Source organism: Camellia sinensis, chromosome 8, assembly GCF_055761805.1.
Source record: "Camellia sinensis isolate YWXY chromosome 8, ASM5576180v1, whole genome shotgun sequence".
NCBI lineage: Eukaryota > Viridiplantae > Streptophyta > Magnoliopsida > Ericales > Theaceae > Camellia > Camellia sinensis.
The window spans coordinates 81,825,743-81,897,831 of NC_138968.1; positions in this window are offsets into that span (position 1 = coordinate 81,825,743).

Sequence of the window (72,089 nt, forward strand, 5' to 3'; positions counted from 1 at the left end):
GAGGACACGGTTCGAGGTCAAAACGGAGGCGGGTTGAGTGTCGGAGATGCACTTTCTTGTACTTCTTTGAGCTGTGAAGACCCAACACTACAGATCTGACCCGAACAAGGATGCAGGAGGCTCACCGGCCGGAAGAGGAGGCCACCGGCTGTCTATCAGCCATAAATACATTACACCGGCCAAATATTTGGCCGACCGGCCAAATAAGTAGCCGACCGGCCAAAAATGCCTGAATCGTGGCAAATTTGACTTTTCACCTCGGGTCTTTTAAAATAGGGTTCCAAACCCTATTTTACACATCCTCCTTAGCCGAAAATCCATTCCCTCTCTCTCTAGAGCATTTTTCTCTCTTCTTTTCTCCGTTTCTTTGCATTTCACGCCCGTTTTGTCCGTTTTCGTGTCCCGGGGCGCGCACTACGTGCTCTCGGACCTCCGCAGGGGGACAAAAACTGGGGGGGGAGGGACGAATCGAAGCGACGCAGGGCTGAATCTCAGTGGATCGTGGCAGCAAGGCCACTCTGCCACTTACAATACCCCGTCGCGTATTTAAGTCGTCTGCAGAGGATTCTACCCGCCGCTCGAGATAGGAATTGTACTTCAAGGCGGCCCGCGCGGCTCGTCCGCCAAGGCCAAGGCCAGCAACATGCCATGCCACGGCCAAGGCAGCCCAGCCAAAGCCAGCAGCATGCCATGCCAAGGCCTAGGCCAGCAGCATGTTCGATTCGCGTATATCTTCGCGTTTCGAACATTTTCATCCGAATATTTCTTAATTTCGGTGCTTCCTTTGCCATTTCCACCTTTTGGGGGTTTATTCCCCTTGAGTTTCTCTCGACTTGCGTGCCTTTTTCACTTTCCGGCTTCCGGGCCACTTTTCACCCTCTCGGGTTGACTTTCCACATTTTCGCCTGGTTTTCCATTTTTCGGCTATTTTCTCACCAGTTTTGACATGGCCGACGATATTCCACAGGGCGGGACTCCCCCGGATCATGAGATGGATCCCAGGGTTGAGCTCCTCCCGTTGAGCTTCCGCCCGTTCGACTCGGCGACCTACCGGCCGGCGATTCATGTGCTACCTCCTGACGGACTTCGTCTGTTTCGAAGTTTCGACGGAGCGATGCCACCAGAGCTCCTCCTACGTGAGCCTACATCTCACTTATCCTTCGGCGCTTCCGAGGTAACATTCCTTTCTCTGTTTTATTTTCCGCAATGTAGAATATAAAAACTGCCATAGCTGATTACATTCTTTAACTGCTTAACTCAGATATGCTGACACACTGTGCACTGTAGTTGATCGCAACCATACTGGCAATTGATATCTGTTTGAGGCTGACATGTGCACACACACTGCGTTGGCCCTGAATCACTCAAACACACCAACACAGTATACACTGCACACACTGTAGTTTATTGCAATCATACCGATACCCAATATCCGTTTGAATCTAAAAAGCTTGCACACGTGCTATATTTGTACTGAATTCTGAATGCCCTTCGAAACAAGTATATTCAGTATTGCCTCGCAATTATTTGTTTGAAAACAGGGAGATTCCCATACCGTCTGCGGGTATGGGAACATTGCCGCTCGGGACTGGTATGCTGAGCTTCCCGACGCGGTTCGCCACATTGTGGACCAGGCGGGCTTCGGCACTTTTTGCAGGGGATTATCTAGACTCACCGCGAGCAAGCCTCTCCTTGCTGCTCTAGCGGAGAGGTGGTGGGACACCACCGACTCGTTCCATCTATCTGCGACGGGAGACATGACGATGACTCCCTATGATTTCTCGATGCTCACAAGCATCGGGGTAGGGGGTGATCCGATCCCCTTCGACACTGATATGGACGAGTGGACTGTCGCTCAGATCCATCTGCTTGGCGAGGTGCCACCTCTCGCTCGTCCAGGCTTTGTTCGTTACTCCTGGTTCGAGGTGCAGTTCAGGGTCCAGCCCGCGTTGGTGGAGGAGGCGCAGATGACCCAGGAGGCCGTGGAGAGATATGCACGCGGCTTTCTCATGTTCCTGCTGGGGACGACCATTTTCGCCGACCGGGCGAACACCGTGCCCCTCTGCCTGCTTAGTGCACTGGTGGATGTCAGGCAGATCTTGCACTATGATTGGGGTGGCACCGCTCTGGCCACACTCTACAGGTATATGAGCTCGGCTTCTCGTGGCAGCGGACAGTTGCTCGGGGGCTACTGGCGTGCATGGAAGGTACGTTTCTTTTTCGCTTTTCATTTCTGCTTTTCTATGTTCTGTACTCTGTACTGTATTCTGTATTGCACACACTGTAGTCTGCTTTTCACTAACTGTATACTGCACACACGGCACACACATACACTCTGCTTTACACTGATTGTACACTGCTCACACTGTACACTGTACACAATACACTGTCTGCGCAACACACTGCACAATGTGCGGCCCTGTTATTCCTGTTTTACTTTGCATTCCGCTCTTATCTGATAATCATATTGATGTTTTCTCTGCAGTTGTGGGTCTATGCCTACTTTCCCAGGCTTGCGCCCATGCCAGACACGGAGACCCCCCTCGTCGTCCCGTTCTCGCGACGCTTCGACGGGAGATGCGTGCGGAGGCCACAAGAGACATTTAGCTTCGTTCGCCGCTACTTCGACACTATGACCCCTGCCGAGGTATGTTTTATTTCAGAATTTATCTAAGCTTTGCTTTTCACTGCATATTTCAATAACGATAGATAACAAACTGTATGTCACTTTCAGATCACTTGGCAGCCTTGGGCTCCGTTGCCGGTGACGATTCGGGACCGATTTGCCGGTGCTGAGGAGACCTCGCGTTTCTGGATCTTACTGGAGGGCCCGGTCTGTCGGGCTTGGTACCCGGGTGAGCGTTTCCTGCGCCAGACCCTAGGGTTACCAGAGCAGATAGTCCCGGTTCACCCTCCTGGGGACATGAGGGAGACCAAGAGACTCACTACCGAGCAGATGGCCGATTACACTATCGGCTGGGAGGCGACCCGCTTTAGAGGCGTCGGTGACTACAGAGAGTACGTGCAGACGTACATTATGCGGTCTCTGAGCAGCGGCTGTCGAGCTGATGGAGCCAGGCCCGTGGCGCCAGCAACTAGGGGAGGAGCAGAAGCTGGAGCAGGAGCATCGAGCAGGGCTCGAGTCCGTGGCAGGGGTGGAGTTCAGGGAGGACGGGGGACCGGTTGGCCTGCTCTGCCCACTTCACTGACATACAGAGGACAGGGTGGGGTGACCTACCAGATCCCTTTTGCTCCTCCCCCGGCTGATCATGAGTTAGCCGGTATCCCCGACTTGCCTCTGGTATGTATTACTTCATTTTCCATCTTGCATTGGCATTTCACATCAGTTTATTTGATATTCCGCGGAACGCTGATACATCTTGTACTCTTGCAGGCATCCTCTGAATACACCCGGCAGTCCGTGGAGTTGAATGCCTCCATGATGGGGATGCTACAGCGGACCTTCAACCTCCTAGCCCTCTACAGTATTCCGGTATGTCCTTCTGACGATGGTTTCAAACCATTCATAAGTTGATTCACGTAATCTGATGCACGACACAATACCTGATACACTGATCTCACAACATCTGATACACTGTATACACTGCATTTATACACTGTACTCTGCACTGATAAACTGCCCACGGCACTCACACACTGTACTCATACACTGCATTCTGCACTGATAAACTGTCCACAATATTCACATACTGTACTCATACACTGCATTCTGCACTGATAAACTGCCCACGGCATTCACATACTGTACTCATACACTGCACTCTGCACTGATAAACTGTCCACAATATTCACACACTGTACTCATACACTGCATTCTGCACTGATAAACTGTCCACAGTATTCACACACTTTACTCATACACTGCATTCTGCACTGATAAATTGCCCACGGCATTCACATACTGTACTCATACACTACACTCTGCACTGATAAACTGTCCACAGTATTCACACACTGTACTCATACACCGCATTCTGCACTGATAAACTGTCCCCAGTATTCACACACTGTACTCATACACTGCATTCTTCACTGATAAACTGCCCAAGACATTCACACATTGTACTCATACACTGCACTCTGCACTGATAAACTGTCCACAGTATACTGATGCATTTGCCTTTTATGTACTTTTTCAGCCTCTCTTCCAGATTCCCGTTGTAGGAGGTGCTCCAGCTGGACCTTCCGTCCCCGCCCGAGGGAGAGATGAGGAGGGCAGAGTATTCCCCCGCACCATGGCAGGGCGCACTCATGTCGGGAGTAGTTCGTGGGCTCCAGTCCCTGATGATGATGACGAGGAGTCGGAGGCGGAGGCAGAGTCGGAGGCGGAGTCATCGGAGGAGGAGATCGGAGGCGGCACTGGCTCGGGCTCTGATGACGATGCTGATGATACTCCTGGACCTTCGTCCAAGAAGAGGACTAGGACAGACCGATAGCCCTCGGAGCCGCTTGACATGGATCTAGATTTTTGTTGTTTTTCTTCTTTCTTGTACTTTTCCCTTTTGTTGGTAGTTAGGATACTTTGTACTGCCGCAGGCAGATATTTGTTTCCAAAACTTGTGTACTCGAAAAGATGATGAAATGAAACAGTCTTTTTATCTCAAAAGTGTTTACATCCGTATATCTTTACATTTCATACTTTGCATTGCATCACACCATATTACACCTCAACGGAAACGAAATTGATTGGTTGTCTGAAAATTGAACACTTGCACTGTAATAATCTGATAACTAAACAGCCTCATAGCAAAACAGCTCAAGCAGCACACTGCTCAAACTGAACGCAGAGCCCATACTCTGTCGGGGATTAGTCTGCATACAGCCCGTAACGCAACATTTGGTTCATTTTGCACACAGCAAATCCTGAACAAACAGCCCAATCTGACAAGACCGACTATGGAGGTGAAACCAGCTGAAGTTGAAGCACGCTCAGATGCCCCGAATTTTTCTTCTTCTTTGGCGTCACACAAATGTAGAGAGTGGCACAACACTCTGAGCATAAACGATTTTCAAAATAAAAAGGGATTTTCAAACGGGGTATCGAGCCTACAACCGAACACAGCGGGGAGGACTCAAACAAAAGGGTACACGACCTAACCACAACGAGACACACTCGGAAAAGACCTAAAACAAAGGTTGAGGTAAACAAAACAAAAGACACGACATACAGACGCGTTAACGAAGACGGGGGACCTCAGATCACGAGGAGCCAGTTTCTCTAGGTATTGTTTCCCACCCTTTTCTCACTTGTGATTCTCACATCACTCTGGCACTCAAGCTCGGTTTTTGGCTCACTTTTCCTCTCAACTTACACCTCTCTATTCTTTATTCTCTCATTTTCCGTCCCTCCCCAAGGTGATTAATGAATGAATAGGAAGTTGCGGGTTCATGCCCAATGCCGTTAGCTCACAGCTACTTCTTCTGGTGGGTAGAGTGCCCTCCTGGCAAGTATGTTGACAACGGGGGGAAAGACAGAACGCCTGACTCAACTGTGCCCCTAGTTCATCATTTTGACCATTTTTTCTTTTGGTTTTCTACTAAAACAGTTTTGATCAAGGTGGCAGTCGGATTAACGTACTTGCTCGATTTTTGATTTGAAAACCATGCAAGTCAGGCTATAAGCACTGAAAATTTTCCTTTTTGGGTCCAAGAAAATGGTCCAGTTCTAGAAAATGGAATAGTTTTCGAGAAAATAGTCAACCTCCGTAAAAATTTTCAAAAACTATTTTGCAAACAGTCAATGCTCAACGAGCAAGGAACTTACTCTTTGAGATGCGCAACCTCGGATCGGAGGCAATGGAAAATTGCCCCTGGCTTGAAAGGGGTGGATGGCAACGGAAAGTTGCCCCTGGTTTGAACGGCAACATCATGGCAACGGAAAGTTGCCCCTTGTTTGGATGATGCCGCAGCAGTCCGCAAACAGTCTTCATTGGTGGTGGTCGAACTCTTGGACACGGAGATGACGAAGATGGTCATAATCAATATATGGACACAGTCACTTTGAAAGTGTTGGCGACTGGACTTCGGGATGAAATCGAAACCATTGTATGGACTGAGATGCTATGAAAGCGTTTGGGGCTGGACTTCATGATGAAGTTGCCTACGTATCCCAAACATGGGAATCAAGCCTTACGTAGTTCCGGTTAAGGTACACTCGAGTATTTTAACCTTCACTTTTCAGGCTCTAACTTTTGCCAAGGTGCCCAATGCGGGTTTTCGACCTTGCGAGCCTCTTTTCATTTCTTTTTTATTTATTTTTTTGTATCTTTTCATTCTCTTCTTTTTTTTTTTCTTCTTCTTTTTTTTTTGATTTTATTTTACTTCTTCTCTTTTCTCTTTTCTTTTTTTTTTTTGCATTTTTTGTATTTTTCTCTTGCTCTAACTTTTGCCTGGGTCGCCCTTCCGGGTTTTCGGCCCAGCGAGCCTCTCAAAGGGTAAAAGTGTAACAAGTCCATGCCAAATGGTTTTTGAAGTTGAAGCCTCTCTTTATCTAGGAGAATGGCTGTTGCAATGATTTGTAGGAGAATCCATCACGGCTGCTCCACGAGCTTCTTCTGGTGAGATCTAATCTTTTTGATTCGACTTTGGTGCCTCCTGTTCGAGGGCTGCTTCAAAACTGGCCACACGAGCCTCACATGGCGGTTGACCGTTGAACTTTCTGAACAGGTTCAAGGTTCGAAAATGAACGGGTTGAATCTTGAGGCTGAGAGCGATCCTAGGCTGCACAATCTTAAGAGCGATTCCACACAGGTCTTCACAGGGCCGCGCAAAACATTTGTTTTTGAAAGTTTTTAAGAAAGCGACAAATCGCTCGCGCCGAAGATAGTGTGGAACCAATTTGGATTAAGCCAGGGTCCGTCCCTGTACTCACACTGACAAGCATGGTTTCACTCATTAAGGGCTTAGCATGCCTCTCTTTCTCTCAATTGATCAAATTTTTGCAAAACTGGAGGAATTCCTTCCTCTTCGTTTTCACCGCAGTGTTAAAGAGGTTTTGAAAAACATAGGTCAATGCAATGATTTTCAGGGCACAAGAGAACAGGTGGAATGCATGCAATGATTTTCAGGGCACAAGAGAACAGGTGGAATGCACGGCCGTTTGATTCAAATCCTCTGGCACAACTAGCCCAAAACAAACAATAAGCACGGAAACATGATAGCCGCAGCTGTTTCATTCAGGTTTCTCGGATGTAACTGGCTCCACAGCAGAGACAGACTTAAAAAGAAAGCAAAAAGGTTAACTTCAAAAATGGTGTTCGAGGCAACAACCCCGGAATCACTTGACATTCTATACAGGGGGACTGACTCACTACAACAAGACAAACCCAAAAACAAAAAGACTGACTCAAAGCAAAGAGGCAGGCTCAAAACGAAACAGAGAACTGACTCAAAACCCAAGCCAGAAGCTACAAAACTGCATTTACAAATGCTCAAAAGTGCGTGCTAGACGCCATATCTGAACTACACCGAGCGTCGCCCGCAGGTGGTTCAACCCCTGATCACATACTCGTAGTATCCTCAAAGTCCAACAGCTCGGTGGTAATAGACTTCGCCGAGGTAGGTGGAAGAATGACCTCATTATCGATCAGATCCTGCACTTCATGGCGAAGGCGGAAACAGTTGTCGGTGGCGTGACCGGTCTGTTGGTGGTACGCGCAGTACAAAGCAGCATCGTGTGTGAGATGGAGATTCTTCGGGAGAGGCCGAGGTTCAAGGGGTTGGAGGTGCCCCCTTTCGGCAAGAATTTGAAGTGCCTTAGATAGAGGCATGTAGAGAGCATGAAAGGTCCTGCGCCCTCGGGGCAGGTATTTTGAAGTCTGAGCATTCTTACTAGACGCACTAGCAAAAGGGTCGGCAGGCACTGCCTTAGCTTTCTGATCTTTCCCAGGTGCAGGGTTGGGAATAGGAGGAACTGTTCTGGCATGACGGGGCCTATCCCGATTTTCTGACTAACTTGAACTACCCTCAGGTGGAGTGGGGAAAGCATCCTCCATAGTTTTTGCCACAACTGCGGATATCTGTTGCTTGTTCATCACCCCGGCTTTCAAAGCCTCGACTGCCCACAGCAGTTGTTCAATGGGATCGGCATCTGCCTTCATTTTGTTCTTGCCTTTGGCCTCGGCCTGATCAAGGGTTTGGGTTGCTACTTCAGAGCGAAGCCCGGTCGTTGTTGACATGTCATGGCTGTAGCTGGGAGCCACCTCTTGCTGGCTAAGCTCTATCACAATCCGCCCCAGTAGCAGGGGCTCCTGTGGTATGAAATTCCCGGCATACGGTGCCGCTAGTGGTGAAGCCGACATTCCATAGGCCAGATCGGCCACGGATCTCTGGAGGTCACCAATCATTCCCATCAGCTCAAATGTGGTGGGCTCGCGAGCCTGATACAACTGGGGGGTCCAGACCGGGTGCGCGACAGGTGACCTGGGCGGATGCGATACATCAACATTGGTTTCATCCCGCAGGGTGATCCCTTGATCTAGCGTATCTATCATAACCACAATCTCTTCTGAATTCTGCGTCATCATAAGTCCGCTGTACTGAACGGTGACTGATGGATCAGATATCTGTCTTGCCTCAGTAAGGGGGAACACTAGCTGCTCTGTATCAACTCTCTGAACCTCTGAACTGAAAGGAAAAACAAACAGCATTTCAACCCAAATAGATCAAACACGGGTGTAGCCGAACAACTGCACTCTACTACTGATCATTGTTCCCCAAAACCACTGTTCTCAAAACTGAACCTGATACCCGCAGATAACTAATTCTCAACAACACTGATACTGGTGCCCTCGGGCCCGATACTCAAACTTGCAAACTGGTATGTACGTTCCTATGGAGATACACTCTAAAGCACATAGCAGACAAGTGAGAGCCGAAACACCCCTATGTTGGGGTAGGGTTTCCCTATCCTATTTTGTCGGGAGCTAGGGTTCCACTATGCACGCAGCGGTTTCAAACAACGTATAATCGGGTAAGCAACCTGTCCTAACTTGGAATGGTCACTGTGGATCCGAATATGCACTAGGTCGAATGGTCGAAAAGGGTGCCCCGATAAAAACCGGGGTTTGTGTTCCCATACTGTCAGAGCCCACAACCGGTCAGCCTTATGGTCATGCCTTGACAAGACAGGCCTCCAGCAAACCGTTCAGGAATGGCAGGTGGCAAACACTGTGTTCCTAGGCGCACCAATGCACATGCAATGCAAAGAAACACATAAGTGTAATCAAAACCGGATATCACGAGTTCGAGTCAAGTTCTCTAAAGTCCCCAGCAGAGTCGCCAGAAACTGTAGACACACCCGCGAGGGACCCCGCGCTACACGCTAGAGTTCGAACTCGATTTTGTTTGCGGTTCTAAATCTGAACCGAAGAGTCCAAATCCAGCAAATCGTTTTGAGAAAACAAATTTTTTAAAAGAAGTGCCAAACACGGACTGCTTTGCCAGATACAGAGTCGCCACCTAAATATTTTAATGGGGGAATTTAGGAAACCCTGACTCGGTGCCAAAGGCCACGTGTCCTTCATCACCAAAGTTGCCTCGGCTCAGGAACTTGGGTACGATTGGGGAAGGTCAGCAGTGAGCACCCCCTCTCGCCCGATCCGAAGATCGGCCTCTACTAACCGAGATATCCGTTTTTGAAAACGTTATGTGTTCTTATTCCAGTTATTAGCCTAGAATTACTATGTTATGCACACGGCAAACAAGTATAGACTAGATTGCCTAATTTGGAAATAAGCATTGCATATCCGTTTGTCTTGAAAAACACTTTGGAATTTGCTACTCGCAAGTAGGCTAAAATACAGATTTCAACGAGTTTTTCCAACTCAGACAATCCAACCTTCACCCACAGGCATTCAAACAGTTTATTACATAAGCATCTAGCCACATGGTAAGCATGCTGTCATGATAGCATTCACACGCATGCGATATGCTAAAGCATGAAAATACTTACATCGTACTCCGTGCCAAAACAATAAACTAGTTACCCAACATGCATGGTCCTAGTTCATGTCAAATTGACTAATGCAACACATACAGGATGCAATTAGAGCAGGCTCGGCTAACCTAAACATGGCATTTGAAATGCAATCAATTGATGCACGTATTCAATTTGGAATTGAAGTACAAATGCAGTTAGCATGATGTACCGAGCCCGGTGCATGCAAGACAAATGTATGGATGCACACATGCATAGCATAAGGTATGCGAATTTAAACATGCCCTAATCTACCTTCATAAGCAGGTAAATAAAAGGGAAGAAAGAAGTGGGGGTTGGGAGACATGCACACACTCACCCACACTTATTACAAATTTGCCCTCGCTCGGAGGGATCGAATAAATATTACAGATAATTAACCTACAAGCTAATTAAATATTACAGGCCATCAAATTAGCAAAGTAAATTAGCTAATTTAGGGAAAACAGATAATCTGCCTCAGGAAGAGAGCCCAATGCAATGCATGCTCGGTCCTGCTCGGAAGTGCACTGCCATGCATAGGCTGCCTCTGTTTTCCCTGCTCTGCCTCTTTGAAGACTGCCAAAGTCTCAGAATTGCTTCCTTGGACATTGGGAGACCCCACCGGCTAAGTAGAATAGCCACCGGCAGTGGTATGTGATCATCGGCTGTTGATGAAGCTATCGGCCACCAATGGATTGCCGGTCGGCACTGAACACTGCCGGTCGGCAAATAATGTCTGCAGAACCTGCAATTGACAGCAGCAGAGGGCAAGGCATAGCATGGCAATGCAATTCAAGCAATGTATGCACCAATCCTATCCCTCATCATGTGTACAACTCAAAGGGATATGGTCCTTGGTTCTCAGACCATCAATCGCGCATTTCAATGCGTGATGGCCCAAAGAATCAGGTGTGCACTTTGATTTCAAATGTAATGCACGCAAACACATAAGGGCCCAATCCCTATCACTAAATCAAGGGACAAGGCATGCATGTTCAATGCAACCTAAGCATGTTAACTAACATGCAACATGGTATAAAAGGGAGCATGCAAACATGCAATGCACATTAGGTACACAATCTAAGCAACAAGGCAAACAAGCATGCCACAACAATGCAAACTACTTAGAGCATGTAAGATGTATTCTAATCATGCAACATGCTAGTAATTTGACCAAGGGAATGCATTCCAAATGCAAATGATTTCAAGCATGCAACACATGCAACCAAAGCATGCAAACATGAGATAATGTAATAGCACTTGAATGGCATACAAGGGATGGACTTACACTAATTGGACGGCTCTAAGTTAGGTCCAAAACAGTGGCCAAAGCTTAAGAAGATGGGACCAAACACACATACACACATGCACATGTTAAGGCCTAAACACTTAAGCATCAAAGGGTATCTTTTAAGCACACTTAAAAGGGAGTAATCATGGACATGGGGCATGCATTAAGCTCTGAAAATCATGCAAAAACATGGTGCCAAACCAAGCAAACAAGATAGGCTAAACATGCAACAAATGGCCCAAGCATTCAAGGCAAGCTAATGAAGTATTGAACTACACTTGATATGACCACACATGACAAGACTTAAATGACCAAAAAACAGAGTTTTAGCACATAAAACAAAGCCCAAAAGACCACTTAGATGGCATCTAAATGGCTTGAATTCAAAAGCATACACAATGACCAAAACATGGAGCATACAACACAAGCTTTCAAAGCATTAGAGAGGTGTCCAAGGCAAGCATACAAGCATGTCAAAGGGACTGAAATGATGCTACAAATGGTGCCAAACCACTGAAATAAAGCAAGTAATGCACGCTACACACTCACACACTTAAGGCCAACAAACCTAAAATGCAAAGGGGGTATATAATGCATGTCATGGCCGACCAAAATGACTAAAGACAGGCCTCAAACATGGCAAAATAAGCACAAAAGCTTCACAAAGCTAGGCCTAAAACATGCTTGAACCATGGTTTACAACCTAAGGCATGTTAAGGCCTAAACATGGCATTACAAGGTAGGTATGCTAAGCATGCATGGTGTACCATAACCAACATAAAACAATGCTATTTCATGGCAAAATAAGCATAAATAACAGCCAAGGCATGGTCAACATGAGGCTTAGCTAGGTGCTCATTAAAGAGGCAAAAATGGCCCTTTTTAAGGACAATAAGGAGAGGGGGTGGCCCTCCCCTTCTTGGGACTTCAAGGCACCATCCTTACCACTGAAATCCCTTAAGATTTCAGTGGTGAGGAGGCGCAAACATCAAAGTCCCGGAGCTCACTCAAAATAGCACAAAATGGAGCCTTACAAGGCTTAAGAGGGGTCAAACAACCTCAAACCACAAAACACTCTAAACAAACTATTTAGAGGGCCTAAAAACAGAACTTTTTTATGTTATATACTAAACACAAAAACAATTTCAAGGTAGGTAAAAATACAATGCAAAAATGGGGAATAAAGGGACAAACTTCTTACCCTTGAAGACCTTCTTCACAAATGGTGGACCAGCCGCTTCCTTGAGCTCAAACCAGCCCCAAAACTCCAAGAACAGACCTCTGGTCCTTCAGAACCAAGAAAAGGTGTAACACTATGTGTTTGTGTGCAATAATGAGCCTAAACACACACACTAAACACAAGAGGAAGAGAGATATAGAGCTAGGATATAGACAAACCCTAACCCTAGAACTCAAACCCTAAAAATGGCTATCTAAAATGTCTAACCTCTGCAACAAGAGAGAAGACCTCTCTTTATAGACCTTTTTGCCTTGTAAAGCTTACAAGACAAGCTTCTAAAGAGAGAGAACCAAATGCAAGACAGTTGTATTAAAATATTTGCAAAAGCAGATGAACAGTAGTCGGCTGCTCAAAATTGCCATTTTGACAAAATGGACTGCCGACTGGCAATATATATTGCCGACGGCAACAAAACACCAGCCGGTGGCCTCTGGCCATGGCCGGTGATGTGTGGGGATGCCTCACGAGGTATTCCCTGCCCCTCCAAGGAAAAACACAAGTGTTTGGTTCAAAACCAGACACTAAACAGTCGAGTTCGGAGATCCTAAGGCAAGGCGCGTAGCCGAGACCTCTGCGAACTCCAAACGAACGCAAACATGGATGATCACCGGGTGTTCAAACGGTGACGTCCAAGTTTTGAGGACGGTCAAAAATGGGGTGTCTACAGTGCCATCCACCATATTTGGAGTAAAATAAGCGCCATCAGCAGGTGGTTCATCCCTCGATCACATAGTCACGTTATCCCCTCAGTTCATTGATTCGGTGCTGATAGACTTTGCAAGACCTGGTACAGCGATGACCTCATTGTCAATCAGATCTTGTATTTCATGGTGAAGACAAAAACAACTATCAGTGTGATGGCCAATTTGTTGATGGAAGGCACAGTACTTGGCAGCAGTATGCTTAGTCGGAAGTGGATCCGGGAGAGGCCAAGCCACAAGGGGTTTGAGATGGCCTTTTTTGATCAACATGCCCATGTCTTTGGATAAGGACATGTAAAGCGGGGTGAAGACTCTTTAGCCTCAGGGTTGGTGCTTCGAGGTTTGTGAGGTTGTATCGGATGTACTGGCAGAGGGGGTGGCAGTTGCTGGCTGGGTTTGATGATCTCTTCCGAGTGTAGGATTGAAGCTGAAAGGGGCATTTCTGGTACGACATCCCTTTTCTCTGCTTGCCCCTTGATTCAGAATGCTCTCATCCTGAGTGGCAAAAGTGTCATCCACAGTCTTTGCAACAACTGCAAGCACTTGTTGTTTGTTCAGTCCTTCAGCCTTCAAAGCCTCAACAGCCTACTGAAGATGTTTATAGGGACCAATACTTGTCCGACCTTGTTCTTGCTATTTGCCTTCACTTTGCCAAGGGATTGGCCTTTTTCCAATGCAACCCGTTCCAAGATTGGGGAGCCTTTTGACATGAAATTCCTGGTATGTGACATAGTCGATGACGGAGACAATATCCCTAAGGCTAGGTCTACCACTGTTCTTTGAAGATCTTCAATCATGCTCATCAGCTCAAAAGTAGTGGGTCATGGGTTTGAGATGATTGGGGTTCGAGTGCATCCATCATGCACAAGTCTGTGCTTTCTGGAATAAACACCTCAAGCTTGGGTAGATGGGCCGGGGTGATGTATATGCTGGGGTTGTAAGTAGATGGCAATCTATGGATGAGGTTAAGGTGTGGATAAGGTACTTGGTTAGTGAGGTCTTGAGGTGGAGCTATCATCTGATTGTCGATGAGATTCTGAACCTCATGACGAAGGCTATCGTAACAATCGGTGCCATGACTGCGCTACTGATGATACACGCAGTATTTGGTTAGGTTATGTCTAGAAGGGAGTGGGTCAGGTAGAGGTTGAGGATCAAGGGGTTTGAGATACCGTCTTTCCATCAGGACTTTAGTGCGCTGGTTAGGCTCATATAGAGGGGGGTGAAAGTTCTGCCTTGAACTCGAGCTAGGCTGGCTGTTTGTAGGCTTGATTTGGCAAAAGGGTTGGCTGTGGCGACTGTATTGGATTTAGTGGGTTTGGGAATAGTGCTACCGCCAACATTAGTACTCCCAGAAATTACCCTCCTTATCAGTTCACTTGTTCTGGGAATAATCCTTATGTTGAACGCACTCTGAATCTTAACCCCCAATTCATGCAAACTTTTGAAAGTGAACAGTGGAGCCACTATTAACTTTTCCAACATATCAGGCTCAAGGTTCTGCACCACTATCCGCACTTGGTTCCTTTTAGAAGGTCGATCTTTTATCTGTGTTGCCTTTGCTCTCCACCTTGCAACAAATTCCATAAAAGACTTTGTAGGGTTCTGGTGGGTTGCTTCAAGCTCTTGCGTGGTCATTTAAACTTGGGTATTGTAAGAATGCTGATTGACAAATGCCTCAGCCAATTCTTCCCACTTCTGCTTCACTGTATCCTTCAACTTGGCATACCAAGTGGCTGCTATACCCGACAGGGTTCTTCCATACAGGGAGAGTTTCTGAGGCTTAGTCAGACCCATCGGTATGAGGATATCCAAGAAAAGCCGAAAATGTACTATAGGATCTCCAGACCCACTGGAACGATCAATGTGTGGCATTTTGAATCTGTTTGGGAGCCTTATGGCAACCTCGATATACCCATCCTCAATATCGGGAATGGAGTTAAGGCCCTAAGCCTTTTTGAATTGCTTCTCAAGGTTTGCAATTTTCACCGAGGTGGGTTCGAGATCATTAATATTAAGGCGATAAAGCTTTTCATTAGGCTGCACCAAGGGTCTGAAAACTCAAGCTTGAGCCAACCCTTCTCGGGGATCCGGACCATGCGAATCATCAACTGGCGGAAGTGGGTCAAAGTTCGGTTGGGGTCCCGAGACTGGATGTGTGGTAGACGCCCAAATGGGCGTTGCATTTCAGCATTGGTCTCATCCTACATGGCGATTCCCTAGTTTAATGCTACTATCATGGCCACAACTTCTTCTGCAGTCTATGCCATCGTGGGTCTGTTGAGTTGAACAAAGGTGATCTAACTTTGCCACCTAAATATTTTATTTTTGCAGAAATTTAGGAAACCTTGACTCGTGCCAAAGGCCACATGTCCGTCATCACCAAAGTTGTCTTGGCTTGGGAACTTAGGTACGAGAGGGGAAAGTCCTGAAATGAGCACCACCACTCGCCCGATCAAAGATCGGCCTCTACTAATCATGATATGAAGTTTTATAAACATTATGTGTTCCTATTCCTATTATTAAGATAACTTTACTATGTGACGCACACAAGCCAGTATAGACTACATCGCAAGAATTGGAACAATTCAACTCATGTTTGTTTTCGAAAATGGTTTGAATTTGCCACCCTCAAGTGGGCTTAAAAGAGCGGATTTGCCACCAAACATAGTGGGCTTAAAACATGATTTGCCACTTAACAAAGTGGGCTTAAAATGCACATTCGTTTAATTGTTCCAATTCAAACAATAAGCACATAGCCTCATGGCAAGCATGCAAAACATGGTAATATGGCAATCACACTCATGCAAGTATGCTAAAGCATAAAACTCATAGAGTACTCCAAGCCAAAATAAAAACTAGTTAGAAAAATGCATGATCCTAACTATACAAGATGCCTAATGTAACCCATACAAAGAATTCAATTAATAGGCTCAGCTACTAGGCCGCCGTCAACATGATGGTATAGGCCGCCGTCAACATGACGCTATAGAACAGATCGGCTTGCTAAAAACCGAAGTTGAAAACGAAAAGAGCAAGGCTATAGAAGCCTCACAAAGAGCCGATTCTAAAGCGGCGAAAGTGGTAGAGGAACGTTCGAGGGCCGACTCTGAGGCCGAGGTTGTAAGGAATTCTAACCAGCTAAGGCTGGCTGCCGAAGATAGGGCAAAAGCGAGTGAGGACGCGCTCCAATTAGCCAAGGAGGTGATTGCCAAGTTGGAAGCCGACTTAGAAGAATCGAAGAAGGTGAAGGAAAAAGCCAAGTCTGAGGTTTCCAAAGCGTTCGAGGCTCGAAAGAAAGCTGCCTTGGAGAGCTATGCAGAGGAAGTGCCCAAATTTGAGAAACGGGACTTCAAACACAGCTGGCTCAATGCCCTTGCTGCCGCGAATGTGACATTGGCCTAGCTAATTCCATTTGAGCAAGTGGAAGTTGAGCCGCTGGAGTCTGTCCCTGAGGATTGACTAGGGTGATATTTTAATTTTTGCTAGGCATCTTCCATGCAAGGTTGTAACTTTTTGTTTAGCATATTTTTGTTAGTTTAAGGTAATTTTCATGCGTAAAATGGCTACTATCTATACTCAATTTATTAATGAAAATTGGCTTTGCTTGAAAATTTCCTTTGCTTTTCGCTATTATTTGTGCTCAATTTTTGCTATTGATGAATAGTGTTGCTTTTTACTACTGTGGATAAAATAACTCTTGTCTACTGTGCTTGCTAACTATCGATCCAATAGGATGTAGGATTATGAGGTGAGTGAATTAAACATCCGTGAACTCCTGCCGATTAGATAACTCTTGGAAATTTAGTAACTTATCCGTCTTTCAATTTATCCGAACAAGTGAATCGGCTCAGGGCCTCGTCGTCTGGCCGATTAGACTCATGAATCTACCCTTGCAATGTCCACGTTATGAACTGGAACGCCAAATATTATTAGTTCATGGAGTGGTTGTGGCACGAGTAAATCGGCGCTGGGCTTAGATATTTTTCCGATTAGATTAATAAATCTGCCCTTGCTGCAGCCAATGTATGAGCTGGTATGCCGAATACTATTAGTTCATGGAGTGGCTGTGGCACGAGTAGATCGGCGCCGGGCTTAGATATTTTTTCGATTAGATTAATAAATCTGCCCTTGCCGCAGCCAATGTATGAATTGGTACGCCAAATACTATTAGTTCATGGAGTGGCTGGCACGAGTAGATCGGTGCTGGGCTTAGATATTTTTCTGATTAGATTAATAAATCTGCCATTGCCGCAGCCAATGTATGAACTGGTACACCGAATACTATTAGTTCATAGAGTGGCTGCGGCACGATTAGATCGACGCCAGGCTTAGATATTTTTCCGATTAGATTAATAAATCTGCTCTTGCCAAAGCCAATGTATGAACTGGTACGCCGACTACTAGTAGTTTATAGAGTGGCTGGCACGAGTAGATCGGCACCGGGCTTAGATATTTGGCCGATTAGCTTAATAAATCTGCCCTTGCCCCAGCCAATGTACGAACTGCTACATTGAATACTATTAGTTCATGGAGTGGCGATGGCACGAGTAGATCTGCGCCGAGCTTAGATATTTGGCCAATTAGATTACTAAATCTGCCCTTGCCCCAACCAATGTATGAACTGCTACGCCGAATACTATTAGTTCATGGAGTGGCTGTGGCACGAGTAGATCGGTGTTGGGCTTTTGAAGTTTAGCATTAATGAGATCGCCTCGGGGGCGCTGCTCCCGTTAGGAATAAATGGGGTGAGTGCTTCGGCACGTAAGTCCTATTAGTGTGTTCATACTCAATTTAAACCAGTCTGTTGAGGAAGGTTACATAAGTGCGAATGTCAAATAGACTATTCTTCAACAGTAGAGGAGAAGGAAGGACATTGGCTGAGCTGGATGTAGAGATGGATCGAAGTGGCGAACCTATGCACACAGGAAGTAGGACGTCGAGGGAACGGGAAAAACGCTAGTCCCCACGTCATCGAAGTAGATCACCCAGAAGGGAAAAACAGCAACGGGGCAACTCCCCTCGACCACGATCGAGAGGTGAATCCGATGCAACACCGCGACCGTTGAGTTTTGTGGTTTTTATGTGGAATAAACCGATGATGAAAGCGGATTCAATTGTTCATGACCCAGGTGTGGAAGTCGAGTTCGCTCGACAGATTTTTCCACTAGAAGTCCAGCAGTCGATGGTCGGTTGACAGGATTTTGAAGTGTTTCAGGAGGGCGTCCATGAAGCAGTGAAAGGACTGTATACCGCCTATGAAATCGGCATGCGTCTACGTGCCGCGCGGCGGGAGATAGAGCAGAATAATGAACAAATTCGAAGCTTGGAGGCTCACGCAGAGAAGGCTGAGCGTGAGCTAAAAAAGGACAAAACTGCCGAGCCACCTGCGGCCGCCCAATCTGACCTGGTCGTGGAGGAAAGGGTGAACCAATGGCTGATAAGTCATGTGATTGCCGATCGAGATATGGCAAGCATGTTTGCAGCAGAGACTGCAAAGACTGGGGCTTATGAAAAAGGCTTCCACGACGGCCGAAAAGTTAGGATAGACAAGACCTAGGAGAAACTCGCCAAGGTGGTATGCCGATATGAGAATCAAGGATTAAGGCATGGGTGGGTTAAGGCTCTCCAGGTCGTAGAGGCTCTCCCGGGAGCAGGCGTTGATTCGGCATCTCAATTATATCAACGTCATCATTTTCCCTTTGGGGCTTTCGAAATCGAGAAGAGTGACGACGAGGGGGATGCCAAATAAACTTGAACATATTCTATTGCTCTAAAGTGAATTAGAAATGAAGTATGTAATACTGATTAGTTCAATAAGACACATTATTATTATTTTTTTTTGTGTTTGCTTATTATTTCGATTTATGTTTATTCATTCTATTATGATCAATTTCCATTTTCCACCAGCTATGTTTGTCCTTTTTAATAGTAAGATTCACGAAAAATGAACCGAATTCGAGGCTTTTATCCACGAAGAGCGCTCCGAATCCGGAGACTTATTCGCCCCAAAAGTGTCTTTCACTAATGGGGCTCCGAATTCGGAGGCTTTTTAATTTGGTCAATCGTGATATCCACGAAGGGCGCTCCAAATCCGAAGACATATTCAGCCCAAAAGTGTTAGTCACTGATGGGGCTCCGAATTCAGAGGCTTTTTAACTTGGCTAATCGTGATATCCACGAAGGCGCTCTGAATCCGGAGACTTATTCGGCCTAAAAATGTCATTCACTGATGGGGCTCCACATTCTCAGGCTTTTTAACTTGGCCAATCGTGATATATACGAAGGGCGCTCCGAATCTGGAGACTTATTCGGTTAAAAGTGTCATTCACTAATGGGGCTCTGCATTATCAGGCTTGTTAACTCGGCCAATCGTCATATCCATGAAGGGTGTTCCGAATGTGAAGACTTATTCGGCCCAAAAGTGTCATTCACTGATGGGGCTCTGCATTCGGAGGCTTTTTCACTCGGCCAATCGTGACATCCACGAAGGACGCTCTGAATCCGGAGACTTATTCCGCCCAAAAGTGTCATTCACTGATGGGGCTCCGAAATCGAAGGCTTTTTAACTTGGCCAATCGTGATATCCACAAAGGGCGCCTCGAATCTGGATACTTATTCAGCCTATAAGTGTTATTCACTGATGGGGCTCCTCATTCTCAGGCTTTTTAACTCGGCCAATCGTGATATCCATGAAGGGTGTTTCGAATCTAGAGACTTATTCGGCCCAAAAGTGTCATTCACTGATAGGGCTCTGCATTCGGAGGCTTTTTAACTCGACTTATCGTGACATCCACGATGGACGCTCTGAATCCGGAGACCTATATGGCCCAAAAGTGTCATTCACTGATGGGGCTCCGAATTCGGAGGCTTTTTAACTCGGCCAATCGTGATATCCACGAAGGGCGCCCCGAATCCGGAGACTTATTCGGCCCAAAATTGTCATTCACTAATGGGGCTCCGCATTCGGAGGCTTTTTAACACGGCCAATCGTGATATCCACGAAGGGCGCTCCGAATCCGGAAACTTATTCGTCCCAAATGTGTCATTCACTGATGGGGCTCCGAATTCAAAGGCTTTTTAACTTGGCTAATTGTGAAATCCACTAAGGGCGCTCTGAATCCGGAGACTTTTTCGGCCCAAAAGTGCCATTCAATGATGGGCCTCCACATTCGGAGGATTTTTTACTCAACCAATTGTGATATTCATGAAGGGGGACTCCGAATTCGGAGATTTATTGTACCCAAAAGTGTCATTCACTGATGGGGCTCCGCATTCGGAGGCTTTTTAACTTAGCCAATCGTGATATCCACGAAGGACACTCCGAATCTGGAGACTTATTCAGCCCAAAAGTGTCACCCACTAAAGGCGCTCTGAATTTGGAGGGTTTTTAACTTGGCCAATCGTGATATCCACGAAGGGCGCTTTGAATCGGGAGACTTATTCGGCCCAAAACTGTCATTCACTAATGGGGCTCCGCATTCGGAGGCTTTTTAACTTGGCCAATCGTGATATCCATGAAGGGTGCTTCGAATTAGGAGAGTTGTTCGGCCCAAAAGTGTCATTCACTGATGGGGCTCCCAATTCATACGCTTTTTGACTTGGCCAATCATGATATCTACGAAGGGCGCTCCGAATCCAGAGACATATTCAGCCCAATAGTGTCATTCACTGATGGGGCTCCGAATTCGGAAGCTTTTTCACTTGGCCAATGGTGATATTCACGAAGGGCGCTCCGAATCTGGAGACTTATTCAACGTAAAAGTGTCATTCACTGATGGGCTACGCATTCTCAGGCTTTTCAACACGGCCAATTGTGATATCCACGAAGGGTGTTCTGAATCTGGAGACTTATTCGACCCAAAAGTGTCATTCACTGATGGGGCTCTGCACTCGGAGGCTTTTTAACTCGGCTAATCATGACATCCACGAAGGACGCTCTGAATCCGGAGACTTATCCGGCCCAAAAGTGTCATTCGCTGATAGGGCTCCGAATTCGGAGGCTTTTTAACTTGGCCAATCGTGATATCCACGAAGGGTGCCCCGAATCTGGAGAGTTATTCAGCCCAAAAGTGTCATTCACTATTGGGGCTCCGAATTCGGAGGCTTTTTAACTCGGCCAATCGTGATATCCATGAAGAGCGCTCCAAATCCGGAAGACTTATTCGGCCCAAAAGTGTCATTCACAGATGGGCTCCGAATTCAGAGGCTTTTTAACTTGGCCAATCGAGATATCCACGAAGGGCGCCCCAAATCCGGAGACTTATTCAGCCCAAAAGTGTCATTCACTAATGGGGCTCTGAATTCGGAGGCTTTTTAACTCGGCCAATCGTGATATCCACGAAGGGCGCTCCGAATCCGGAGACTTATTCGGCCCAAAAGTGTCATTCACAGATGGGGCTCCGAATTCAAAGGCTTTTTAACTTGGCTAATCGTGATATCCACTAAGGGCGCTCTGAATACGGAGACCTATTTGGCCCAAAAGTGCCATTCACTGATAGGGCTCCACATTCAGAGGCTTTTTAACTCGGCCAATTGTGATATCCATGAAGGGTGCTCCGAATCCGAAGACTTATTCGACCCAAAAGTGTCATTCACTGATGGGGCTCCGCATTCGGAGGCTTTTTAACTTGGCCAATCATGATATCCATGAAAAACGCTCCGAATCTGGAGACTTATTCAGCCCAAAAGTGTCATTCACTGATGGGCCTCTGAATTTGGAGGCTTTTTAACTTGGCCAATCTTGATATCCATGAAGGGCGCTCCGAATCCGGAGACTTATTCAGCCCAAAAGTGTCATTCACTAATGGGGCTCCGCATTCGGAGGGTTTTCAACTCGGCCAATCGTGATATCCACGAAGGGCGCTCCGAATCCGGGCACTTATTCGGCCCAAAAGTGTCATTTATTGATGGGGCTCCGAATTTAGAGGCTTTTTAACTGGGCCAATCGTGATATCCACGAAGGGCACTCCAAATTCAGAGACTTATTCGGCCCAAAAGTGTCATTCACTGATGGGGCTCCGAATTCGGAGGCATTTTAACTTGGCTAATCGTGATATCCACGAAGAGTGCTTCGAATCCGGAAACTTATTCGGCCAAAAAGTTTCATTCACTGATGGGGCTTCAATTTCAGAAGCTTTTTATGTTGGCCAATCATGATATCCACGAAGGGCGCTCCGAATCCGAAGACTTATTCAGCCCAAAAGTGTCATTCACTGATGGGGCTCCGCATTTGGATAATTTTTAACTTCGAACTAAAATTCTAGATAGTGAGACAAGAAGTCTTTTGATTATTAAGGTGAAAGCTGTACACGGCAAACATTCAAAACAAGTCATCATGCCCCACATGCCGTGTTAATGATAAAATTTATGCAAATGCGTGGAATTCCCAAGACGAGCCGATATGCCCCTGTACCCACGATTGAATCAATGTGATAGGAGCTGTCCGAGTTAGGACCCAGTTTTTTGTCAGCCAGATTCCTGGCAGCCGGAAGTACTTTCTTGAGGACCAATTCTCCTGGTGCAAAGCGGCCTAGCTGAACACGTTGATTATACAACTTAGCAAGCTATTGCTGATACCGTGCCATGGACGCAAGGGCATGGTCTTGTCGTTCTTCAATCATAGCCAAATCTAAGGCCAACATCATGTCATTTTAGTCCATGTCAAAAAATTTTGATTTCAAGGTGGGGAGGCCGATCTCCAAGGGGATGATTGCCTGGGTTCCAAAGCATAGAGCAAACGGCGTTTCCCTAGTGGATTGCCTCGGCGCAGTGCGATATGCCCACAACACACTCGGCAATTCTTCGACCCATCTGCCTTTAGCATTCTCTAGCCTCTTCTTGATGCCGTCCAAGATGGACTTGTTAGAAGCTTCAGCTTGACAATTGCTTTGTGGGTAAGCCTGCGTGGAGAAATAAGGCCGGATACCATACTTGCTGCACAGCTCCCGGCAGACGCCACAATCAAACTGGGTGTCGTTGTGTGAAATAAGCCACACCGTGTTATGATATTTCTCCATACAAAGCGCTTAACATCATTATCTCAAATGTGGGTTAGTGCCTCTGCTTCGACCCATTTTGTGAAGTAGTCTGTTGCGACGATCAAAAATCGCCTGTTGTCCGGGGCACGAGGTAATGGTCCGACGATGTCAAGTCCCCATTTAGCGAACGCCCAAGGACTGGTGATAGAGCTTAATTCTTCGGCAGACAAATGGGTTAAAGGGGAAAACTTCAGGCACTGTTCACATTTCTTGACATAATTCTCGGCATCGGCTCTCATTGTCGGCCAATAATACCCTTGTGTCAAAGCTCGATGAGCCAAAGAACGCCCTGCCGGAATGGGCCCCACAACACTTTCATGTATCTCAGTCAAGAGTTCTTCGACTTTATCCGAATGAACGCATTCTAGATATGGACCAGAAAGGGCTTTTTTGTAGAGCTTTCCTTGCAGATCCAAGTAATATCGCAGGGCTTTGTTTCGCAGTTTATGTGCTTCTTCCTTTTTCGCCGAGAGCTGCTCAGAAGATAGGAATACAATGATAGGGTCCATCCAGCTTGGACCTGATTCTATGACATTAACTTGAATCGACTCTGAGGGGGCAATGCTCGACTCAGGGATAAATCCCAATTCAATTGTCCATTTGATTTCTGAATTGATGGCGAAGGCTAGGTAGGCCAGGGCATCTACATGTGAGTTCTGATCCCGGGTTATTTGATTTGGTTCATGATGGTCAAATTTTGCTAGCAAAGAGTTCGTCGTTTTCATGTAAGCTGCCATTTGGTTATTTTTGGTTACGTATTCCCCTTTCAATTGGTTGATGACTAGCTTTGAATAACAAAAGATAAGTAGACGATGAGCACCAAGGAGATGTGTATTCCGTAAGTCAGTTAAAAATGCTTCGTATTCGACTTCGTTGTTACAGCCTGCTCGATTATTGCCCCATCAGGAACCATGATCGCTACGCCCACCCCACTGTCGCGTTGATTGGATGATCCATCGCAGTACAACTGCCAAATGCCCCCAACATAAATTCTCTAGTTTAGCTTAGGTTGAGTTTGATCAGACTTGAAGTCGGCAAGACCCCCAGTGAATTCGGCCACAAAGTCAACAAGCACTTGCCCCTTGATTGAGGTTCTAGGCAGAAACTGAATATCGTACTGGTCGAGTTCAACAGCCCACTTTGAAATGCGCCATGATGCTTCTGCACTACGAAGTATTGACCGGAGGGGGTAGTCTGTTAGTACCCCGATGGTATGCCGCTAAAAGTAATGCATCAGTTTTCTTGCTCCCATGACGAGGGTTAGGATGAGTTTTTCCAATGGAAGGTAACATGTTTCGGCGTCAACCATTGCTTTGCTCACATAATACACTGGCCGCTGCTCCCCAAGCGCTTTCTTTAATAGTACGGCACTGATGACTCGGTCAGAAACTGCCAGATATAAAATGAACGGGTCCCCTGCCGAAGGTGTTGTCAGGAGTGGAACTGATTGGAGGTAAGTTTTCAGACTGTTGAAAGCGGCTTCGCACTCAGAGGTCCATCCAAAAGGTTTACCTTACCCTAGGATATGAAAGAATTGTTAGCAACGATCTGTGGAACGACTAATGAACCTGTTGAGTGCAGCGGCCATCCCCATCAACTTTTCAACCTCCTTGACCAATCGAGGGGAGCCGAGTTCTAGGATTGCTATGATTTGCCTCAGGTTGGATTCGATTCCTCGGTGGTTGACGATGTAGCCAAGGAATTTACCGGATTCGATCCCAAATGCACATTTGAAAGCGTTCAACATCATTTTGTACTTGCGTAAAATTTTGAATGTCTATTCTAGATCGGCTAGATGAGTTTTCTCCTCTTTGGATTTGACCACCATATCGTCAATGTACACTTCGATAGTACGGCCGAGTTGCTCTTTGAACATGACAGTGACTAGTCTTCGGTAAGTTGCCCTGGATTCTTCAGCCCAAAAGGCATAACCTTATAGCAATAGGTTCCTCTTAGGGTGAGGAATGCAATTTTGTCTTGGTCCTCCGGATGCATGGCGATTTGATGGTAGCCTCTGTAGGCATCGAGGAAGCTCATACGTTGATGACGTGCTGTGGCGTCTACGAGTTGGTCAATTCTAGGGAGAGGAAAACAATCCTTGGGGCAAACTTTATTTAAGTTCGTGAAGTCCACACAGACATGCCAAGTCCCATTTTTCTTCTTTACCACCACAATATTTGATAACCATATAGGATAGGTCACTTCCTGGATTGCCCTAGCATCAAGCAATCAGTCAACTTCTTCGACAACAGCAGTAGTGTGTTCTACGGCTAACCGCCGGCTTTTCTGAATAATCGGCTTACATTTGGGGTCAACATTTAAAAGGTGCTGAGAAACAAATGGATCTACCCCCGGCATCTCATACGGAGACCATGCAAATACATCAAGGTTGCCGAGTAAGAAGGTAATTAGCTGCTGCCTGTTGATTTTATTCAAGGACGCGCCGACCATGAAGAACCTATCAGGATCCCCGTCAATTTCAACTCGATCCAGGGCTTCCGTGGCCTTTTCACTTGGGAGCCGTCCAACATTGTTGAGGCTCTCGCGATTCGGCACCTCAATAGAATTCACTTCCAGCTCTCTTGGTGTCTTTGCGGCAAGAAGATAACATGCTTGTGCTGATTTCAGGGAACCACAGATTTGTTCAATGCCGCGTTCAGTCGAGAAGTGGAGCAGTTGATGATAGGTGCATGGCACGGCATGCATGGCATGCAGCCAAGTTCGTCCCATGATGAGATTATACGGTGAAGCCAGCTTGACAACCAAGAATTCCAAATTCATTGTTCGGGAGCCTGCTCGAACTGGTAGTGTGATTTTGGCCAACGGGTATTCGGGATTAGCGTTGAAGCCGAATAACGGATAATGAGCTGGAGACAGGTCCCAATCGGTGAACCCAAGTTTGATGAAGGTCTTGTAGTACATAACTTCTGAAGTACTCCCCTGGTCAATGAGAACACGTTCAATGATAAATCGGCTTACATGTAGTTCGATGACCAATAGATCAATGTGAAGGAACGTTACGCCGATCAAATCAGAATTGTCAAAGGTAATACTCGGAGCTTCATGGGGCCATTTTGTTGGTGTGATTTGCTTTTGGGGGCCAGGATTCGACTGAATTGTATGAACTGCGGATGCTGTCGGCAGGCCGTATATCATATCGATTATGCCGAGTGGAGATTAATCCTGCCTTAAAGCTATTGTTTTGGTTGTGTTATTTTTTCGGACGTACTGCTTAAGCTGACCGTCTTGTACCAATTCCTTAAGGTGATCCTTCAACGCATAACAACTCTCGATATCAAAAGGGGTCGTCTTGTTGGCCTTGTGCTCGGTTTTAACCCGCAGGGTGTCATTTTCCACTTTGCAGTATTCCTCGAATTTCTTCATCAACGACGAGACTGTTTTTGGGGCCTTCTGGTCAAGGAACTGCGAAGAGCACTATCAGGATGCAACCCCATTTTAAAGGTGGTGATGGCCATGGAGTCGTTGCAGGCGTCATCCACAAGATTAAAGTATTCCCAATAGCATGCCGAATACACTCGTAGGGTTTCCCCTAGTTGGATTTGCATTGCCCAGAGAGAGTTGGCTTGCTTCGGTTGGACCTCATTGGTGATGAATCTTGCCCTGAACGATTTCTGTAAATGGTGGAAGCTCTTAATTGACGCCAGTTCAAACTCATAATACCATCTGACAGCTAATGATCCCAAACTGCTAGGAAATATGTGGCACATGAGAGCCTCGTCATCGGCATGCAGTGTCATGGCATGCTTATAATGACGAATATGGTCAGTGGGATCTGATTTTCCATCATATAAGGTGAATGATGGAGCCTTGAACTTTTTGGGTAGTACTACCCTTACGATCTATCGCACAAAGGGGTCATGTTGGTCTTCTTCATCTGAATCATTTCTTTTTCTCTTACTCCGTGCACACGGACTTCCTTCAAAAGAACTGGAGACGTCGACTCACCCCTTATTTTTGGGTTCTGGGGATGAGGAGTTAGAAGCACTGCCACTCTCTTGTCTTCGAACTCGAGGTCGTCGACCATCCTTTCTTAGAGGTTGTGGCAGATCTTGGCGCGCGGCCTATTGGGATTTTGCCACTTCCAAGGTCAAATCCTGTCGAAGGCGCTCGTTCTCAGCTATCATGTTCTCCAACCTCTGTTCATGTTGCTTCGTCGGATCCATAATCACTTGCATTGTTTCATCGGCTAAATCGAGATTCAAGGCTTTTCGTGCAACGATGTTTTCTGGTCCCAGCATGGTGCTTGGAGTGGTATCGACTCGTGGCGTAAGGTTGTCAGCGACTGCTAGAGGATCTTCCATCACGCCCGCCATGGATGTTCTAAGTATTCCCACAGACGGCGCCAATTATGGAAGAATCCAATGGGACGCTCGAGATCCTCAGCTAGTAACCTGAAAAGGACTGAACACTCCGGTCGGGCGTACCGGAGCTAGCACTCCGAGAGATAAGTCAGTGTATGCTCTCTTGGTTGCTTGTATCTTAAGTTAAACATACGAATTCTCACATACCTCTCTTTGGTTGATGTTCTTCTATTTATATCTTTTTCCGGGCCTCAGGGTCAGGCCCATCTTTAATCCACCGTGTAATTATTTACTCAGCTCCTTTTCTTGCAAACCACTCTTCACTCGGCTCCTCGCTCAACTTGTTATGTGGCCGATTAGGGTACTTCTAAATTTATATAAGGCGGGGCCGAATATGATGTATATATCTCGATTATCTAAGTTCACTTATTCGGCCTCATCGCGTCCCCTAATATTCGGCCCCCACAAGTTACACTAACTAATTACAACACTTGAATTAACTAGCTATTCTAAGCTAACTAAAGTGCTTAAACTAATTAATTAGTTATCACTAATTAATAAAACAAAGCAATTAAACGGTGTCAGGAAGCGAGAGATGCATGCATGCTTTGTTTCTCTACCCGAAAATGCCACCATCTTGCCATTGAACGCCTCTGTTTGCACATATTTGATCACTGAAAATTGTGCCAACTTCCAGAACACCTCTGCTCCCCTTTAGGAATGCATTGAGTAACTCTCTTTATTGATTACCGGTCGGCTACCAAAGGTGGCAAGCCAAAGCCAGCATCATATCGTTTTGGCCTATGTCAAAGCTTTTGATCTGAGGGTTGGCAAGCCAATCTTGAGAGAGATAATAGCTTCTGTTTGAAAACATAAGGCGAATGTTGTTTCCCCAGTGGATCTCCAAGGTGTGGTGCAATGAGCCCATAATACGCTTGGGAGCTCCTCAGCCCACTTCCCTTTGGCCTTCTCCAATCATTTTTTAATGCCGTCTAAGATTACCTCCTTGGAAGCCTTTGCCTAGCCTTTACTCTACAGATAGGCTGGCAAGAAAAATATGGCCGAATACCATACATGTCACATAAGTCCTGATAGATGGCGCAATCAAACTTAGTGCCGTTGTCAGAAATAAGAACTCTGGGTATGCCGACTCGAGTAATAATATTCTTCTAAACAGAACTCTTGATATCCGCATCCCGTATATGTGCTAATGGTTTTGCTTCGATCCACTTTGTGAAATAATTTGTTGCAACAGTTAAGAACTATTTATTTTGCTGAACCCTTAGCAGCGGTCCAATTATGTCCAGGCCCCATTGGGCGAAAGGCCAAGAACTGGCAATTGAATTCAGTTCTTCGGTAGGCAGATGCGTAAGGGTTGAAAACTTCTAACATTGTTCACATTGGTTCTCATGGCCCTTAGCACCGATATACATGGTTAGCCACAGCACCCCTGAGTGACTGCTCGACGGGCCAATGATCATCCTCCGAAATGGGCGCCACAGTTGCCTTCATGTATTTCAGCTAGAAAATCTTTGACTTCGTCTAGATGGACACATAATAATATCATAGAGCTTTATCCATAGAGATATTTCTTATAAAGCTTTCCATAGAAGTCCAAATAATATCGTAGAGCTTTATTTCATAGTTTGTTGGCTTCCTTCTTATCCACGGTAGCTGTTCTGAAGAAAGAAATATACCAATGGGTTTCATCTAACTCGGCCTTCTTTCAATAGTAATTATGACGAGGGGATTAGGGACACAAATATTCAGCTTTGGAATGAAACCCATTTTGATGGTTTGCTTAACTTCCAAATTTACGACCGAAGCCAAACAAACGAGGGCATCGGCATGTGCATTCTGATCGTAAGTAATCTAATTCAGTTTGTGGTAGTCAAATCTCATGAGCAAGGAACTGGCCGTTTTCATATAAGCTTCCATGCGGTCATTCTTAGTTGCATATTCCCCCTTTAATTGATTGATGACCAATTTTAAGTCGCAAAAAACCTGCAACCATTTGGCTCCCAAATGATGGGCATTTTGGCGGCTAACTAACAAAGCTTCATACTCGGCCTCGTTACTTGAGGCATCAAAGCCTAATTTGACTAACTGCTCTATTATTTTTCCTTCAGGGGTCATGATTACTTCTCCCACCCTACTGTCGCGCTGATTTGATGACCTGTCACAATACATCTGCCAAATATCCCCAATATATATTCTCCATTTTGGCAGAGGCTTAGGGGTCAACTGGTTGGGGCTTAATTCTTCATGACACCCCGTAAATTCAGCGACAAAGTCGACCAAAACTTACCCTTTGATAGCCATTCTTGGTGAAAATTGGAGGTCATACTGGCCAAGTTCCAATGCCAACTTTGAGACTCGCCCTGATGATTCTACGATACGGAGTACCGAATGGAAAGGATAATCCATTAGCATCTTAATGGTGTGAGCTTGAAAGTAATGAATTAGTTTTTTGGTAGCCACTACAACAACCAAGATAAGCTTTTCCAGAGGTAGATATTGGGTTTCGGTGTCCACCATTGCTTTACTAACATAAAAGATAGGCCTCTGCTCGCTAAGTCCTTCCTTTAGCAATATGACATTTACTACTTAATTGGACACTGCCAGATATAGGATGAGCATATCGCCTGGAGATGGGGTTGTCAAAAGTGAAACGGAGCTGAGGTATGTTTTCAACCCGTCTAGAGCGGTCTGGTATTTGGGGGTCTAGTTAAATGCTTTTCCATGCCGAAGTGATTGAAAAAATGGTCTACACCAGTCTGAAGAATGGTTGATAAATCTGTTAAGGGCTGTTGCCATCCCCATCAATTTCTATACCTCCTTAGCTGATCCTGGTGAGCCAAGTTGTAGGATGGCCTTTATTTGCTTTGGATTAGCCTCTATCCCATGATGATTCACGATGTAGCCGAGAAACTTGCCAGATCAGATGCCAAATGCACATTTTGAGGCATTGAGCTTCATATTGTATTTCTAGAGAATGTCGAAGTTCATAGCTAAGTCGGCCAAGTGAGCATTCTTCTCTTCAGATTTCACAGTCATATCGTCGAAGTACACTTCCATGGTTTGGCCGATTTGTTCTTTGAACATGGTGGTGACCAATCTTTGATATGTTGCCCCTGCATTTTTCAATCAATAGGTTTCCCTTGGAGTGAGGAATGTTGTTTTATCTTTGTCAACTGGAATCATGGCGATTTGGTGATAATCGTTGCAAGCATCTAGAAAGCTCATGCACTAATGTTGAGCAGTTTCATCCACGAGTTGATCGATTCGAGGCAAAGGAAAGCAGTCCTTGGGACAGGCTTTGTTCAAATCGCTAAAGTCCACGCAAACACGCCACGGCCTATTTTCCTTCTATACTACCACAATATTTGACAACCACTTGGGGTAAGTTACTTCCTGAATTGCCCCAACTTTCAAGAATTTTTTGACTTCATCAACTACGGCCAAAGCATGCTCGGTGACTGATCGATGACTCTTTTGAATGATTGGCTTGGCTTTAGGGTCAATATTCAAGCCGTGCGTGGCTACGTTGGGGTCCACCCCTGGCATCTCATAAAGGTGTCCATGCAAAAACATCAATGTTGCCGAGTTAGAAAGAAAACAGCTCTTGTCATTCGGCTGTACTAAGACAGGTGTCGACCAAAAAATAATTTTCTTGATCATCATTGATTTCTACTGGACCCAGATCTTCAGTTACCTTTTCAGTCGAGGTTTTTCTGACAGCCACTAGGCTTTCCTGATCTAAGAATTCAATTGAGTTTACTTCCAGTTCCCTGGGCTTCTTCACTGAAGCGGTGAGATATCAATCGCTTACCGACTTTTGAGAGCCTCAGATTTATTTGATGCCATATTGACTTGGGAAACGAAGAAGCTGATGATAAGTGCTTGATATGGTTTGCATCGTGTGCAACTAGGTTCGTCACATAATCATGTTGTAAAGTGATGAAAGCTTGACGATTAGGAAATCCACAGATGAGTTTGAGTTTTCCTACAAACAACGTTGACCCTGCCATGGATGAGTTTGAGTTTTCCCACAGACGGCGCTAGTTGTGAGGAAGTGGATTTGGAAATACTTCTCAAGTCCAGACAAGCCTTCAAGATCCTTGCAATGTCACCTGAAATAGAGAAACACCTCTGGTCTGTGGTGTCAGAATTAGCACTTCGACGAACAAGTTAGTTCTTGTATGAAGATAAGTCTTTTGATTCTTTAAGTACATGTTTTTTGGGACATCCTCTCTCTACAACCTCTTCTACCTTTTATAGAATCCTTCACCTTGTTATTCGTTCCTCTAATTTCCTTGCCTGGGCCCACTTTCTTATTTTGATCCTTAGAAAAAAGGATAGCGATGCCGACTAAATTATCCTTCTCAAATCTGATGGTTGATTTGTACCAATTCGGTGTTCACCGAGATTATGAGACATCTGTTTAGCTGAGGCCTCTAGTTGGCAACTATTTGGAGTCCAGTGGACATTGATGGCTACGGGCCCATCTCGGATGGGCTTGGATATATCGACTTGTCCGTTTCAGGAGTACAATTTTTCAGCTCCCACACCAGTGATAAAATTCAAATAAAAACATCACACTTAATAAAACAAATGCCTCATCCACAAAGCTAACTGCTTGATCTTCTAAAAAATCACAAATTAACACTTGATATTCACATTTCGTATTCATCCAAGAATGATGTAGCATCGTTTAATCAGTAGTACTTGTAGACACCCCATTTTTGACCGACCTTAAGACTCAGACGTCATCGATTGAGCGCTCGATGATTGTGCATGTTCGTGTTCATTTCGAGTTTTCGAGATTTTCGGCTGAGTGTCTTGCCGCGGGGCCTCTGAACCCTTTGTGTTTTGGCTTGGTTTGTAGACCATGCCTTGTTTTCCCTTCCCTGGAGGGAGGGAGAGGTCTATAGACCACTTTTTTGTGGTCGTAGACCACTTTTCCCCCTTGGAGACTAGTTTCCAGTTTACGCAGCCTTCGGTCGCGCGCCTTGTCTTGGGACAACTTAACGTTCTCCTCTTGGCTTGGTTTTCGAACCATACCTTGTTGCATCTTCCTAGAGGGACACTAATGTCTGGGAGACCACTTTTTGTAGTCATAGACTACTTTTCTCCCGTAGACCACTTTATGCGCTGGTAGACTAGTTTTTGAGGCTTCCAGCTGCGCCTTGACCGCCAGACTCTTGTCTTGCATCCTTTTTGGTTTGTTTTTGGCACAAGCCTTGTTTTCTTTTCTTGGAGGGTGGAATAAGGGTAGGAGACTAGTTTCTCTCCCTAAAAACCGCTTTTCTTCCCCGCTAGTCAGTTTTCTTCCTTATAGACCACTTTTGGTGGTCTACAAGTGGTTTGCAGCTGGAAAAAGTGGTCTCCCACCATGCCAGCACCTTGCTTTCCTGGTGTAGACCACCTCTCCCCCTGGCCGACCACTTTAAGTAGCTGGCCGACCAGTGAAAGTAGCCGGCTGACCACTTTAACTGGTCGGTAGCTTTCTTCCATTTTCTGCAGATGTTGTGGATGCCAACTGTGCCAGCTGGACTGCACAAATTGCATCCTCCATACACGTGTATGGATGGATTGGTTCAAGTTTCAGGCTTGCTCAACAAGCTTGAGGCATGCTTTTCTATAAGAGGGAACGCCCTCCCTCTTGTCTCAGTTGGGGAAATTTGGCTGAGGGCTATAGATATCATCTATATCTAGTCCTCTTCCTTTCCTTCTATATTTGTGCTTGAAAGTGTAATTTCCTCATACCTTTGCACACAAACACCTACTCAAATACCTCTCTCTTGTTGCTGAGGTACTTGGGAGCTTCATTTGAGTAGTTTTAAGTTGGTTTTTGCCTTAGAGCTTGCTGTTTTCTAGATTGTTCTTCAAGGTTGAGTGTTTTCCCTCTTTAAGCTTTGTTTTGCTTAAACATTTGGGCATCTTTACATGATGTTTTAGGCCTAACTTGAAACTTAAAAAAGCTTCATTTTCAAGTGCTTAAAGTGTTTGTTTGAGGCCTCTTTAGTGTTGGGGGTGGTCTACCCCCTTTTATGCCTTATTTTGCCTTGTTTTGAGCCACCTCTTTAAGCCTTTAAGATCACCTTCTCTTGGCCTTTTAACCACTAAAATCCAATGGATTTTCAGTGGTAGAAACTTGGTTTTGAGGCCTCAAATAGGAGGGGGTTGTCCCCCCTCCTCTTCTCTTGTGTGCTTGTGTTGATGGCCCTCCAAAAGAGCATGTGTGTCTACTTCCTAGAGGCTTTGTTTAGGCTCATTTTTGTGACTTTCCAGACCTTCCATGACTCTATTTTTGGTTGTCTTGGTCACCCCTTGTATGCTTCTTGTATGTGTTGTGAAATCCTACTTGAAGCTTTTCAAAGTAGCATGCCTTTCTAACATGATTTGGCTCTATCTCAGCATGTTTTGGGTGTTGTTTTATCATATTATAAATCTTTTTTGGGTTGTCTTGATGACATCTTGCATGCTCCTTGCACTTGTAGTGCATTTCCAGTCACTAGCCTAACATGCATCATATGTTTGGACCATCATTCTAGCATGTTTTGGCTCAACTCCAAGAAGCTTTTGTCTATGTTTTAGCATGCTTAAGCTCTAATTTATGTTGTTTTGGTCATGCATGCCATGCTTTGTATAGCCATAGTGCATTCTACCTCACTAGCTTTGAGTTTCCAAGCCACTAGCATGCATTACTTGGGCTATTTGCATGATTTGGAATCATTGGTTGTGTGATTTTAGAGCATGTTTCATTTCCATGCATTCACATCTTTCACTCTTTCCATGCTTTGGAATGTTGGTGTTTTGTGCCTTAAATTTGGGCCATTATGTATGCCATCTTGCCTAGGCTTTTGGGCCACCATTTTAGTGTGTATTTGGTCCTATTTTGCCATGATATAACTTTGATTTTTGTTGGCGAATTCATCCCACGCTTGGTTTTGATAGGTGTAGTGTAATCCTCCCTTTTGGCCTTACATACTCCATGCTTCATGCTAGTTTATTTTGGCTTTGCTCCATGCATGTTTTGGCATCATTTTAGCATGCTCTAGGACCGTTTTGGGTTGTATTGGCCATATGCCTTATGTATTGCGTAGCTATAGTGCAAGTGCCTATGCTAGTCTCAAGCTTTGAGCCTTCTAGCATGCCATGCTTATGTCGTTTGAATGGTTTGGCACCATTTCACATGGCATTTCAGTGCATTTAGTGTTGTCACACTTCCACATTTGTCACTTCTTAATCATGTTTGAGAGTTGTGCTCTTATGCCTAGATGATGGGCCAATGCATGTACATGCTTGTCTTGCATTTCGTGCCATCATTTCATTGCATTTTGGCCACTGTTTTGGGCATGATTGAGGTCTGTCCATATTCGGTTTAAGTCTGTTGAGCATGTGGTTTGAAGGTTATTGCATGCTTGTTGCATTGCATGATATTTGCATGCTTGTTGTTTGCATTGTGTTGACATGCTCATGTTGCATTGCATTGTGTGTGCATGCATGCATTGCATTGTGATAGGGAGTTAATCCAAACACGAGAAACGAGGAATGTTTCATACTTGAAGTGATGAAACGCGTCTCATTTGTCGGTTGCCGACGCTCTTGATCATGCATGATAGAGTTAAGGCCCTTATGTGTTATGTGTGCATTCATTTACATTGATTCGTGCAATCTTGGCTTCTCGACCATCGTGCGTTGCGATACTTGGTTGGTGGCCCGAGAGTCGAGAGCCGCACTCCCTTGCGATCATGAAATAATAGGGAGGGTGGTTGTGCACACATACCTTGCAAATACATTGCCATCCCCCTTCTTGTTCTCTGTTGCAGCAAACTGGAGAAGTGCAACATTTTCTGGTCGGCAGACCAGTAGGCCGACCACTTTTTCTGGTCTGCAGCAAAGGTAGGTGGTTGGTAGGTGGTTGACAACACCACCAACTGGTCGGCAGCTCTCCTGATGGTCTCCATGATGGAATATAAGCTACCTTGAAGTTTGTACAGTGTTCTGAGATCAAATGCAAACAGAGGCAAGTTGCGGCATAGCGATGGATTTCCGAGCGAGGAACCAAGTGCATAGATTGTTCAACTTTCCAAAGCAGAGCTGAGTAGCGTAGTTTAATGCTTATTTGTTAATTAGCATGTTTATGTAATTTAATTAATTTGGTAATTAGTCAAAGTGTTGTAATAATTAGTTGTAGCTAGTTATTCAATTCGTTTTGTAATAATTAGTTTAATTAGCTTAGACTAGCTAGTTAGCTTATTATTTGGACCCTCCGTTGAGATGGCGAATTTTGTAATAAGCGTGCGTGTGTGTGATGCATGTCTTCCAACCCCATTTCTTTCTCTCTTTTACTTAACCACTTCCGATGGTTAGTTTAGGGTCATTTTCAATTCGCATACTTATGCTTGCATGCGTGCATCTATTCATCTGTCTTGCATGCACCGGGCTCGACGCATCATGCTAACTGCATTGTATTTCAAATTCCAATTTGAATACATGTTATCTAGTCGTATTCACATGACATCTTAGAATAGCCGAGCCTATCTTAGCTGCATGTGTTGCATTAGACATTCTTGACATAGCTAGGATCATGCATTGATTACTAACTAGCTTCTTTTTTGGCTCAGAGTACACTGTGAGTGTTTATGCTTTAGCATCCTTGCATGTGTGTAAGTGACTGCCATGATAGCATGCTTGCCATGAGGCTAACTGCTTAACTGATATAACTGCATGAATGCCTGTGGATGAAGGTTGGATTGCTTAAATTGGAACAATTCATCAAAATGCGAGTTTTAAGCCCACTTGAGAGTGGCAAATCATGTTTTTCTAAGCCCACTTAAGGGTGGCAAATCCGCGACTTATCCTACTTGCGAGTAGCAACTTCAAACCATTTTTCAAACAAACAAACATGAGATGTTTTTTTCCAACTTGAGCGATTTAGTCTATACTTGTATGCTGTGCACATCACATAGTAATTCTAGATTAATAACCGGAATAAGAACGCATGTGTTTTCAAAAATAACATATCATGTTAGTAAAGGCCGATCTTTGATCGGGCGAGCGGGGGTGCTCATTGCATGACCTTCCCCTCTCATACCCAAGTTCCCGAGTCGAAGCAACTTTGGTGATGACGGACACGTGGCCTTAGGCACGAGTCAGGGTTTCCTAAATTTCCCAAAATAAAATATTTAGGTGGCGACTCTGAAATCTGGCAAAGCAGTCCATGTTTGGCGCTTTTTGATTAAAATCGATTTTCCAAAATGATTTACCGGATTTGGACTCTTTGGTGATTTAGCAGTCTTACATGGCACTTTGTGAGACTAGATTCAGAACCGTGACATGAGTCCGAACTGCAGTAGCTAAGAACAACGATTCGTGCCCTCGCGCACGGAGCGGAGTTCCGGGCGGTCTACAGTACACAAGATTCATGTTCATTAAATTAGTTATATAATAATAAGAGTAATGTTTGAGGGCCCAAAATGCTTGGCTCGAATGTGGCTCAAAATTTTGGGTTTCAATTTTATTTTTTTTTCTTTTTCTCTTTTCCCTCTGTTTTCTCTCAATGAAACAAACAGCAGAAGGAGACAGAGGAAGAGAGAAGAAGTGAAAGGGAAGGCATAGGTAGATAGATGGGTGGAAGAGAAGAAAGAGGGAGGGGGAACAGAGACAGAGAGAGAGCCGGAATCACCGTCGCAAACCACCGGTGCCGCCATCACCGTCGATCACAAACCCCTCAAGCCACCGGCGCCGCCTGTGTGTACGTATACACACACAGATCTGTGTGTATACACACAGCACAGATCTGTGTCTCTCTCTTCTCTCTCTCTCTCTCTCTGTTCCCCGGTCTTCTTTTCAATCAATAATCCCATGAATCTTATCTTTTCAATCAATAATGCCAGATTCACAAAGTGTTTGTTTGTATTCCCAAGCTCTTCTTCCTCCTCTGTTTCTCTTCTTCTTCTTCCTCCTCTATTCTTCTCTCCTTTGAGTTCTGGAGAAAAAAAAAAAAAAAAGGAGGTGCCAAAACGACGTCGTTTTGCCACCTTGAGCCATTCGAGCCGAAGGTCATTCGGGCTACCTAACAGAACTGCAATAATAAATAGATATGACCTGCAATATGGTGATAATCGTTGATTAATATGCATTTTGAGAGGTCATGCCTCTACGGATGAGAGTGAGCCTTTGTACGTTGAGGTCATGCCTCTACTGATGAGAGTGAATTTTTTTGTATTTTTCTTCACATATATAACATACAGATAAACTTTGGTATCACTGAAATAATATCATGAAAACAAGGGGCATTTACTAATAAATTCTAGGGATAATTGCAAAAGAATTCAAGGGTTTGACCCTTGTAACAAAATAATTTTTGAATTTTTAATTTTATCAATTAAAACCATAATATTTTCATTTGTTTTCAATTTAAAACATTTGCATATTTTCGTTCAATAAAACAGATGAAAAACTAGTAATTTAGTCAGTAAACTAAATGCAGATATACATAAAATATCTAAAATACTCATTTTTATTGCGTTTAATCACTAATATGCCTTTTTTTTTTGGTCGATTTTGCTTTACATAAATAGGCAAACGGTTTACATTAAAAAAAAAAAGCAAAAGTTTAAGGTTTAAATCGACAAAATTAAAAATTTAAGGTTTATTTTATTAAAAGGGCCAAACCTTGGTTGTTATTATTATTATTATTATTCAGTGTGTTTGGTTTGAATTTTTTGAATTGAGTTTTTTGAAAACTGCATTTTTTGGTTTTCGGGTTTTTTTGTTTTTAGTGAATATTTTTAAAATTTTAAACATTTTTTTTTTACTTTTTTAGATGCACCTTACTTAGATGTATCTAAAAAGTAAAAAAAAAAAAATTGAAAAAATATTTTTAAAAATTAATAAATATATAAAAATAAAAAAAAAATACTGAAATTTTTTTTTTTTGTATTTTTGGTATTTAGTGATTTTTTAAAAGATTTTTTTCAATTTTTTTTTTTTTACTTTTTAGGTATATGTATGTTACGTATGCTTCAAAATTAAAAAAATTGCTCAAAATATTAAAAAAATTCAGTAAATACAAAAAAATATGAAAAATAAAAAAAAAGTAGAATTTTCTAAAAAATATTTTTAAAAAATGATAACCAAGCATAGTGATTCTTATTATTAATATTATTATTATTTGTAATTTCTCCTGAATCCTATATCGATTTATCCATTACTTATGAACCATTTAGTCCCATAAACATTCTGATGAACCTATAAGTCCTACCTCACATTAAAATCTCCTAAATGAAACATATTCATATTTAGAAATGTAGTAAGACAATAGTGCACATATTAGAATGATATCTCATTGTCACATTTTGTGAATCACGAATTTTATAAAAAAATTTAATAAGATAATAAAGCATAAATGTCCCATTGTCATATTTCAATAAGAAAGACACGTTTGACAAAAGTTTAATAACATAATAGTATACACATTATAAAGATGTTAGATTGTCACAATTTAAGAATGACATATTTGGCAAAAAAGTTAATAAGACAATAATGCACAAATGAATCGTATCTATATTTGGGATCTCCAGGAAATATAGTAAAAGGATCTCACGGTGTACCTTTTAAAATTTAATGGGTCTTAATAGTCTATAAGAAAATTAATAAGACTTTTTGGTACATACTTTATAAGATAGGACTTTTAGGTAAATTTTCCTAAAAACAACTCAAGTGAGTAAAAAAAAATTGCTAAGATTTTTTAGTTTGTATATGTAACAACTTGTTTTGAGTGACTACTCTAGTGGTAAATGTAACGCCCCGAAAATAATTACAATAATCCAACACCAAGCACCAATACAAAGTGGTATAGATTGAACAAGAAGCTTCCATTAATCAGATTTAATATACAAAAGGTGACACATGTGATACACATTTATAAATCGTTCATCCTGAATCTACAACATGTGTTACAAGACGTAAATAAAGAATGAAAGCTAAATAGATTTTCGTATGCCCTAACGGCTTACATCTTTCCAAGACCGTGCTTGGTTACAACAAAATGAGTCATAAGTTGTGTACAATTAAAGCCCTAGGCTTGTACAAAAGGTAAATACAAAATAAACAATAGTGCGCCTTTAGATCCACAATCCTCCCAAGCTAAGTCATTGGCAGAGCCATATCAGCAACACCTAAAAATGATTTTTCCCAAATAGGGTAAGCCAAAGCCCAGTAGAAACAATCTAACACAATATATGAATCTTAACAAAGATAAAAGTATAATGTGCATATACAATGTTTGCAATAAAATCATTCATAATTTACAAGATCATAGTATGCTAAGTTTTATGTCTCATTTCATTGTTCATATTCACTTCGTTCAATCACCCAATACTGAGAATACAACTCATCGGGTCTCAAATCAATATAGTTATCATACAAACAAATTCATTTATCATTTTACGAAAATTTCGTCTGCGGGATCGGAGCCCATGTATACAAGCGATTTTCGGGAATTTCATCCTAGACACACAGAGCAACTTAATTCACTGGAGTTCATCCTCTTTCTCCACTCAAACATGGAGTGCATGCCCTTTCTCCTCACAAACATCATACATTTATAATGTATTAAAACACAGTCATGTTCAATGACAACCAATAAGAGATTAGTTTCAATTCACCTAATCATCACGCAATTTCTACAACAATCATAGTTATCCTCCATTGATAGATATTTCTAAACAGATATACAATCTCCATGATAGATAAATTATCTAAATTACCATAGGGGAGAGATAATACACATCCAACTCCACCGTTGATATCAACATTCGTCTAATTTCAAATTTCCAATACCAATTTCAATATTTATGCAAAATAATTATTTTAAACATTTTAGGGCAAACTATATTCTCTCCCAAAACCAACACATGTTAAAATCAACAAATTCAACACAATACATCATCATATGTATACCCATAACCATTTTCAATACCTTTATTTGAAAACCCCTCTTTTGTTTTTAAACCAAAACCCTAGGTTCGTCAAACCTCTTCGATCTGCTCAAGGATCTTAAAAGGCCCAATGAATCAAGAGGACAACTTTCCACTCTTTCCATATCTCATCAAACCTCTCCTAGGTGATATCTTCAAGAATACATGATCTCCTACCTCAAAATGCAAAGGTCTCCTTCTACGGTGGACGTAACTTTTCTGGCGACTCTAAGCCGTAACCAACCTCTTACAGATATATGCGACTTTCTTAGTTGTTTCTCGAACAAACTATGGAGCCAACATAGGTGCATCACCCACCTCGGCCCAACACACAGGGGATCTACACGGTCGGCCATACAAGGCCTCGAACAGTGCCATGCTAATACTCAATTGCAAACTGTTATTAAAGGCAAACTCCACTACGGGAAAATGCCTCTCCCACGACCCCTTAAAATCGAGGACGTAACCCCGAAGCATATCCTCAAGGATCTGAATGGTACGCTCAGACTGCCCATCAGTCTAAGAATGATAAGTAGGGCTAAAGGTCAATCTCGTGTCCAAGGCACTTTGTAGGCTCTGCCAGAACCGAGCCATAAAATGCGGATCTCTATCTAAAAAAAATCATCATAGAGACCCTGTTCAACTTCACTATGACCCTAATGTAAACGTCGGCAACACACGTATAGGTATAAAGTGAGCCGACTTAATCAATCGGTCAACTACCACCCAAATAGTATCACTACCTTGTTGAGTCCTCGAAAGTCCCACAACAAAATCTATCATGACATGCTCCTACTTCCACTCGGCTATAGACAAGGATTGCAACAAACCCGCTAGCCTCTGATGTTCAGCCTTCACTTGTTGACAAGTAAGGCACTTACACACAAACACAGCCACATCCTTTTTCATTCTCCTCCACCAAAACTGGCGACAAAGGTCGTCATACATCTTTGTGCCTCCCGGATGCACCGCAAGGCGTGAATGGTGAAACTCCCAAAGTACTTCCTCTTAGCAAGACTCCAGTACGAAAAAATGGTCACGGTATCTCACACTCAGGTCAGGATACACGTTAAAGACTCTTTCTATCTTCCCGCTGGAAATCTTCTCACGGAAGAATTCTACCTCAAAGTCACCCTTCTGTGCTTCTGACACCCAGTTCACAAGTGTAAGCTATGCAACTACCGAAAATAAGGTTGCAGACTCAACAGACTCGCCAAGATGCAAGTCAAACTCTCCAACGGCACCCAACATCTCTCATTCCCAAATGGCAATAGAAGCTATACTGCTAATAGATTTCTTACTTAAAGCATTGGCCACAACATTGGCCTTCCCCAGATGATAGTGTAACTCAAAGTCATAGTCTTCTATGAACTTCATTCACCTCCTCTGCCTCAGATTCAAGTCTTTCTGTGTAAACTGATATTTTAGACTCATATGATCAGAAAACACCTCAAACTTTTCACCTTACAAATAATGACTCCAGATCTTCAAGGAAAAAATCACCGCTACTAACACTAGGTCATGAGTAGGGTAGTTCCTCTCACGGGTCTTCAACTGCCATGAGCCATAGTCCACTACCTTCCCTGCTTGCATCAATACACAACCCAAGCCTTCTCGTGAAGTAACACAATACACTGAATGGCCCAAACCCTTCTCTGAAATAATCAATACTGGAGCAGTGGTAAGTTTGGCCTTATGCTTTTGAAAAGACTTCTTACAAGTCTCATTCCACACAAACCTAACTCTCTTCCTCGTCAATCCAGTTAACGATGAAGCTAATCTAGAGAAATCCTTCATAAACTGACGGTAATACCTGGCCAACCCAAAAAAACTACAGATCTCAAAAATATTCTTAGGTTGTTCCCAATCTTGCACTGCCTCTATCTTGGATGAATCTACAGTCACCCCTTCCCCAGATACCACATGGCCTAAGAATTTAACTTCCCTCAACCAGAATTCACATTTTCCAAACTTAGCATACAGTTTATGGGCTCTAAGCAACGCAAGCACCACTCGCAAGTGTTCCTCGTACTCTTCCTCAGAGGGTGAGTAAATCAAGATGTCATACACAAAGATGGCCACGAAACGGTATAAGAACTCACGGAATATCCGATTCATCAAAACCATAAATATAGCTAGTGCATTGGCTAGCCCAAAGGGCATCACTAGAAACTCGTAATGGCCATACCGTATACGGAATGCCATCTTCGGGATATCCTCCTCCCTTACTCTCAACTGGTGATAACTTGATCTCAGGTCTATCTTAGAGAAGCAACAAGATCCCTTCAACTGATCTAACAAATCATCTATATGAGGCATTGGGTACTTGTTCTTAACAGCTTTCAGGTTCAACTTTCGGTAATCTATACAAAGTCACAATGTATCATCTTTCTTTTCGGCAAAAAGAGTCAGTGCTCTCGAAGACAAAGTACTAGGGCGAATGAAACCCTTATCTAACAATTCCTGGAGTTGAATATTCAACTCACTCAACTGAGCGGGTGTAAATCTATACGGTGCCATGGAAATCAGTGCCATAGTAGGCACCAAATCAATAGAGAACTCGATCTCTTGATGAGGTGGTAAACTAGTAAGATCCTCGAGAAAAATGTCCAGGTATTCGCAAACCACCCTTGGTAACTCAACTTGGATTTCATGACACTCAGTACTCAAGAAGTTGGCAAGAAGGCAACTAAGCTCAATCTGCCCATGCAGATCATACACCGGTGATAAGACTTTATCCACCCGGTCCCCCAAGAAATAAAAGTAATCACCGCTCAAGGTACATACAGTAACCCTCTAACGGTAGCAGTCTATAACAACCCAAGAGGATGACAACTAGCCCATACCCAATATAACGTCAAAACTAGACATATCAATCAACACAAATGCAAAAGGAAGTCGGCAATCGACAACCTCTATGTCACAACCTCGACACCCTTACTTCAAAACAACCTCACCACCAATAGGTGACTCTACATTGATAGGAGATGCTAACTGAGCCAACTCTAACCCCAAGAACGATACGAATGTAGACGAGATAAATAAATGAGATGCACCGGTATCAATCAACACACTAGCAACAGAATTGAAAAATAAGAAGGTACCTTTCACTACCAACGGTGGTGGTACTAGATCTGGCGCGGTAATAGCATACACAGGCCCTGACGGTCCCTGCTCAACCTGCTCACCCCTCGGAGCATAAGCCTAATGTACTGACAGAGCCGGAGAGGCTCCCTAATTGGCCCTCGAGGCCTGTGCTAATTGTGCCGGCTGGTGGCTCTGTGTCTGCCTCAAACTAGACGCATCAGATATGCCACCAAACTGAGGGCAGAATCTCTTAGTGTTCCCTGCCTGCCTAGACTGATAACAAGTGAACAGCTGCCCTCTCCCCTGACTTTGGCTCTGAGAACGAGTAGAAGACGATGCAGATCGCTGCCCTCCTCCTCTCTACGCCCAAGCTGGAGACTTGTGGCCCAACTGGCCACACTTGTAACAAGTAAAATCTCCCTGACCACCTCTTCCAGAACCCGAACTTAGCACTGGAAAGGTAGACCTTGACTGTGCTCCCTAGGACTGCTGTGGGTTAGGACCTCTCTGCCTCTAGCTTTTCCCTTGAACATCCTGACTCCTCTTGGAGCCTGTAGACGTCCCCCGAACGTCCCGGGAGGGATGAATCCTCGCCATTCTATTCGTTTGTGGGTTTACTACAGTTCGGACTCAAATTGTCACGGTTCTTAATCTGATCTCACAATATGCAATGTGAGATTGATAAATCACCAAAGAGTCCAAATCCAGAAAATTATTTTGAGAAAACAGATTTTTAGAAAGAAGTGCAAAACATGGATTGCTTTGCCAGATACAGAGTCGCCACCTAAATATTTTTTATGGGGGAATTTAGGAAACCATGACTCATTTGCCTAAGGCCACGTGTCCGTCATCACCAAAGTTGCCTCAGCTTGGAAACTTGGGTACGATTGGGGAAGGTCAGCTACGAGCACCTCCCCTCGCCCTATCCGAAGATCGGCCTCTACTAACCATGATATCTAGTTTTGAAAACGTTATGTGTTCTTATTCTGATTAATTTGCTAATCTTACTATGTGATGTGCACAACACAAAAGTATAGACTAGATCGCCTAATTTGGAACAAAGCATTGCATATCCGTTTGTTTAGAAAATGGTATGAAATTTGCTACTCGTAAGTAGGCTAAAATACGGATTTCAACGAGTTGTTCCAACTCAAGCAATCCAACTTTCAACCACAGGCACTTAGGCAGTAATATCACATAAGCACATAGCCACATGGTAAGCATGTTGTCATGTTAACATTCACACTCATGCGTGATGCTAATGCATAAATACTTACAGCGTACTCCGAGCCAAAACAAAGAACAAGTTAGCAATCAAACGTATGATCCAAGTCCATGTTAAATGGCTAATGCATCACAGGCAAAATGCAATCTAGAATAGGCTCGGCTAATCCTAGGATGGCATGTGAAATGCAACAAATAACATGTATTCAAGTTAGATTTGAAAAACTATGCAGTTAGCATGATGCGCCGAGCCCGGTGCATGCAATACTGATGAATGAATGCACGCATGCATAGACTAAGGTATGCTAAATTAAATATGCCCTAATACTAACCATCAAAAGTAGGTAAGTAAAAGGGGGAAAGAAATGGGGGTTAGAATACATGCACACACACACCCACACTTATTACACATTCACCCTCGCTCGGAGGGACCAAAAGAATAATACAAATTAATTAACCTACAAACTAATTAATTAGTACAAACCACTTAACTAATTAAGCAAATTAACTAAGCTAAGAAAGTAATAAAACAGCCTCGGGAAGAGGGTCCAATGCATGCGTGCTCGGGTTTGCTCGGAAATCCATCACCATGCACAAGCTGCCTCTGTTTACCCTGCTCTACTCTTCTGAAAATTGCACAAGTCCCAAGGAACACTCTCTGAACACTATGGAGCATCACCGACCATGGTAGAAGGGTCATCGACCAAATATTCAGCTCTCGGCCATCCATCATTGGTCGATCGACACTTTATGCAGTCGACTGGCCATATTTATCTGCAGAATCCTGTTTTGACTGCAGCAGAGGGCAAACATGGCATGGCAATGCATTTCAAGCAAATGTTTGCACAAACACCCTCCTTATCATGTTCATGACTCAAACGAGGATGGTCCTCGACCCTCGGGCCACCAATCGCTCATTTCAATGCGTGATGGCCAAAGAGGCCAAGTTATGCATGTTGATGTCAAATGAAATGCTAACCAAATAAACACATAAGGCCCAACCTCTATCACTTGATCAAGAGACAAGGCATGCATACTCAATACAATGCAACCTAGACATGTGAGCTAAGTATGCAATCATGAGCATGAAAGAAAGTAATGTGTACTAAGCACACAACCTAAACAAACAAACATGCAAGGCATGTAACAACATGTGCAAGCTAACAAGCATGCAATATCCAATGCGAACATGCAAACATGCAAGACACGTAACATGTTAAGCAACCAAAACAAAAGGAAGAAAACATGCTAAATGCAATGTGATTCAAGCATGCAACACATGCGATAGGCCAAGTATGCAACAACACGCAAGGCGAGCATGCAACAACACGCAAAGGAGGGACTTACACCAAGATGGACAGCTCTCTACTAAGTCCAAAACAGTGGCCAAATGCTAAGGAAGTGAAGGCCAAAACACATACAAACATGCATGCACACATGGCCCAACTCTTAAGCATAAAGAAGAAACTTTAAGCACACTTAAGAGAGGACAAGCATGGACTAATGGCAAGCATAGCAAGCTCTGAAAATACATGAGGAATGATGCCAAATCAACCTATCAATGCAAGCAAGGCATGCATCTATGTCCAAAACTCAAGGTAAGCCAAGGGCTTAAACCATAGCTACATGAAGCAAGTCCTAAAGGGCCGTGGGGACTCAAAACCACCCCAAGGGAGATCAAAACAAGGTCAAAGGCACACCTAGATGGCATCTAAATGGCCTAAGTCTAAACGCATGCAAAAGGGTTCAAACATGGAGCATAAGATACCAACCTCTTGAAGCATTAAAGGAGCATCAAATGCAAGTATACAAGCATACCACAAGGACTGAAATGATGTTATAAGTGGTGCCAAACCACTTAAACAAGCCAAGTAATGCATGCTCAACACTCACACACCCAAGGCTGACAAGCCAAAATGCAAGGTGGCTATGCAAAGCATGTCATGGATGGCCAAAACAACTCCAAACAGACCTTAAGCATACTAAGACATGCATAAAAGCTTCACAAAGCTAGGCCAAAAACATTCTAGAAACAAGGCTCAAAGCACAAAGCATGTTAAGGCAATTCATGGCATTACAAGACAAGTATGCAAAGCAAGCATGGTGTGTCTAAACCAACTTAAAATAGTGCTATATCATGGCAAAATAAGCACAAATACTAGCTAAGACATGGCCAACATGAACTCAACAATGGTGCTCACGCATGAGGCTAAAATGATAACTTTTGAAGACAACAAGGAGAGGGGATGGCCCTCTCCTTCTTAGGACCTCAAAGCACCATCCCAAGAGGGATTTCAGTGGTGAGGAGGCCCAAACAAGGTGGTCCCGGAGCTCACCAAAATTGCACAAAACGGGGGCCAAACAAGGCCTAAGAAGGGTCAAACAACCCCAAACACTAAAACAACCTCAAACAACTATTTTAAGAACTTAAAATCAAAACTTTTATATGTTATAAGTTAAGCTTAAAAATAGATGCAAGGATGGATAAAAGCCTATGCAAAAATGGGGAATAAAGGAGGAAAAATCTCACCCTTGTAGACCTCTTCAAGAATGGAGCTCCAGCAGCCTTTCCAAGCTTAAATCCACTCCAAAACTTTGAAAATCAATCCTTAGTACCTCAGTAGCTACAGGAAAGTGTAACTCTAGGTGTTTGTGTGCAAAAATATGAACAAAACACCTTAATACACACAGAAAGAGCAAAAGAGAGGGAGATATAGTGATAGATAGATACACAAGACCTAATCCTAATTCAGACCTCTGGAATCCTTTTTTGTAACCCCTGAGGAGGGAGGAGAAGTCCTCCCTTTATAGAGGATCACTCTTGCAAAGCTTACAAAACAAGCTAAGCAAGAGTGAAATCCCTTCATACACGTGTATGGAGTGTGTGGAGGGGGTGCAAAGTGGGTGCCAGCTAGCACAACTGGCACAAAATATCTGCCAAAAGCAGATGCACAGTGGTCGGCCAGCCAAAAATGCCAAATTGACCAAATAAATGGTCGGCCGACCAAACAGAGTGCCGACCGACAAAACATTTAGCCGATGGCAACAAAACAATGGCCGGGGGCCTCAAGCCATGGCCGGTGAGATGTGGCCATGGCCAACAAGCCATGCCCTGCTCCTCAAAAGCAAAACACAAGTGTCTGGTGCAAAACCAAACACAAAACAGGCAAGTCGAGAGGTCTTGAGGCAAGGTGCGTGGCCGAGACCTCCGAGAACTCAAGACGAACACGAACATGGATGATCACCGAGTGTTCAAACGGTGACGTCCAAGTCTTGAGGACGGTCAAGAATAGGGTGTCTACAGTTGCCCATCCTTCTCCATTTGCATCACGGTCTCAAGGTGAGCCACCGCCTCATCCATAATCTCTAATCATCAACCCAGCCACCTTGAACCTGAGCCCGGTCCATAACCTCTTCTCGAACTCCAAACAACGGCATTCCTCCGTTGCCACTGACTCTAGTGAAAAACTAGAAAGGCTAGTAAATGTGGCCTTACACTCAACCACCGAAGTATTCAACTACACCAGGTTAGCGAATTGGTCTCTCAACTGCTCCCTAAGCATGGGAGGTAAAAACTTGTCCTGGAAGGCGTTGACAAAAGCCTCCCAAGTCACTCCAATGCACCCATGGCCTGTTGACCAACTGGTTTGGTCACATTGGTCTAACCAACCCCTTCTTCCTATGCCTGAATATCGTCCAGTAAAGACACCTCATGCCTCCTAGGCTTACCACGCCTACCACCACCACGTCCACGTCCTGACTTTCTAATGAAGGTAACAAAAGAGATTAGCACATTTACGAATATGTTGAAGCTAACTCACTCATGTCCTAATGTAGTGGACAATTGTAATTCACTTCACATAAGCACGTAGTCACGTAAACACATACAAATTTCATTCCTGGATAATGACGGTCGTGCGACGTTGCCAGAGTTCCAATTAGAAATAGCAGTGATCAAGTGTCTTTCCAATAGGACTCCTAGAAATCCATAGTCTCGATCAACATCCTAGAAATTAGATTCCATACCCATATAGTCACATAAACATGTTGTCACATAGCATTGCAAACATATAAACATCTCTATCAAATGAGATAAACCCATTGTGGTACTAACCACTTCCCACGCACCCAAAGTATTCAAACGTGATACACTCTGATACTAACTTGTAACACCCCCAAAAAAATTATAATAATCTAACTCCAAGCACCAGTACAAAGTGGCATAGATTCAATAAGAAGCTTCCATTAATTAGAGTTAATATACAAAAGGTGACACATGCGATATACATTCATAAATCGTTCATCTTGAATCTACAACATGTGTTACAAGACGTAAATAAAGAATTAAAGCTAAATAGATTTTAGTATGCCCAAATGGCTTAAATCTTTCCAAGACCACTCTTGGTTACAACAAAATGAGTTATAAACTCTGTACAATTAAAGCCCTAGGCTTGTACAAAAGGTAAATACAAAATAAACAAAAGTGCGCCTTCAGCACCACAATCCTCTCATGCTAAGTCCTTGGCAGAGGCCTATCACCCACACCTGAAAATGGTTTTTCCCAAATAGGGTGAGCCAAAACCTAGTAGAAACAATCTAACACAATATATGAATCTTAACAAAGATATAAGTATAATGTGCATATACAATGTCTGCGATAAAATCATACATAATTTATAAGATCATAGTATGCCAAGTTTTATATCTCATTTCATTGTTCATATTCACTTCATTCAATCACCCAATATAGAGAATACAACTCATTGGGTCTCAAATCAATATAGTTATCATCCAAACACATTCATTTGCCATTTCACGGAAATCTCATCCGCGGGATTGGCACACATGTATACTAGCGGTTTTCGGGAGTTTTACCCTGGACACACATGCCAACTTAATTTACCGAAGTCCATCCCCTTTCTCCTCCCAAACATCACACATTTACAATGTATTAAAACATAGTAATGCTCAATGGCAACCAATAACAGATTAGTTTCAATTCACCTAATCCTTATACAATTTCTACAACAATCATAGTTATCCTCCACTGATAGCCCCAAATAGATATTTCTAAACAAATATGCAATCTCCACGATAGATAAATTATCTAAATTTCCATAGGAGAGATAATACACATTTAACTCCACCATTGATATCAACATTCGTCTATTTTTAGATTTCCAATGCCAATTTCATTATTTATGCAAAATACTTATTTTAAACATTTCGGAGCAAAACTTTATTCTCTCCCAAAACCAACATGTGTTAAAATAAAAAAATTCAACACAATACATCCTCTTATCTATAGCCACAACCATTTTCAATACCTTCATTTGAAAACCCCTCTTTTGATTTTAAACCAAAACCCTAGGTTTGTCTAAAATCCTCTAAATCCCAACACTTCTTTACACAACAACAAATAACTAAGTTAAAAATCATAGGAGAGCGTAGAAAGTCCCTACCTCAAGCTTGGAAGACCAAGGAAGAAGTGGAGGAACTTAAAAGATGCCAAAATCAAGATCTATTTGGATCAAAACGGAGCTCTTGAGATGCTGTACCTTTTTTCCCAAGACACCAAACCAATGGATCTAGGTGGAAAAAATATATATATATATATATATATATAGAGTGGGAGAGAGAGATAGTGAGTGAGCTTTAGAGAGAGAGTCCCGATCTAGGGTTTAGAGTGAAAAAGATAAGAAAAAGTGAAGTAACAATGTGCTGCTGTGAACTGATACACGCGCAGTCCACTCGAGCGCAAGAGTTGACGCTCGAGCATTAAACACAATAAGTTCCTCCACTCGAGCGCAAGAAACAATGCTTGAGCGCAGAATGCACACTCCCAGTAGTTTTACAGACAACATACCAACACTTGAGTTCAAGAATGGCCGCTCAAGCAGAGCCCGCTCGAGCGTAGAATATACTCTCTCAGTAGTTTTGTTGACCTACAAAAGTGCTGAGAGTTTGCAAAGCCCGCTCAAGCGCAAGAAGTGCTGCTCGAGCGGTGGAGCAAAAATCTAGGCGACAAAAGTTTGGAAACTAAGCAACCAACCTATTCCAAATGCAACTACAAAAACCCAATAGCCAAGCTCAAGTAAGAATAAGGGAAGAAAGACATGAACAACATTTAGAAACTATAAAACCCGAGTCCAGAAAATCAAATGGATCGGGTCAAACTGGAATCGCTATTGTAAAGCAGGGCTCCCAGTATCTTGCTTGTTTGTAGGCAACACCGCTCAAACGATAGAGTGGTCGCTCGAGCTAAGATGTCATGCTTTCAACAGGTTTACTATAACTCTATAAAACTTCTAAGACCTCATGTTTACCGCTTGAGCGATGGATAGTTCATTCGAGCTGTCTGTTCGTATTTGGTGCATCGCTCAATCGATGAAAAGTTTGCTTGAGCGGTCTATTCGAGACAACAGTGTTAAATTTCAATCTAAACACTTTTTGTACTCACTTTTTTAAACTTTCTCTCTAATTTTTTTTTTTTATTTTTTTTTTATTTTTTATTTTTTTTTTTCCGACAACCTAGTCTTTAAACACTAGATTTCATCTAGTTTTAGCTAGAATCCATCCTTACCCATTCATCAAAGTTGTTTATCCCATCAAAAGCTATATTTTGAACCAATTGGATCCTAATATTGTGGAGGTTCATCCTTTAGATCTCTCTATCTCTTTCTCTCTCTCTGTCTCTCTCTCTCTCTCTCTCTCTGCACTTGAATATCTTTATCCTTGTATATCTGTAATTTGGTTTAAATGTGTGTAAATCTTATGGTATGAGTATATGATTTGGAATGGGTGATATATATATAGATATTTATAACGATAGTTAATTTTGCCCAAAATTTGTGAAAGATTTGATGGCAGAGTGGGAGCGGGAGTAGGGGCAGGAGCACCTAGGATGGCTCGAGCCCGTGGCAAGAGTGGGCTCAGACAGGACGGGGAGCTGGATGGCCGGCGTTGCCCACGTTGATGACATATAGAGGGCAGAGTGGGGAGACTTATTAGATCCCCATCGCTCCCCCTCCAGCTGATCACGAGCTAGTCGGTTTCTACTACTTGCCCCCGGTATGTACTACTGAATTTTGTACAGTCATTTCATTTCATTTCTCTTAATATTCCACAGAATACTGATACTTCTAACACTTTTGCAGGCTTCCTCCAAGTACACTCGCCAGTCCCTGGAGTTGAATGCCTCCATGATGGGGATGCTCCAGTGGAGCTTAGACCTGCTGGCCCTTTACAGTATCCCGGTAAGTCTTTCTGACCACCGACTCAAACTTTACACAATCTGATGTATCGCACTATCAACACAGCACTTGATACACGGCCCTCACGGCATTCATACACTGTACTTAGTCTCCGCATTCTGTACTGATATACTGCTCACTGCAGTCATACTCTGTATTCATACACTGCATTCTATACTGATACACTGCTCATAGCATTCATACACTGTACTCATACACTTTACTTGATATTTATACTCTGCTTTTGCGTAGCATACTGATGCATTTGCCATTTGTAATTTTCAGCCTCTATTCCAGATTCGTACTGCAGGAGGTGCTCCAGCTGGGCCTTCTGTTCCCACTCGAGGAGGAGGGCGAGGTGGCACAGTATTCCCCCGTACCAAAGTGGAGCGCACTCATGTTGGGAGTACCTCTCGGGCACCAGTTCCCGATGATGATGGCTTCGAGGCAGAGGCAGAGGCAGAGTCATCTAAGGAGGAGACTGGAGACGACTCGGACTCGGGCTCAGATGATGGTGCTGACAATGATGCTCCTGGACCTTCGTCCAGGAAGAGGACGAGGACAGACTCTCAGGCCTAAGATCTGTTGACATTGATCCAGACTTTTGTTGACTTTCTTCTTTTTGTTTTTCTTTTTCTTTTTTGCTGGTAGCTTGAGTACCTTGTACTGCCTCAGGCAGGTTTTATTTTCTTTGAAACTTTGTACTTGAAAAGATGATGAAATGAAACAAACTTTTTGTCCGAAAAAGTCTCATTTCATACATCGCATCGCATTGCATCATATTACACCTCAACGTAGATGAGATTGATCTTTTGTCTGATAATCAAACACTTATATTGTAATAACCATGTAGTGAATCGGCTAATGACAAAACAACTTATACAACCTACTGCTCATTCTGAACACACAGCCCATAACACAGTGCTTGGTTTACTTTGCATATAGCCTATACACACAGTTCGTACAACGCACTACTTATTCTAAACACACAGCCCATTCTGAATGCTGCTCATTCTGAACTCATAGCCCACAACAGCATATTACCCATTCTGGATACACGGTTCATTCTGAACTCTACAGAAGTTGAAACACACTCAGATGCTCCAAAATTTCTCGCTTCGCAATCCAGAACCCAAAAGCTTCAGATAAGTCCTGGTTCTACTATTTTGATATGTCCTGGGTTAAACCCTGCGGTTGTTGAAAGAACCAATCTTACTTTGCACAAATGTGGAGAATGGCATAGTAGTCTGAGCACAAAACGATTTGAGGAAAGGGTTTTCAACTGGGTATTGAGCCTACGACTAAACACAGCGAAAAGGACTCAACAGAGAAAACAAAAAGGCACTCAACCTAAACAAATCTAGTAGCACTCGAGACGACTCAAGACAAGAATCGAGACAGTCAAAACAAAAGGCATGACATACAGACGTGTTATAAAAAGACAAGAGACCTCTTAGTTTGCGAGGAGCCAGTTTCTTCGGGTATTGTTTCCAACCCTTTCTTATTTGTGATTCTCACATCACTCGGCCCTCAGGCTCTATTTTTCTGAAAAAGCCTTTTTCTCACTTTTTCTCTCAATGCACATCTCTCTATCCTTAAATCTCTCATTTTTCATCGCTCCACTGGGTGGTTGATGGATAAACAAGAGGTTGTGGGTTCATGCCCAACACTGTTAGCTCGCAGCTACTTCTTCCGGTGACTTCTAGTCGATGTTTCGGATGAGGGAGTGGAGTATCTTGATCCATTCTGACTCGTGCTTCACACTTGGCTTGATACCTCATTGCTCGGGGGTGAGAGAGCTTTCAGTCCTTTACTATTTGCTTCAGTTGTGCCCTTTCTGGCAAGTATACTGGCGATGGGGGAAAGACAGAAAGCCTGACTCAACTGTGCCCTTTAATTCATCATTTTGACCATTTTTTTTGTTTTCTACTAAAACAATTTTGACCAAAATGAGAGTTAGATTAACAAACTTGTTCGATTTTTTATTTGAAAATCATGTAAGTCAGGCAATGAGCACTGAAAATTTTCTTTTTCCGGGTCCAAGAAAATGGTCCAGTTTTGGAAATGATGGAATAATTTTCAAGAAAATAGTCAACCTTAGTAAAAAAAATCTCAAAAACTATTTTTGCAAACGGTTACTGCTCAACAAGCACAAAACTTACTCTCGAGATGCACAACCTCGGATCGGAGGTAATGGAAAATTGCCCCTTGTTCCAAAGGGCACAGTACGGCAATGGAAAGTTGTCCCTGGTTTGGATGGCGACTCATGGCAACGGAAAGTTGCCCCTAGTCTGGATAACACCGTAGCATACTGTAGTGAGTCCTCATTAGTGATTATCGCAACCGAACTCTCGGATACAGAGAAGACGAAGATGGTCAAAACCAATATACGGACAGTCACTTTGAAAGTGCGTGGGGCTGGACGTCAGTATGAGGTTGCCTACGTATCCCAAACATGGAAATCAAGCCTTACGTAGTTCCGATTAAAGTACACTTGTGTATTAACCCTCACTTTTTAGGCTCTAACTTTTGCCAAGGCCGCCCTTTGCGGGTCATTTTTTCTCTTTTTGTATTCTTTTCTTTTCTTTTTCTTGCTCTAACTTTTGCTTGGGTCGCCCTTCCGGGTTTTTGGCCCAGCGAGCCTCTCAAAGGGTAAAAGTGTAACAAGTCCATGCCAAATGGTTTTAGGATCTCGAAGCCATCCGTATCCGGGAGGGTGGCTGTTGTATTGACTTGTAGAAGGATCCATCTTTGGCTCTTCGAGCACATCGGACATTTTTGCCCCTAATTCGAGGGGTGCTTCTGTTCTAGCTTCGCAAGCTTCTTCTGATGAGGTCTGATCTTCTTGATCTGACTTTCTTGGCCTCTTTGTTCGAGGGATGCTTCAAATTTGGCACGTAGGCCTCATGTTGTAGTTGACCATTGAACATTCTGAACTAAGGTCCAAGGTTTTAAAGCAAGGGCTCGAGTCTTGTTTCTGAGAGCGATCCTAAGCTGCACAATCTCAGGAGCGATTCCACACAGGTCATCGCAGGACTGCGTAAAATATTTTGTTTTTGAATTTTTTTTTAAGAAAACGACAAATCGCTCATGCTGAAGATAGTGCGGAACCAATCTGGATCAAGCTAGGATCCTTCTTAGTACTCGCGTTAACAAACATGATTTCAATCATTAAGGGTTTAGCATGCCCCTCTTTCTCTCAATTTTATCAAAGTTTTGCAAATCCCGAGGAATTCCTTCTTCTTCGTTTTCATCACCACAGTGTTAAAAAAGTTTTGGAAAACTTAGGTCAACGCAATGAATTCAAGGTGCAGAAGAGTAAGTGAGATGTTCCGCCGTTTCATTCAAATTTTCTGGCACAACTAGCTCGAAGTAGGAATAGGCACGGAAAACATGATAGCCACAACTGTTTCATTCAGATTTCCTGGTTGCAACTGGCTCCACAGTAGAGACACACTCAAAAGAAAGCAGGAGGATAATTACAAAACAAAACGGTGTTTGACATAACAACCCCGGAATCACCTGACATTCTATACAATGGGACTGACTCGACATAACCAGACAGACCCTTAAGCAAAAAGACTGACTCAGGACAAAGAGACAGACTCAAAACAAAAACAAAGAACTGACTCAACACCCAAGCCAGAAGTTACAAAACTTCATTCGCAAATGCTCCCAACAGTGCATGCCAAACGCCACATCTGAAATACACCGAGCGCCGCCCGCGGGTGGTCCAACCCCTGATCACATACTTGCAGTATCCTCGAAATCCAACAATTCAGCGGTGACTAACTTTGCTGAGGTGGGTGGGAGGATGACCTCATTGTCGATCAAATCCAGCACTTCGTGGCGAAGGCGGAAACAACCGTCGGTGTTGTGACCGGTTTGTTGGTAGTACGCGCAGTACAAGGCATCATCATGTGTGAGAGGAAGATTCCTTAGGAGAGGTCGAGGCTCGAGGGGTTTAAGATGCCCCTTTTTAGCCAAAAGTTGAAATGCCCTAGACAAAGGCATGTAGAGGGCATGAAAGACTTTGCGCCCTCGAGGTAGATACTTCAAAGTCAGAGGATTCTTGCTAGACGCACTAGCGAATGGGTCGGCAGGCACTGCCATGGCTTTCTGATCTTTTCCCGGTGCAGGGTAGGGAGAGGAAAGAACTGGTCTGGCATGACAGGGCTTATCCCGATTTTCCACCTGGCTTGAACTGCCTTCGGTTGCAGTGGAGAAAGCATCATCCACAGTCTTAGCCATGACTGCGAGTACTTGTTGCTTATTCTTCCCCCCGGCTTTCAAAGCCTCGACTGCCCACAGCAGTTGTTTAACGGGATCAGCATTTGTTCCCACTTTGTTCTTACATCTAGCCCCAGCCAGAACGAGGGTTTGGGTTGCTATATCAGAGCGAAACTCGGTTGTTGTTGGCACGTCACAGTCAGAGCTTGGGATAGCCTCAAGTTGGCTGAGCTTGATCATAATTCCCTCCAATAGCGGGGGCTCCTGCGGTACAAAATTCCCGACATATGGTGCATTTGGTGGCGGAGCCGACATTCCACAAGTGAGATTAGCCACAGACCTGTGGAGGTCACCAATCATTCCCATCAATTCAAACATGATGGGCTCACGAGCTTGGAACAACTGGGGCTCCCAGATCGGGCGCGCGGCAGGCGACCTGGACGGATGTGGTACTTCAACATTAGCCTCGTCCCGCAAGATGGTTCCTTGGTCTAATGTGGCTGCCACAACCACGATTTCCTTTGAACTTTGGGTCATCATAAGTCCGCTGAATTTGAACGGAGATTATGCAACCGGCGATTGACGGATCAGACGTCTGCCTTGCCTCAGCGAAGGAGAACACCAAATCTCCGAACCCAAATCTCTGAACTGAAAGAGAAAACAAGCAGCATTCCAGCCCAAACGGAACAGACACAGGAGTAGCTGAATAACTGTACTTTACTACTGATCACTGTTCCCCAAAATCACTGCCCAAAAAAAAAAAATTGAATCTGATACCCACAGATATAACCGATTCCCCAAAACACTGATACTGATGCCCTCAGGCCTGGTACTAAACTTGCAAACTGATATGTGCGTTCCTGTAGAGATACACTCTAAAAGCACACAGCAAGTAAATGAGAACCAAAAAACCCCCATGTTGGGGTAGGGTTTCCCTGTCCTATTTTGTCAGGAGCTAGGGTTTCACTACGCACGCAGCGGTTTCAAATAACCTATAATCGGGTAAGAAACCTGTCCTAGTTTGGAATGGTCACTATGGATTTCGAATATGCACTAGGTCGAATGGTCAAAAGGGTGCCCCGTTAACAACCGAGGTTTGTGTTCCCATCTTGGCAGAGCCCGTAACTGGTCAACCTTATGGCATGCTTCTCGAAGTGAATCTTCAGCAAACCGTTCGGGAAAAGCAGACGGCAAACACTGTGACTTAGGCGCACCAATGCACATGCAATGCAAAGAAACACATGAGTGTAGTCAAAACAAGATATCATGAGTTCGAGTCAAGTTCTCTAAACTCCCTAGTAGAGTCGCCAGAAACTATAGACGTCCCTCGAACGTCCCGAGAGGGATGAATCCCCTCCGTTCTATTCGTTTGTGGGTTTACTATAGTTCGGACTCAAATTGTCACGGTTCTTAATCTGATCTCACAATGTGCAATGTGAGATTGATAAATCACCAAAGTGTTCAAATTCGGCAAATCGTTTTGAGAAAACAGATTTTTAGAAAGAAGTGCCAAACATGGACTGCTTTGCCAGATACAGAGTCGCCACCTAAATATTTTTTATGGAGGAATTTAGGAAACCCTGACTCGTTTGCCTAAGGTCACGTGTCCGTCATCACCAAAGTTGCCTCGGCTTGGGAACTTGGGTACGATTGGGGAAGGTCAGCTATAAGCACCTCCGCTCGCCTGATCCGAAGAGCGACCTCTACTAACCATGATATCTAGTTTTGAAAACGTTATGTGTTCTTATTCTGATTAATTAGCTAATCTTACTATGTGATGTGCACAACACAAAAGTATAGACTAGATTGCCTAATTTTGAACAAAGCATTGCATATCCGTTTGCTCAGAAAATGGTTTGAAATTTGCTACTCGTAAGTAGGCTAAAATACAGATTTCAACGAGTTGTTCCAACTCAAGCAATCCAACCTTCACCCACAGGCACTCAAGCAGTAATATCACATAAGCACATAGCCACATGGTAAGCATGCTATCATGTTAACATTCACACTCATGCTAGATGCTAAAGCATAAATACTTACAGCGTACTCCGAGCCAAAACAAAGAACATGTTAGCAATCAAACGTATGATCCAAGTTCATGTTAAATGGCTAATGCATCACAGGCAAAATGCAATCTGGAATAGGCTTGGCTAATTCTAGGATGGCATGTGAAATGCAACAAGTAACATGTATTCAAGTTAGTTTTGAAATACTGTGCAGTAAGCATGATGCGCCGAGCCCGGTGCATGCAATACTGATGAATGAATGCACGCATGCATAGCATAAGGTATGCTAAATTAAATATGCCCTAGTACTAACCATCAAAAGCAGGTAAGTAAAAGGGAGAAAGAAATGGGGGTTGGAAGACATGCACACACGCACCCACACTTATTACACATTCGGCCTCGCTCGGAGGGACCAAAAGAATAATACAAATTAATTGACCAACAAACTAATTAATAATTACAGACCGCTTAACTAATTAAGCAAATTAACTAAGCTAAGAAAGCAATAAAACAGCCTCGGGAAGAGGGTCCAATGCATGCGTGCTCGGGTTTGCTCAGAAATCCGTCACCATGCATAAGCCGCCTCTGTTTACCCTGCTCTGCTCTTCTGAAAATTGCACAAGTTCCAACGAACACACTCTGAACACTGTGGAGCATCACCGACCAAGGGGAAACATCACCGAACATGGTAGAAGGGTAATCGACCAAATATTCAGCTCTCGGCCATCCATCATTGGTCGATCGGCACTTTATGCAGTAGACCGGCCATATTTATCTGCAGAATCCTGTTTTGACAACAGCAGAGGGCAAACATGGCATGGCAATGGATTTCAAGCAAATGTTTGCACAAACACCCTCCTTATCATGTTCAGGGCTCAAAGGAGGATGGTCTGCAACCCTCGGGCCACCAATCTCGCATTTCAATGCGTGATGGCCAAAGAGGCCAAGTTATGCATTTTGATGTCAAATGAAATGCAAACCAAATAGACACATAAGGCCCAACCTCTATCACTTGATCAAGAGACAAGGCATGCATGCTCAATACAATGCAACCTAGACATGTGAGCTAAGTATACAATCATGAGCATGAAAGCAAGTAATGTGTAATAAGCACACAATCTAAACAAACAAACATGCAAGGCATGTAACAACATGTGCAAGCTAACAAGCATGCAATATGCAATGCGAACATGCAAACATGCAAGACACGTAACATGTTAAGCAACCAAGACAAAAGGAAGAAAACATGCTAAATACAATGTGAGTCAAGCATGCAACACATGCGATAGGCCAAGTATGCAACAACAAACAAGGCGAGCATGCAACAACATGCAAAGGAGGGACTTACACCAAGATGGACAGCTCTCTACTAGGTCCAATACAGTGGCCAAATGCTAAGGAAGTGAAGGCCAAAACACATACAAACATGCATGCACACATGGCCCAACTCTTAAGCATAAAGAAGCAACTTTTAAGCACACTTAAGAGAGGACAAGCATGGACTAATGGCAAGCATAGCAAGCTCTAAAAATACATGAGGAATGATGCCAAATCAACCTATCAATGTAAGCAAGGCATGCAACTATGTCCAAAACTCAAGGTAAGCCAAGGGGCTTAAACCATAGCTATATGAAGCAAGTCCCAAAGGGCCGTGGGGACTCAAAACCACCCTAAGGCAGATCAAAACAAGGTCAAAGGCACACCTAGATGGCATCTAAATGGCCTAAGTCTAAACGCATGCAAAAGGGTTCAAACATGGAGCATAAGATACCAACCTCTTGAAGCATTAAAGGAGCATCAAATGCAAGCATACAAGCATACCACAAGGACTGAAATGATGTTATAAGTGGTGCCAAACCACTGAAACAAGCCAAGTAACGCATGCTCAACACTCACACACCCAAGGTTAACAAGCCAAAATGCAAGGTGGCTATGCAAAGCATGTCATGGATGGCCAAAACAACTCCAAACAGACCTTAAGCATACTAAGACATGCATAAAAGCTTCACAAAGCTAGGCCAAAAACATGCTAGAAACAAGGCTCAAAGCACAAAGCATGTTAAGGCAATTCATGGCATTACAAGACAAGTATGCAAAGCAGACATGGTGTGTCCAAACCAACTTAAAACAGTGCTATATCATGGGAAAATAAGCACAAATAGTAGCTAAGACATGGCCAACATGAACTCAACAATGGTGCTCGCACATGAGGCTAAAATGACAACTTTTGAAGACAACAAGGAGAGGGGATGGCCCTCTCCTTCTTTGGACCTCAAAGCACCATCCCCACCACTAAAATCCCTTTGGATTTCAGTGGTGAGGAGGTCCAAACAAGGTGGTCCCGGAGCTCACCAAAATAGCACAAAATGGGGGCCAAACAAGGCCTAAGAGGGGTCAAACAACCCCAAACACCAAAACAACCTTAAACAACTATTTTAAGCACTTCAAATTAGAACTATTATATGTTTTAGGTTAAGCTTAAAAATAGATTCAAGGATGAATAAAAGCCTATGCAAAAAGGGGGAAAATCTCACCCTTGTAGACCTCTTCAAGAATAGAGCTCCAGCAGCCTTGCCAAGCTTAAATCCACTCAAAAACTTTGAAAATCACTCTTTAGTACCTCAGTAGGTAAAGGAAAGTGTAACTCTAGGTGTTTGTGTGCAAAACTATGAACAAAACACCTTAATACACACACAAAGAGCAAAAGAGAGGGAGATATAGAGATAGATAGATACATAAGACCTAACCCTAATTCAGACCTCTGAAACTCTTTTTTGTAACCCCTGAGGAGGGAGGAGAAGGCCTCCCTTTATAGAGGATCACTCTTGCAAAGCTTACAAAACAAGCTAAGCAAGAGTGAAATCCCTCCATACACGTGTATGGAGGGGGTGCAGAGTGGGTGCCAGCTAGCACAGCTGGCACAAAATATTTGCCGAAAGCAGATGCACAGTGGTCGGCCAGCCAAAAATGCCAAATTGACCAAATAAATGGTCGACCGACAAAACAGAGTGCCAACCGACAAAACATTTGGCCGATGGCAAAAAAACAATGGCCAGTGGCCTCAAGCCATGGCCGGTGAGATATGGGGATGGCCAACATGCCATTCCCTGCTCCTCAAAAGCAAAACACAAGTGTTTGGTGCAAAACCAAACACAAAACAAGCAAGTTGAGAGGTCTTGAGGCAAGGCGCGTGGCCGAGACCTCCGAGTACTCAAGACAAACACGAACATGGATGATCACCGAGTGTTCAAACGGTGACGTCCAAGTCTTGAGGACGGTCAAAAATGGGGTGTCTACAGAGCCCCTCACCGTTTCCTTCTCCATCTGCATCACGGTCTCAAGGTGAGCCACCGCCTCCACAAGGCATCCACAATCTCTAATCATCAACCCAACCACCTTGAACATGAGCCTGGTCCTTAACCTCTTCTCGAACTCCAAACAACGGCATTCCTCTGTTGCCACTAACTCTAGTGAAAACCAGAAGAGGCTAGTAAATGTGGCCTTAAACTCAACCACCGAAGTTTTCAACTACACCAGGTTAGCGAATTGGTCTCTCAACTGCTCCCTAACCATGGGAGGTAAAAACTTGTCCTGGAAGGCGTTGACAAAAGCCTCCCAAGTCACCCCAATGCACCCATGGCCTGTTAACCAACTGGTTCGATCACATTGGTCTGACCAACCCCTTCTTCCTATGTTGGAATTTCGTCTGATAAAGACACCTCATGCCTCCTGGGCTTACCACGCTTACCACCATCACGTCCACGCCCTAACTTTCTAATGAAGGTAACAAAAGAGATTAGCACACATACAAATGTGTTGAAGCTAATTCACTTGTGTCCTAATGTAGTGGACAACAGTAATTCACTTCACATAAGTACCTAGTCACATAAACACATACGAATTTCATTCCTGGATAATAATCGTCATGCGACGTTGCTAGAGTTCCAATTAGAAACAACAGTGATCAAGTGTCTTTCCAACAGGACTCCTAGAAATCCATAGTCTCAATCAACATCCTAGAAATTAGATTCCATACCCATATAGTCACATAAACATGTTATCACATAGCATTGCAAACATATAAACATCTTTGTGAAACGAGATAAACTCATTGTGGTACTAACCACTTCCCACGCACCCAAAGTATTCAAACATGATACACTCTGATACTAAGTTGTAACACCGCCAAAATAATTATAATAATCTAACTCCAAGCACCAGTACAAAGTGGCATAGATTCAACAAGAAGCTTCCATTAATTAGAGTTAATATACAAAAGGTGACACATGCGATATACATTCATAAATCGTTCATCCTGAATCTACAACATGTGTTACAAGACGTAAATAAAGAATGAAAGCTAAATAGATTTTAGTATGCCCAAATGGCTTAAATCTTTCCAAGACCACGCTTGGTTACAACAAAATGAGCCATAAGCTCTGTACAATTAAAGCCCTATGCTTGTACAAAAGGTAAATACAAAATAAACAAAAGTGCGCCTTCAGCTCCACAATCCTCCCATGCTAAGTCCTTGGCAGAGACATATCACCAACACCTGAAAATGGTTTTTCCCAATTTGGGTGAGCCAAAACCTAGTAGAAACAATGTAAAACAATATATGAATCTTAACAATGACATAAGTATAATGTGCATATACAATGTCTGCGATAAAATCATACATAATTTATAAGATCATAGTATGCCAAGTTTTATATCTCATTTCATTGTTCATATTCACTTCATTCAATCACCAATACAGAGAATACAACTCATTGGGTCTCAAATCAATATAGTTATCATCCAAACACATTCATTTGCCATTTCACGCAAATTTCGTCCACGGGATTGGCACACATGTATACTAGTGGTTTTCGGGACTTTCACCCTGGACACACATGCCAACTTAATTTACCGGAGTCCATCCCCTTTCTCCTCCCAAACATCACACATATACAATGTATTAAAACATAGTCATGTTCAATGACAACCAACAAGAGATTAGTTTCAATTCACCTAATCCTTATACAATTTCTACAACAATCATAGTTATCCTCCACCGATATCCCCAAATAGATATTTCTAAACAAATACACAATCTCCACGATAGATAAATTATCTAAATTTCCATACGAGAGATAATACACATCTAACTCCACCATTGATATCAACATTCGTCTATTTTCAGATTTCCAATGCCAATTTCATTATTTACGCAAAAGAATTATTTTAAATATTTTCGAGCAAAACTTTATTCTCTCCCAAAACCAACATGTGTTAAAATAAAAAAATTCAACACAATACATCCTCATATTTATAGCCACAACCATTTTCAATACCTTCATTTGAAAACCCCTCTTTTGATTTTAAACCAAAACCCTACGTTTGTCTAAAATCCTCTAAATCCCAACACTTCTTTACACAACAACAAATAACTAAGTTAAAAATCATAGGAGATTGTAGAAAGTCCCTACCTCAAGTTTGGAAGACCAAGGAAGAAGTGGAGGAACTTCAAAGATGCCAAAATCAAGATCTATTTGGATCAAAACGGAGCTCTTGAGATGCTGTACCTTTTTTCCCAAGACACCAAACCAATGGATATAGGTGAAAATATATATATATATATATATAGAGGGGGAGAGGGAGATAGTGAGTGAGTTTTAGAGAGAGAGTCCCGATCTAGGGTTTAGAGTGAAAAAGATAAGAAAAAAGTGATGTAACAATGTGCTGCTGTGAACTGATACATGCACAGTCCACTCGTGCGTAAGAGTTGACGCTCGAGCGTTAAACACAATAAGTTTCTCCACTCGAGTGCAAGAAACGATGCTTGAGCGCAGAATGCACACTCCCAGTAGTTTTACAGACAACATACCAAAACTTGAGTTCAAGAATGGCCGCTCAAGCAGAGCCCGCTCGAGCGTAGAATATACTCTCTCAGTAGTTTTGTTGACCTACAAAAGTACTGAGAGTTTGCAAAGCCCGCTCAAGCGCAAGAAGTGTTGCTCGAGCGGTGGAGCAAAAATCTAGGCAACAAAAGTTTGGACACTAAGCAACCAACCTATTCCAAATGCAACTACAACAACCCAACAGCCAAACTCAAGTAAGAATAAGGGGAGAAAGACATGAACAACATTTAGAAACTATAAAACCCGATTCCAGAAAATCAAATGGGTCGAGTCAAACTGGAATCGCTATAGTAAAGCAGGGCTCCCAGTATCTTACTTGTTTGTAGGTGACACCGCTCGAACGATAGAGTGGTCGCTCGAGCTAAGATGTCATGCTTTCAACAGGTTTACTATAACTTTGTAAAACTTCTGAGACCTCATGTTTACCGCTTGAGCGATGGATAGTTCATTCGAGCCATCTGTTCGTATTTGGTGCATCGCTCAATCGATGAAAAGTTTCCTTGAGCGGTCTGTTCGGGACAACAGTGTTAAATTTCAATCTAAACACTTTTTGTACTCACTTTTTTACACTTTTTCTCTCTAATTTTTTTTTTCCCGACAACCTAGTCTTTAAACACTAGATTTCATCTAGTTTTAGCTAGAATCCATCCTTGCCCATTCATCAAAGTTGTTTATCCCATCAAGGCTATATTTTGAACCAATTGGATCTTGATAATGTGGAGGTTCATCTTCTCGGTCTCTCTCCCTCTCTCTCTCTCTCTCTCTCTCTCTCTCTCTCTCTCTGCTCTTGAATATCTTTATCCTTGTATATCTATAATTTCGTATAAATGTCTGTAAATCTTATGGTATGAGTATATGATTTGGAATGGGTGATATATATATATATATATAGATATTTATAATGATAGTTAATTTTGCCCAAAATTGGTGAAAGATTTGAGTATTTATTAATGAAAGATAGTGCAAAAAATATAAATCAAAGAATATAAAGTCATGAAAGGAAAAGCCCCAAAATTATTTTGGAACCCTAAATGTTGTTCATGGATCATGATTAATAATGGAAGAGAAATAGATGCGTAAACATGAAGGGTAACAAGATTCTTGTATTATGATAAAGAAATTAGTTTTGGAATGTTGCTTGTGGTGTGATATGGCTTTACCCGCTGGGGAAATTGAGGTGCCCACTTGGCCTGTCATGTGATGACGACAAATGTGGGGATGTTTTGAGGTGTCCATTTTCCCGGTCATATGAGGAAGACAAATGTAGAATGGTTGTTGTGCCCACTAGCCATCTGTGTGAGGACGGAGAAATGTGGAAGTGAATATAAAATTGTGTTTTGTTCTAGAAAATTGGAAACATTGTATCCATGGGCATTGGTTGTGATCATGCATATTATAAATCAAATGTTTATATACTCGGTTAAATATATTCTCTACTAGGCAATCGCTTATTCGTAACTAACAACATTTCAGGACTCAATGAACCGTAACCACGCTAGTGAAGAATGAGATCACCATTTTTTATTTTTATTTTTTAAATTTGTGATTTTTTGAAGTTGTAATTTAACAGTCAAACTTTTGTATTATTCTCTTTCAACATATGTGCCTTTTTGTTTTAATGGTCATGTTTGTAATGTGTAAACCTAAGGGACAATGGTTTAGTTTTCTGTAACTTATTGAACTGTGAACATGTCAAATGTAATTTTGTAAGTTGAAATCTATAGTTTAATGAGAAAGAGAATTATTGGGAATATGGAGTTTGCTTGTAATTGATGTCATAATGAAAATAATTTTGGGGGGCCTTACAGTATATAACATAATTACTTGACTCAAGAAAAATGATTAACTAGTGTAAGAAGATTTTTGTTGATGAGTGTACTAACAGTATTGATTAACAGTGATTAGGATTACACATGATTTGTTTTGCATTAGGTGTCAATCTAGTTGGTAAGTAGGCAATAATGTATTTTTCCCCGAGTTTTCTTATTTTTGTATCTCTTTCTGTTTCAATTTTTAATATGATCTTTCTTTTTTTACTGATAAAAAAATGGAAGTATTGATTAACATTCATTCCTCAAATACCTAGTTTTATAAACAATTGTACAACTTTTTTAAGCATGTTAATAAATATGCTAAGTAATTTAGGGTTGTCAAAAAAACATGTCTTAGATTGAGATGGAAGCATCTATTTATAGTTTGGAGTAGTTAATTTTTTTTTTTCATGTTTTTTGTAAGATAAAAAGTATCTTATTTTTTCTGGAGACAATACATAAATTGACTAAAGAAAGGAAGGGAAAAATAATTCTGCCTCCAAGTTGGTAGTAAGTTATGTGAAGTCCAACAACTTGATTGATAATTTAAGGTTTACACTGCCATGAAAATCAGAAGGAAAAAAAAGTATGAAAAATATAAAAAAGTATAGACACCCCATTTTTGACTGCCCTTAAGACTTGGGCACTACTGATGGTTTACTTGGTGACGAAAGATGTGCAGTGCAAGGGTTCGGTTTCTTCGGCAAGGAGAGAGTCAAATCCCAAATTCATACCCCTTTTTGGACCGAAATGATGTTGATCAAAATATTTTAGACCTTGAAACGCTCTCTTTTAAAATATTTTTGAAAATGTTCTTACGATGTTCCAACACCCGCATTTTGTTAGATGTTGCGCTTTTGGAGAAACCGAGCAAAGACAAAGTGGAAATGAAAGAATGAGAGATGAACTCTTTTGAAAAATATTTCAAAACACCTTGTTTAGGGGTTTTGATTTGAATGAAAGAGGAGAGGAGAGAAGAAACCAAGTTTGGAAGAAGTTCAGCATGAATCCGGGTAGGATCGAAACTGGGTAGTCTTCACTCAAACAAGCATAACTTTTTGCACAGTTGGAATTTTGATGTGAGGCTGCAAATGATGACCAGCAAATGTGTCCATATGAAGAAGTTATGTTCATTTGAAGTTGGGCCCAAAAAGCAGATTTTTCTGTCTAGCCAAAGGTGGAAGTTTCTGACCATGAATGGGATTTTTTGGCCATGTGGCAGCCATGAATGGCCAATTCCATCCCTTTGCTGTCCAAGAGTGTCCCATTCTGGCCAACAATGATCAAGTGCCAGCCAACAATGAAGAAGTACCGGCCATTGATGCAGAAAAGCAGATTTTTGCAGATATTTGTTGTCCAACTATTCCAGCTGTCTCTCTTGAGATATTTTTGACCAAAGCTTGTGTTTTGCTATATATAGAGAGGCTTCTCTAAGGTTTTTAGGGTTAGAACAATTTAGAAAAGGTTTGGGACCCTCTCTCTCTAAAACTCTCTCTCTAGATTTCTCTCTCTCTTCAGCATTTGTGTTTGAAGGCTTGCATACATGAAACTTTAGCTTATTCATCCTCGATGAAAGTGGTTCACCTTTGAGCTGAGGTTTCTTGAAGCTCTCTTGGAGCTTCCTTGGAGCTCTTGAAGGCCATTTGGCTTGATTTTGTTGCTTAAGTATTGTCTTCCCTTCAAGAGGTATAAGATTCACCCTTTAAGCTTGTTTTCATGCTTGTTTTTACCACCTTTGCAAACTGTTTTTGGCTTGGTTTTGAACTGAAGAAAACTCTGTTCTTCAGTCCTAAAAATGGTCGTTTACGCCCCTTTTGATTTTGAGGGTGGTCCACCCTTCTTGTCTCTTTGCTTGTTAAGCTTTTGTGCCATCTTTCAAAGCTATCTGAAACAACTTTTTTTGGCCTTTTAACCACAGAATTCTAGAGGGATTTTAGTGGTAGAAAGTTGGTTTTGAGGTCCAAAATAGGAGGGGTGGCCTCCCCTCCTTGTGTCTTCTTTGCAAGTGTAGATGGCCTAACTTGTGAGTATGTATTTCTACCATTTCGTAGCTTAGTTCAAGCATGTTTTCAGCTATAATTTAATATGTTTTAACTCTATTTTTGGCTGGTTTGGCCACTTGTTGCTTGATTCTTGCACTTGTAGTGTAACCTTGCTTACTAGCTGAACGTGCCTAATGAATTGGCCTATCATTCTAGCTTATGTTAGCTCCATCTCAACATGATTTTGCTCATATTTTGGCATGCTTTAACTCTGTTTTGAGTTTTCTTGGTCGTATATGCTTTGCTTTGTATAGCTATAGTGTAAATAGCCTTTACTAGCTTTGTGTTTTAAGGCCCCTAGCATGCTTTGGTTAAGGTATTTGCATGTCATAGCATCATTTTACATGTGATTGCAGAGCATATATCATTGTCACACTCTCAGTGTGCTTTGTGCCTTGTTTGTGAGCCAACATGTGTGCAGGTTTCTCTTGGCATCTATGCTTCTATTTCAGCATTTTTGAGCCACTGATTTGGCATGATTAAGCTATGTTTTGAGCTGGTTTGATCACATAAGCCTTGCTTTGTATGCTTGTAGTGCAATTGGGCTAAATTGCCTAGCATGTGTTATTGTTTTGGCCTCTTAATATAGCCATTCTTAGCTTATTTCAAGTATGTTTTAGAACCCCATCTAGGGTGTTTTAGGACTGTTTTGGACTGTTTCTCCCTTTCGAGCATTGTGTTGCATGTCTCTAGTGTTGTGTCCACCACTAGCCTTAATGTTTTTGGCTCTTAACATGTTGTACATGAGTTGTTTGCATGTTATGGTCTTATTTCTCATGCCATATTAGCATTGAATTTCTACAATCTTCTTCCATGCTTCACTCTTTCATTTACTTTGAAAGTAGTCTTAAGCCCCTTGTTAGCTTGAGAATGGAATTGAGGCTCTCATGCCTAATGGTTTTAGCCTTCTCTTGAGGGTTTCTACTAACCAAAAGCATGAGGCTTCTTTCATGCTCAAGGTGCTTGTGGCTGAGGCCATCTTTCCCATTAGAGGACAATCACTTGGACTTAACTGGATAATGAATGGTTCGATAATGTAAAATGTGTAAACAAGAATTGAGCAAAGTAAAAATTGTGCAAGATAAGCATGTGTGTTGCATTGCATGTGTTTGGAAGACGTTAATCCAAACACGAGAAATGTGAGACGTTTCATACTCATAGTGACGAGACGTGTCACGTTTCTTGGTCTTCATTGCCTTTGATCTCTTATGATATGGTAATGGACTTGTGTCTTTGTTTTATGCATTTATTGAACGTGTACAAGTTGGATCTTTGGCCATCATGCATTGTGACTGCTTGATTGGTGCTCTTGGGTTCAATAGTGCAACTCCTTTGATGTTTTGAGATGATAAGGAGGGGCATAGTACAAAAATACCCTTGGGAGACCCTCCATTTCCCTCTGGTTTGAGCTCTGTTCGAGAATGGTGATACAACACACTAGTGGCTGGCAGTGCCTCACTAATGGCTGGCTCTGCTTCATCCTTGGCCAATAGCACACATATTTGGCCAGCAGGGCACTGGTGCACTCCCCAGCATGGAATTAGTAAGGCAGAGCAGAAAGTTCTTGGAGACACCCTGCAAACAGAGCCTCCCAAGAGCAAACCGGTGGGCTTTTCGGGGCAAGAAACCAAATGCACGCATGTTCAACTTTCCGAAGCGGACTAAAGTAGTGTAATTTAATACTTTACTTATTAGTTAGCGTTGGTTTTGTAATTTAATTAATTAGTGTGCTAATTAGTTAAGGGTAGTAATAAATAGTAAGTACTTTGCTAGTTATTCAATTTGGTTGTGTAATAATTAGTCTAATTAGTTTGATTAGATTAGTTAGATTAGCTTAACTTAGTATAGCTTAGCTTATTTATTCGGACCCTCCGTCAAGAGGGGACAATGGTGTAATACGTGTGCGTGTTTGTGTGCATGTCTTCCAACCCCACGTCTTTCTCCCTTTTATTTAACTCCTTTTGATGGTTAGATTAGGGCATGTTTTGATTAGCATGCCTTATGCTTGCATGTTTGCATCATTCATTTGTGTTGCATGCATCGGGCTCGGCACATCATTCAAACTGCACTGTATTTCAATACTTCTTTGAATACGTGTATCAAAGTGTTGCATTCATATGCCATCTTAGGTAGCCGAGCCTACTTAGTTGCATTTTTGCATGTGTTGCATTAGGCTCTTAACATAGTTAGGATTATGCATGATTTCTAGCTAGTTTTCTGTTTTGGCTTGGAGTACACTGTAAGTGTTTACGTTTTAGCATCCTTGCATGAGTGCGAGTGTTGCCATGATAGCATGCTTGCCATGAGGCTATTTGCTTAAGTGATTAATTGCATGAATGCCTGTGGATGAAGGCTTGATTGCCTGAATTGGAACAACTCGATGATTGTGAGTTTTAAGCCCACTTTGCGAAGTGGTAAAATCCTGTTTTAAAGTCCACTTGAGGGTGGCAAATCCATGCTTTAGCCTACTTATGAGTAGCACTTTCAAACTATTTACAAAAAGAAACATGAGTTGTTTTGCTCCAATTCTCGTAATTGAGTCTATACTTGTAGGTTGTGCGCGTCACATAGTAAGTTAGCTAATAACTGGAATAAGAACACATATGTCTATAAAATGACATATCATGTTAGTAGAGGTTGATCCTTTGCTCGGGCGAGCGGGGGTGCTCATTTCCGGACCTTCCCCTCTCGTACCCAAGTTCTCGAGCCGTGGCAACTTTGTGATGACGGACACGTGGCCTTAGGCACGAGTCAGGGTTTCCTAAATTTCCCAAGCTAAAATATTTAGGTGATGACTCTGAAATCTGGCAAAGCAGTCCATGTTTGGTGCTTTTGATTCAAAATGGATTTTCCAAAATCAATTGCCAGATTTGGACTCATTGGTGATTTATCAGTCTTACATTGCACTCTGTGAGATTAGATTCAGAACCTTGACGGGAGTCCGAACTGTAGAAAGACCAATTCGCGCTCTCTCCGAAAGGGGGGCGCGCAGAGAAAGTCAGGTCTACAGTTTTTGGTTGCTCTACTGGAAATTTAGAGAACTTGACTCGAAACTCATGATATGTTGTTTTATTTACACTTATGTGTTTCTTTGCATTGCATTTGCATTGGTGTGCCTAAGTCACAGTGTTTGCCATCTGTTATTCCTGAACGGTTTGCCGGAGGCTTGCTTGGAAAAGCGTGCCATAAGGTTAACCGGTCGCGGGCTCCACCACGATTCGAGCACAAACCTTGGATCTTGACTACCACTGTACCGTTTGATCCTCCTTTCACTTCTCGGTGTTAGGTGTGAGAGGTATATTAGGTGGTCTTGCTGAGGCACCCTTTTTGACCAATTGACCTAGTGCATATTCAAAACCATAGAGACTATTCCAAACTAGGACAAGTTGCTCACCTGGATGCAGAATTGTTTGAAACCGCATGCGTGCGTAGTGAAACCCTAGTTCTTGACAAACATAGGACAGGGTAACCCTACCCCATCATAGAGGTGTTATGGCTCTCTTTAACTGGTATGTGCTTTACAGTGAAACTGTACAGGGATATGCATATCAGTTGCCAAGTTGGTACCAGTTTGTGGTGGTCGAATTCAGTATGAAATACAATTATTCAGCTATGCTCATATCCGTTCTAATGAAATCAGTCTGAGATGCTATTTGTTTTTTTTTTGTTTTTTTTTGTTTTTTTTTGTTTTTTTTTGCAAGGTAGTCCTAGAACCATAGCTTCAGAAGGCTCCAATATCTCCCGGGTACTCTGGACTTGTATCGATAGACTTTGTCAGGTCAGAATTGGTTCAGAAGCAACTTGTGTTTACCTTACTCCCACCAGTTGCAGGACGAAGGAGGTTCAGGCAGAATTTACCAGTGCAGTGTCTACAGCAGTCACCCCACAGTTCACCCGGGTCTAGCCTGGTCTGGGAACAGTTGTCTGCATTCAGCTTAACACGAGATCAATCACCCGTTCCAATGGCT